This window comes from Zosterops lateralis, assembly GCF_965231275.1.
Source record: "Zosterops lateralis genome assembly, chromosome: 7".
In the NCBI taxonomy this organism is placed as follows: Eukaryota; Metazoa; Chordata; class Aves; order Passeriformes; family Zosteropidae; genus Zosterops; species Zosterops lateralis.
The window spans coordinates 35556451-35628539 of NC_139767.1; the positions used below are offsets into that span (position 1 = coordinate 35556451).

The following is a 72089-nucleotide window of genomic DNA, read 5'->3' on the forward strand; positions in this document are numbered from 1 at the left end:
TCAATTTACTCAGTTTCTCTAAATTTCACACAGTTTCTAGTCCAAGAATAAGTTTGTCATGATGAATTAATCTGTTATAGAGACAAATAAATATGAGAAAATGCACATGTATATACACTGCTATATGTACATACAAATGTATATACAGAAATAAAGTACATATAAAATATATGTTTACATATATCTATTTTTGAGAATGGAAGGCTTATAGAAAGAGAGATATATAACAAAAATATGATTGAATTTTTGTTGTCATAATATTTCTGGATCAGATTTAGGACAAAATACTATAGAATGGATGGAGAATTTGTGGATTGGACTTTTCATGGTGGCTAAATGGAAACAAGGTGCAACACAGAAGATGGGATTAATGATTCTTGGAATCTGATCCTACCAATGGAAGTGAAGACACTGTTTTGAGTCACACTTGTTTAGTTAAGACTTGCTGCAGTCCTGCAATAATGAGTTTCACAAAGCCACTTTTTGCATAGTTAAGCAAATACACTGTTAATTTGAGAAAATGACAGTCAAAGCTCAATAAACATTGATAAGTACAGCATGTTATTTAGTCCCATCAACTCTTTTTAACAAACTACTTTGAATCAACAGATAAAAATAATTCAAAATCAACTTGCTAGACTCAGCCCCTAAGTGCACGCACAGTTTCCATGGAAGTCAGCATGTTGTAGGGCAGAATTTAGTCTGTGTATTTAATTCATCTTAATCACTATTATTAATTCATAACTACTGTTTCCAGAAATGTATTCAGTTAGTTTTACATTAGTCAAAATCAATTGTATGTGATTTATTTTGATCAGTCAAGATTACAATTTTGATGTATTTGCTCTCATCCTGTATGTCAAGCCAGGCAAAGTGGGAATGCTTTGCTAAGGAAGAGTCACCTTCTATCATCAATTTAGGCTTTATTTCCTTTATTGGGAATTCATATATTCTTTGGAACAATCCTGGTTCTGGTAGGTTTTCACAGTGGGATGATGCAGTGGATGATGAAATATCATTGAGGTTCCAGCTAGACCCATGGTGGTTGTTCCAGGCTGGTGGCCCCAGGTGACAGAGGTTCTCTGTAACTAGACTCAGATAAAGGAGAGGTGGCCAAAATCTGGCTCATAGTTCAAATCATGGTTCAGAATTGGCTGGATCTTACTTTATCCAGACCAGTAGCTTTCCGGAGACTGATTTCAAATAAAGGGTTTAGCTTCTTCTGGACTCCCACCAACTTCTGTGCTCCAAGAAACATGATATCCTTGTGCAGACTTCGGGTTTTGGGCAGGCCTGTGATGCTTCAGACATGGAAATTCACTTGGGACAAGTGTTTGGTGCCTCCTGTGATTTTAGAGTGAGCAGAGAGTGTCAAGTGCTTCTCCAAGAAGGGCTAATTTTGGACACATGAGGGTACAGAACAGTTAGAGTTGGAAGAGACCTTAAAAATAATCTAGTTCATATACAGGGAACCTTTCACTTTATCCAGTGACTATAACATATCTTACTTTCACAGGTGGCTTTGCTGGGGATTCCTGTGGGAACAATTTAAAGAATCAGGCCCTTGGTTTACAAACGTAAGTGGCGCCTTCAGGTTGAAGGAGGGTTTTGTTTGGCTGTTTTTCTTTATCATTACACTGAGCCCCACTCAGGCTGTGTCTCCAGTTTGCACTCCCTTGTGCTTGTTGCCAGCTGGAAACACCACTAAGGAATAACCCTGGATGTTAAAGTCCATTCAACTCCAACCCATGATTATACATCTTCTGAAGACGCTCATTACCTTCACCGCATATCTTTGTCTTTTCTCCCAGCCTTCCCAGTCAAGGCTTACCATTTTGCAAGAAAAAAACACTCCTATTTTTGTCTCTTTAATGGTATCTCCAGCCAGAGACAATTCTTTCTGGTGGAGGGAAGAATCCTGGTGCTTAAACCTGGGATCCACACGAGAGGAACCTCCCTGGCTTTGCAGGGCTCGGGGCTGTTGTGCAGTGAGCTCGGTGAAGCCGAATTCGTGAAGCTTTAGTGGAATTAAAACAGCATGCTCCGTACCAGGATGCCTTCACTTCCTGTGCCTTAATGTTAAATCCTATAGTATTGTGGATCTTAAAGATGATTGAGTTATTTTTAAACCACTGGATGTCTTCCAGCCACTCTATTTCACACTGGATTAATTATGTAAGAATACTGACTTGTTCGTCACTAATGTTACAACTTTTAAAAACAACATGCTGTTTAAATTCAAGCTTGGCAACTCTTGCCTGAATCCCCTAAATTTATGGCACCACACCCATAGCATAATAAAATCTTTAGTGGTCCTTTGTCTTTTAGCTTGCCTTCTATTTTTTCTCAAGGGTGTTTTATGCTGGAAGATGCATACAAAAGTTGTCCAGATGTTATTTGTATCAGAGCAGGGATTTCAGTCCAGCTATCTGTGGTTGCAAATGTTTATTTTAATGGGTTATTGTGCAATCCTTTCTGCGCGGACCTCAGTGGCCTTATATGTATGTTCTCAGCCATGCCAGCACATTGCTTTTGGAGATTTTTATTATTATTATGTTTTTTTTTTTTTTTTTTTTTTAGTCTAATCACAATAGAAATGGTCACTGGGGGGAGCAAAAAATGTAACACCTGTAGGAGCCCGGGAGGTGTTTTGGCCAAGCTGGGTGCGAAGCTGGTGGGCGTTGGGTGGGATCAGGGCTGGGACAGAGAAGCTCAGCCCGGCCACCACGGGATGTGCCGGGAGTTTATTTTACCCTGGCTCTTGCAACAAACAGAAGGGTGGGTTTATCTTATTCTTTTTTTTTTTTTTTTTTTTTTTTTTTTTTTTTTTTTTTTTTTTTTTTTTTTGGGGAGCCTCGTAAAATCCTGACCAATGTTTCCTTGATACCGGAGTAAATTGTTTATCTCGTAGCTAAAGCCACGCCATGTGTGCGCCAATTAGGGCGGCGGATTTTCGGCTCATTAAGATAAGTTTGAGATGCAGGTTTCGTTATGTGCTGTAAAGGGACTGTGAAGTGTTGCAGGAGGGAAATATCTGCAGGGCTGGGAGCCTGTGAGCTGAGCTGGGCAGGACACAATGCTGAAGGCTGTGCTTTACCTGTGTGGCTCCTATTGGGACCCAGGTCTCTCCAGGCAAAGAGTTTAAATCTAAATTTCCATGCTAAAGGTGTCCAGCCTTGCATTTCCAAGAAATGTGAGCAAGCAAGATGACGGCAATTAATGACAATGACACTCATTTGCACATGCAAAGAATCAAGACCGTTTAACCTTTAAGAGAAAACAGCTATTATATTTTAATGTTGTTTCACGTATTAACAGTCACATATTATTTTGATGAGCTTAATTAATATAAATAAGCTTAAGCCATTATACTGTCATTTAAACCCACATAATTTCCTTTTTGTAGGAATTTGTGTGTAATTTACACTGTTGCATTCAGCTCCCAACGTTTCAAGATCATGCTTCAAATAATTAGATTTCAAAAATACAATTGGAATTGTTCTTTGTCTTTTGATTTTTCAGCAGTAAACACATTTTGAACTTCTCAATAATAAGGACCAGGGGCTTGTTTTTAAGAGCCAAAGTCGATGTTTTGGAGCATCCTATTATTTATTCCTGGAGCTTGGGCTTTGGTTGGACGGCCTGGTGAAATGGGTACCATCAGCAACAGGCCTTGTTTGTAGTTCTGCCCAACCTCACTTGTTTTCAACACTGTTCAATTACACAGGGCTTTACCACTAGGAAATTAGCCCAAATAACTATCTTACCCTCAAATTGAAGGTATCATGTCAGTAGTGAGTGGCATCAAGAGATGACTTACTTTGGAGCCACTGGAAGGAGATAACAGATGGCCCTTTATGAATATGGGGTTGGGATAGGTGTTAAATATTTGTGTTCATGAGATTGCAGAATTGGGACAATATGGGATGTGGCCTTTCTGGTGAGACCCCACATTCCCTGTGCAGGATGCATCTCCTGCAGTGCCTCCCCCCTTGTGCCAGACCCCAGAACAAAAGGGCCAAATATTTAATCTTGGAGCTTCTCCATGCCAGGGAAATCCTGGGTGTAATAAACAGCAAATCCTGGGGGGATTCACATCCATGAGATCCAGCTCTCCTTTGGCAGCAGGGTGGGAGCTGCAGGTCCCAGTGCTCCAGTGGTCACTCCACCTGTGTGTGGGTCTCGTGGTGATTGAAACCCTGCAGCAACGCCTGGGAAAAAACAAATCCCCGTCTCAGGTCTTGGCAGGCGGCTCAGAAATCAATTGCTTTTCATTTATGTTTCTGTAGAAAGTAAATGCATTTGTAAATTTGAAAGCAGCTGCTGACGCTCAGCAGTAAACCAAACTGATTTTGTTTTACAAAACCTTTGCTGTTTGGTCTTAACTGGTGGAGTTGTGCATGGATCCAAGCGCTGCTCTTCGCATTGCAGGGAAGATTTTGTCTAGCTGCCTCTGTGACATATGGTAATGCTTAGTGTGTGCTGTATGGCCTGGAGCCATACCACTGCAGCCTGTATGCTGCTCAGATCTCCCAGGCTCAGGGAATCGGGACAGAGACAAGGTTTGAATGCAAGGGACCTCCTGGAAAAAGTCAGAGTGCAGCATTGTGTGCCGGTACGAGGACAGGATGTTCCTCCCTCAGGGCTGAGGCAATTCCCCACAGGGGGCTAAGGTGACTGCACTCTCCCAGCCGTGCCTGTTTGGACTCGGATTGTGAGAGACCACGAGTGCACCGTAAAAGATCTCACAGCTCCCAGCCATGGGAAAACAGCAAACAATCCCACTTCCCAAGGTAACCCAGAGGAAGTGGTGGCGTGGAGGAAAAGCACTGCGAGACCTTTTCTCATCTTGTTCCTGGGGGGAGGATGTTCCCATCACCACCTTCCCTTTCAGGGTGCAGCTAACCCTGCTGAGCAATCGCTGCTTGCTTCTCACACAGATTGCTCCCAGGCTGCCTGGGAAGCAGAGGGAAATCCAAAAGCACCGTCAGCACAGCCCAGTGGGCACAGAAACCCACCCATGTCAGGGTGGGAAAGGAGGGAAGCAGCACGGCTTGCAGGGAGGCTTTGCAGCCTCTTCTTGGCGATGTTATTAATTCGTTCTGGGACGTTGGGAGACTCGTTTAACCTCTCTTTGTCTCAGATTCAAACCTCTACAAGCAGTTATTATAACATTTGGCTGCATTATGGCATTGTTGAAAGGCTTAATTAAATTAAGTGTTCCGAGATCTTTGAATGAAAGGTGCTATCCAAGTGAAAGCCTGTTGATGATGATGACTCTAAATTATGAGGCCAAGTCCTTCACAAGTTTTACTCAGTCCTTGGTTAGACAAAGTTGTTTTTAAACACTGTATTTGATGTAGCATTAAAATTGTTTGGGGAGTGCCATGTGTATAGACATGACATCTGACCCACAGTGGGAGGGATTTGTCACTGGAGGGTTTTAATGGCAGGAACCAACCACACATCATCCACATGCAGGCAACTGTGCTGGTCACAAGCAATTTTTAATTGTTTGTTTGGTTTGGTTTGGTTTTAATAAATTTATTTGAAGACCTCTGCTGGGAAGAATGGCCAGGACTTTTAGTCATTTCAGGAGAAATGCAGTCTCAGGTGGGGAATTAAAAGGAGTTGCTCGATCAAAGTTCATAGGCATCTCAGCCAAAAGATGCATAAGCAGATGTCTTCTTTCTTCCAACCTGTCAGTACGTCCCTAGAAGGACAACAGAGTTTGCTGGGGCTTTCACTAGGTGGTATCTTACCAACAGCAGGAAAGAAAAATTGCAAATATAATATTTAAATTTTTTTTTTTGCAACTTATGCAAAAATTCCTATGCTTTGACAGGTTCTGTAGTCCTAAAACTCCTGTCTTTTCTTTCTTCCAAATTCTCCTCACCTGTTTCTTCAGTTCACCTTTGCCTCTACCAGAATCCCTAGCACACTCATCCTCAGCACTTTTTCTTCTTTAGCATTTTTTCCTCTTCATTTGAAAAACATCATTTCCCTGATTGCTTTTCTTGGGAAGCTTTTTCCCCCAATATTACCCTGTCACCACAAAAGGCTGCTGCCCCTCTCCCTCCTGCCATCCTGAGCAAGTTATCAACTCTTCCTAGCCTTTCCAAGCAGTTTGTCTTCTTTTCCAGTTTCCCTCTATTGTAGAAAACCCACCTTAGCAAATTCACCATAAACACAAGAGTGTTTCACAGATTTGTTAAGTTTGAAATGCATCTCTAAGATCATGGAGTTGAAGAGTTTATGAGGATATTTTAAATGGGATGATTGTTTTGCTGGGTACCACAGGCACAGGACCACATCTAAAGTCTGGTCTCCTTAAAGGTCTGCTTTACAGCCTATTACATAATATGTGATTCTTTCAATAGACAGGAAGGATGGTATTTTGGTTAAAGCCTCCAGGAGATCAGGATTCAGCTTCTAGCTCTGCACACTTCCTGTGTGGTTTTGGGAAAGACACTTTGTGCCATAATTCCCCATCTGCAAACTAAAGATGATATTACATCCTGTTTCTCACCTTCTCCCTGCAAGCTCTGTAAAGCTGCAGAGCCTGTAAGCACTGCAGAGCAAATAATGTCCCTTTTTAATGCAACACTCTCCACAACAGTATTTCAGTTTGAGCTGAAGACTAATGACTATTGTGGTGTTAATAATAAATAATAATTGTAATCACACATAAGACTTTTAGCCTTACTTGCACTTAAAGTTGATTCTTCCAGACTTTCTGCAAGTTTACCTTGGGACCAGTCTGAGCAAAGAATAATCATATCAAGCTGTGCAAAATAAGGTGGATTTCTTTATTCATATACTTTCTCTGTATTTGCTGAAGGACAATGAACATTAGACTTAAGACCATCAAACTCATTTCACCTTTGTAATATTTAAACTAATTAGTCTCAGAGATGAAAAATGCATTGCTCAGATTCCAGATAATCTTAAACAAAACACTTCATGCTGATTTTATTCCGCTTCTATCTGTGCAAAGATTAAACAAAACCCACAGTTGGTTTCATCTGCCAGGCTCTAAAAAAAAAAATCATGTCACAGAAAGAGAAAGGGGGGAAAATAAATCCAAGGCAAGGTTTGCAGTGCTCTGAGTTTGCTCATCCTTAGTTTATCTTCTGCAAATGAGCATGTATAAAACAGTCCACCTACTGTTCTAGTTGCCACGATATAATGCAGTTCCACTGAATGATCCTGTTAACCTAACCTTCAATTTGCTGGGATTTGAACTCTGAATTACAGCTTACTAACATAGTTTAACAGCTGGTACAAGGGCTTCTTTTGAATTTTTAATCACATGAATTAAAGATTGCTGGAGATGCTTTTCAGACCTCCACTAGCAGTGATCCAATGTACAGAAAGACAAGTATAGGTAGCCCCATGAGGATTAAGAGCACAAAGGTACTATGGCTTGTGAAGCTATGCTGCACTCTTTGCTTGCCAAATTAGGAATACTGGTGCAAATTATTCATGTGAAGATAAATTCACATTATGGCTCCAAATGGATTTAAAACCCCCTTTTTAGCTGGCATTTTTATACACAGTGTGCATCGCCGGAGCACAGGTTTTGAAGATAAAGCTCAGTTAAGAAAAATGTTTCTTCTGTTCCGTGTATAAAGGGAACACAGGCACTCACACAGAAAGCAAGAGAGAGACAGAAATATATATATAGAGTGATTGCAACTGATATCTGGAATGCAATGAAAACAAACATGACCGTCTGTGGATGTTTCGGGGTGGGTGTAATCGTTTGTTGCCGTCGTGCAGCGCGCGGAATGCGCGTGTTTAGATTCTGCACTCTTTGTGTCTCCCGTTATTTATCCCGAGAAGATCTTTCTTATTGAGGATATTTCTCAGGGAAAGAGGGGGGGAAAAATGAAAAAAAAAAAAAAAAAAAAAAAAAAAAAGAAAAAGGAATAAAAAAAAAAAAGAAAAGGCAAAAATGTAGTTCAATTGGAAGCTTCTCTACCCTGACACGCCAGCTGATGAGTGCTGTGAGAACTTGGGAAAGCAGACCCTGCCTCCCGAGTTCACTACCCCTGCAAGCCTGAAGATCAGCAGAATAAAGTGGATGGAGTTGTTTAAACAACGTAAGTAAGGGGAGGAAAAAAAAAAAAAACCCTAAAAAAAAAAAAAAAAAAAAAAAAATAGGGCAGCAGGAACAAGAAAGCATGTTGCTTCTTAATTATGCTGTGTTCTCTCTCTAATGGATTGGCCTCCCCACACGCTCTAAGTAAAGCAACTGGCATGTGGCATCCTCTGCAGAGAGAGGAGTGGTGGCAAGTGTACAGCTGTTCGTGCTGACACACAGGTGTTGGGTTTTTGGATCTGTTAGCTAGACAGATTTTTAAGGGTGTACAGGGGAATCATCCACAGTTGTTGCACAGAAAGTGAGTTGTCCAAGAATTCCGGAGTTAATTATTATGTAAATCCCACTCCGCAGCCAAGGCTTGGGGCTGGGGCTGGAGCTGTGTTCCCCCCGCTCCCTACCAGCTCTGGGTCACTGTCTGATTCCCTTGCTGTGCCCTGTTCATGCAGTGCTGTGGTGAGCTGGCAGCGATGGGCAGCTGTGACAGCAGAGGCAGGAAGGTCTCGGGTGGGGATGAGCAGCCGGGGTGATCCCTGCCCCTCCCAGCTGACACGAGAAGACAAAGGTGGCCGTGCCAAATCACTGAAGAGGTGATGCTGGGATGCTTTTCCCAGTCCTCAGGGAAAGCCTTAAGAGCAGCAGGTGGGGAGAAAGTTCAGGCAGACCTTTAGTGTTTTATTGTCCTTTTATCAGCAGGATTTGCTCTGGCACTGAGAGCTCACGCTGCACTAACAGTCCTGAGTACCACAGTGGCTTTGGGCAGTGTGTACCTGAGGTAGAAGTCATCTGAGTGGAAAAAAGGATTTAAAATATATCTCCTAACAAATTCCCCCTATAGATAGGCAGTGATTTCTCCTTTCTCTTTTGCAAACCTCTTCACCCAAGGGTGCCTTGGTTTCCTCAAATAATGTGTTATTTGATTTCATGTAATAATAGATGTTATTTCAGTACAGGGCAGGGTGCCATGTTTTCTATAAACTACTTATACGTTTCAACCTTGGTATTTTAATGACCTTTGTGATATTTTGTGATATAATGATATTTTTAATGCGTTGTCAGATGAAGCAGAGGTGTCAAGGGTGACTGGAGGGATGTGACCAAACAAGGCCAAGTTGGAAAGGGCTTTGAGCAACCTGGTCTAGTGGAAGGTATCCCTGCTCATGGGGATGGGGCTTGGAAAAGGATGGTCTTTAAGTTCTCTTCCAATCCAAACCATTCTATGATCTCAAGATAAAAGGTTTTGATCAGCTGCAGTTTATGGGACAATTTCTCCTTCCTGTTGCATCAGGGCCCGTGGAGCAAATCAGAGGGCTGCTCATGGGTTTGCTCTCCACTTGCACCCAACAGCTCAAAGAGATAAATGCTATAACTTCTTATTTGGCCAATTTTCGTCCTGATAGAAATTAAATTTTGTTTTCTATTCTCTGGGACCTCTAGATTTTGGACTTCTGCCAGTGGCCCTGCTGGATGTCTGTGATTCTGTGCCTCCTGCTGTCGTGGTGGGCTCTGACCTGCCTGGGCTGCATCACTCTGGTGGCGTCTGAGCATCGCTCCGAGGGGCAGCACCAGAGGAGCAGCAGGAGCAGCACGGGCAGCCTTAACGCTCTCCTGTAATTCAGATTTGAGCGATGAAACCCAAGAATGCAGAGCAGCTGGGAGCAGGTCTCAGAGTGCTGATAGTGGGCAAGCTGGGGAGTATCACATTTCTCCCCGAGGAATAGGCTTTTTTTTTTTTTTTTGCTTTTTTTTTTTTTTTCCCCCTTAGGTTTAAGCCTTTTGTTTTGTTTGTGAATTCTGCTCTTAAGTTTTGCTCCATTCCCCCGAAGTTCGCGGTGGGAAATAAATCAAATTCATCTCATTTTCTCGCAGTTTCCCAGGGAGGAGGAGAGGAGGAACACCTCATCCCATCCTCCCGCTACTCCCATCCTCTGTCCCACCACTCTCCAAGGCTTGTGCCAACCTCTCGCTCTCTCCTGGCCCGGCCTATTCCGCGCAACTCCAGAGGTCTGGGATACATCCATCCATCACAGCAGCTCTGGTTCCAGCGCTTGCTAAACGCCTGAATTTCCCGCTGGCTCGATGAACAGCTTTCAGCTTGTGGTACATTGCACAGTGTTCCTGTTTGGCTGCGAGCGCCGCGTTCACCTGAGCTCGCTGGCAGGATGAATAGTTCACCGCAGTTCTGGTGCTAACCCCCTTTGTGAACTAGCAGCGAGCCATGTACCTCATCACAAAGGCCGACAGCTCCCTGGAAACTTAAATCCACTCTTTTTTTCCCTCCCTTCCCTACCACGGGGAGCTATAAAAGAAAAGGACTTGGTTGGTAGGCATGTAATATAACAAAAAAAAAAAAGCCCCTCTGTTGTGGCAAGATCCAGACTCCCCAGTAACAATGGGGATTATGCTCTCGCGTCGAAAATGCAGTTGCTAGTTTTAACTGCAGTGCCTTATTACAGATTCCTACAGAGCACATTTGTGTCAGGGGCTTGGATGTTTAACTTAAGTCAAGCCTGGTAGCAAAGAGAGCTCGGCAACCTCTGGTTTGGGTTGTTTTTTGATATGGGAGGGGGGAAGATGCAGCTCGATGTGCTGCTTTGGTGCCACCTTCTCCCAAACCACTTCTCAGAGAGCTTTAAATAGCCTGACACTGGCACCGGGCAGGAGCTGGCAGAAGAATGGATTTTTTTTTTTCATCTGATGGCTCGCCAAGGTTGTTTTCAAGCAGGAGAAGTAGAAGAAGAAGGGGAAAGAAAAAACCCAAAAAGCCCCTTTTGCACGCCAGTCATTCATTGCCTGCCAGTTCCCATGGTTCTCCTAAGGATGGTGGCCACAGAACTATTCAAAGTACAGTAAACACTGAGGAAAGTGAAAAGAAACCCATGAAGCAGAGAAGAGGGAAGGAAAAAGAGTTGGGTATGGGATACATGGTAGTAAGAGTCACTTAGGGATTACTTTAGGGTGTACCATGAATGCTTCACTCAGTGCCAGCACATTTTGGGGAGGACCTACATGACTTCTGCAGGATGGGGAAACCAGCTGATGTCACAGCAGGTGGGGGCAGTGGGGAGGCAGTGACTCTGTTCTGGGGTACCACAGGTGGAAAAGAAGTGTGTTTACAATGTCATTAACTGCCCTTGCGAAGACTATGTTCAGTCCTTGGCATGGGCTGCAGATCCCAGGGGACTTGTGCCATCACTCTCTTTTCTGCTCTTTCATCCTCTGGAGTAGAGTTAGGTGTTTGGAGTTTTGTTAGTTTTGATTTTCTTCATAATTTTTGTTTGTTTCATAAGTCAGGGAAAGAAAAGAAAAGGGAGGAGATGGAGTGTGATAACCCATCCCTGGAATATCCCAGGCCAGGTTGGGCAGGGCTTGGAGCACCCTGGGATAGTGGGAAGTGTCCTAACCCATGGCAGGGGGTTGGAATGAGATGAGCTTTAAAGTTCCATGCCAAACCCAAATCAGTCCATGACTCTTGTAGTTTTCTTGACATGAATTCATTTTTCTTGCCTCCAGGGCAGGGGAGTTGTAGATGGAGATTTCTATGATGAGACCACTCGTGCAAGGGACATCTGCATTGCCTTCACTGTGTGTATCATATTTAACCCCCTGGGACGAGAGAGGTGATGTACCAGAGAAAATGTAATTATCTCTTTCAGAGCAAAACTTTTATAGAGGTAGAGACTTTATCACTGTGGACTTTTCTGATACAGTTAAGCACAGGAAAGATGTTGAGATGGATCAAAAGCTTCCTTCCCTGGGAGTGATACAATGTGATTTCTGTATTGGTTTGCCTTTCATACTTTCATTATCAAAAAATTTCTTTTCCTTGAGAAGCTCTTTGAAGCCCTACAGATTTATTTGTTGTTACATTAGGACTTGCACAAATCAAAGCAATCAGGATTGAATCAGAGGACAGCTTTCTACTGACTCAGATTAAAAGATAATGGGAAGTCCCACTGGCCTGGGACAGTTCTGAGATTCATCTCTCTCTTGAGCTTCTTTTATGCCTGAGGTTGGTACCTGAGACAGACACCTGGTCCTGTGACTTTTGCAATTCCATTTACTGTTCCTGGTGCCATGTGAGGATCTCCCCTGCATTCCTGTGTGGAGTGCCCAACACAAAATCCACCAAAAAAATCCAAAATCAAACCATCCTCTGAAGGAAGAGGAAGCTGCAGTTGGAGCAGAAAGCCTGAGAAGAGCAATAAGAGCTTTTAAGTGTTTTGAAATCTGACTGTTGTGAAGATAAGAGGAATTAAAAGTCATAGAAAAATTTATATTTCCCTACAGCCACAGAAAGCCTTTGTACTTGAGCAGAGCAGCTTTACAAGCAACAGGTGAAAGGCAAGTGATGAGCATCTGCCCAAATCTGAGGGCCAGCAGACTCTGAGGGTGCTGCTGTTCCCCAGGAAGGTGAGACCCTCAGTGCTGTGCAATCACAAGGGGGATACTGTCGATGCCTTAAGTTTTGCTTTCATATTTTCAGATTTTGTCCTGCCCAGGGATGTAGTTCTGAGCCTTGTATTAAGTGCTGGTGAGCTCTTCACAGAGCAGGAGGATAAATCCTTTTCCTGCTGGAAACAAATGACAACTGTTACAAACTTTCAGGCCCAAAAGCACAAACAAGGGTGGGCTGGAGGGAGGAACAAGAAGGATGAGACCTCACAACCTGGAGCTGGAATTGGACAATTAAACCCCAATATGCAAATGGACCAAAACTTATAAAAAGTAAGATCTTGTGACTGTTCAGCCACTTTGTGACCATTCTTAGTCCACTCTGGCTGGGCCCTGTCCTGCCCAAGGTGGATCCTGGACACCTTTTAATAAATACCTACTTAATAAATACCTACTTAATAAACACTACTATTCTCTAGCTCTGCCCAGTCTCTGTTTCAGGTCAGCTTTCCCAAGGCATCACTGTGATGCCCAGGGCCCACTGGGGTTTGCTCAGCACTCTCTGTGTTTGTGTAAAGAGCAGAGGGTCCCAGGGAGATCCCGACTGCCTCACCAGCTCCCTCTCCAGCTCCCTGGCCCCTCTCTGACACAGCTGCAGCCCTGATTCATCCCTGTTCCCAGGCTCTCCTCGCCAGTGAGAGTGCAGCAGGCACCTGGTGTGCTAAATAATCCTCAGCAGTAGGCTGGGAGATCATTAACTCTTCCGTCGCCACATCAGGGGGCTCTGCAGAGCACATGCCTGGCAGTGGGGATAGGATCCCACAGGAAAGTGGTGGAACACCTGGTTTTTATTGAAGTGGTGAACTCGGGGAGCACAGCACTGCAGGCCTAATGTACAGGGCAGCCTGTTTTAAGGGGGGAAAAAAGGCAGCCTGGAGTGTGTGTGGGTCTTCTCAAAACACCTGCAAGTGATATTGGAGAGGACAGATGTGAGAGGGAGATGTGAAAGGGTGAAAGTGGCTTGATCCTCATCTTGGCTGTAGGGAGGCAGGGAGCAGTGTCAGGGGAGTGTTTGAGGGAGTTCAGGTTGAGCAGCAGGAGGCTGAGAGGTCCCTTTGAGTCTCTAAAAGCAGAGGTTCCTGTCAGCCTGGCTGCTCCTCGGTGCTACACAGAAAAATGTTGGGATGGGGAGCAACCATCCCAGGAGAGGTGGAACCCCATTTTCTGTGAACATCATAGCTGGACATCAAAAAGCATTTCTGCACTGAAGAGATTTAGAATCAATCATTAGGTTGGAAAAGACCTCTGAGATCATCAAGTCCAACCCAACCCTAACCTCAACTAAACCCTGGCACCAAGTGCCACATCCAGGCTTTTCTTAAACACATCCAGGGATGGTGACTCCACCACCTCCCCAGGCAGACCATTCCAATACTTTATTACCCTTTCTGTAAAAAACTTTTTCCTGCTATCAAGCCTATATTTCCTTTGGTGCAGCTTGAGACTGTGTCCTCCAGCTCTTTCATTAGGCATTGGAAGGGGCTGCCCAGGGAGCTGGTGGAGCCCCTGGAGGGGTTCCAGAAACACCTCAGTGCTCTGGATTAGTTGTCAGGGTGGTGTTTGGCCAAAGGTTGGACTCGATGATTTTGGGAGGTCTTTCCCAACCTTAACAAATCTGTGATTCTTTGATCCCTGCAATTGTTTCCTCCACCACAAGCTTTCCACTGGTTTAAGAGGCTCCTGCTCTTTTGTGCCCTCGTTTCAAGAAGGATATGGCTTTGTGCCACTAAAGGAGGTACACAAGGGAAATGGGGGTTGACAGTGACTCTCTTTAGGACCTTTCTCTGACTCTTTATGCTCTAGGAAATGAGGGAGTAGGAGGAGCACACTGGATCAAATGTGTCTACCTGTGACCCCACACTTGTGCAGCACGTTGTGCACTGGCCCTGGGGAGCTTCCTTCATGCTCCTGATGATTTATAGGGGAATTGGCAGCAGGAAATGCAGCTGAAATAAGTCTGCTATCCTACAAAATGAAGTAAGTGTTGCATATATCTAATGGGATGGCCCTGGAATCTGCAACAGCACATTAAAAAATACCCAACAAAAAAGTTCACACTGAGAACACACACAGCTGGTCACCTGGGACCAAAATCTGACTTTGTTCTTGGGCTGATGAATAATTCAAAAGGCCAAACTGATATCCAAGTGGTAAAGTGTGGGTGTAGACCTCTCACTTCCCAATGCACCTACTGCAGGTAAACCACTGCTCTGGATGACCAGTGCAATTCCAGGGACACAAAATGCTGGGGGAAAGAGAGGAAATCTGTTTAAATACACCCCAGATATGATGAGTTACAGTGAGGTTATTTAAAGCTTCAGAGAATTTGGCAGAGTGTCTGTTGCTGTTATCCCCTTCTTTCCTTGGTCCCAGCTCTCTGCCACGTTAAAGGGAACAGGAGAGGTGGCCCTGTCAAGCTTTCAAAAGGCAGAATACTGAAAAGGTCAGAGTAGTAAACTATGACAGAGCATGTAAGTCATTATCATTCTAATATTGCCTCTGTAATGAGAACGAGAGCAGAGCAAATGATTGTGAAATTTAAAATTCTACATTGTAAAACTTGGGAAAATGTAGTTCTGTTGCTGCCTAAGTTCTTTAATGACAAATGGATTCTATGTGTGTCTTTATAAACATGTTCTGTAGCTTGAAAGAAGCTGAAAGAAAGATTTGTGGCAATTTCCATGGCAACTCTTCATTTTTCCCCCCAACCATAAGGAGAACTCACATTGCTGCAAGGTTGGGAGAAACTGAAGCAAACTAAAGAGTTTGAGGATTTTGTTTGATTTTTTGTTTGTTTGTTTGCTTTGTCTGTTGTTTGTTGTTATTTAGGGTCTGTCAAAACTTTGGCATTGATTCCTGACATTGGAGTAACACAAAATTGAGGGTTGAGGTATTTTTACTCTATTTAGGCCCATGCAACTCATAAAAGTCCCATGGTGTATAATTTTATTGCTGGTGACACCTGGACTAGTTCCTAGAGGTTCTTCTTTTGCAAAAAGAAGCTGATGGGAACAGGAGAGGAAATGTCCTCAAGTTGTGCCAAGGGAGGTTTAGGTGGATATTAGAGAAAATTTCTTTGCTGTTCAGGGTGGTCAAACATTGGAACAGGCTGCCCAGAGCTGTGGTGGAGTCCCCATCCCTGGAGGGATTTAAAAGCTGTGTGGAAGTGGCATTTGGGGGCATGGGGCAGTGATGGCCTTGGCAGTGCTGGAGAATGGATGGACTCGATGCTCTTAAAGATCTTTTCCAACTTAAGCAATGATTCTGTGCTTCTGTCTTATTCTGACAACCTGCAGCCTTTTATGCACTCAGAGATTTAAATCAAGTCAATTATGGGTTGATTTCTGCAAACCATGGAAAACTCCACTTGACTGGGTTTAGAAGCTGGCTCTTGTCAGTTTGGCTTTCTTTGATACCCAAGATTGCAAATGAAAACACAAAATGAAATGAAAGTTGTACCAAATGTATAACATGTAGTTTATACCAAGGAAAATGGCATTTCTGGGTGAACTGTACACGTTCAGGGCTTTAATCTTCAGGTAGGAGAAGTCACAGTCAGAAAGTGCTCTTGGCATTTCAAAACTAAGTTGTGATCACAGGAAAGCACCAGTGATATATTCTAGCTCAGGTAATTCAGGAAGACAGAGGGAAACAGTCTTTGCTCAGCTTATTCCAACCCCTGGGAACACCTTCCAGTATCCCAGGCTGCTCCAAGCCCCAGTGTCTACTCTGGCCTTGGACACTTCCAGAGATCCAGAGGCAGCCACAGCTTCTCTGGGCACTTTGTGCCAGGATCTCATCATCCTCACAGGGTAGAATTTCTTCCTAATATCTACTCTAAACCTGCGCTCTTTCAGTTTGGAGATGTTCTTCCCTGTCCTATCACTCCAGTCCCTTGTAAAGAGTCTCCATCTTTCTTGTGGGCTCCCTGCAGGTACTATAAAGCTGAAATTAGATCACCCCAAAGCCTTTTCTTGCACAGACATGTGACAGTGGCTGTCCTGAGTTGGAATAAATGTCCCTGGTGGGTTGGACTGAAGGTCCCTCCATGCCACTGCAGCCTCTGGCAGTGTCCATGAAATCAGGACAAGGGACACCTCCTCGGATTTCTCTGAAACACTTTTCTGGAAAGCAGTGATTCAAGATGGCTTTTGTTGGGAACATCTGGGATTTGGTTTCAGGCTCAGCTGTAGTGAATGTGAGGAAAAGTGTGTCTTCACGGTTAATTTTTAGCTTATGTGACAACATTTAACGGGGCTGTTGAAATGTTTAAAAGATGGCACATACATAAGTGTTTGTGGCTCCTCAGTTGGTGAACAATCTGCTCTGACCACAGCATGAACTTGATTTATGTGAGAGGGCTGAAGTACCACAGGACACCAGAAACTCCTTGATCTCAAGGTTTTCAGTTTTTGGCAGAGTTTGCACAGGAATAAAAAAAAAAACCAAATGTGTAAAAGTCTGCGAGTTCTTTGGCTTTTGCAGGGGAGGGTGGGGGTTTGATGCCTTTAGCTTTAGCTTTCATGTATTTCAGATTCTGTGCTGCCCAGGAGTGCAGCTCTGAGCTCACAGTCAGTGTCACTCAGCTCTTCACAGAGCAGGGAGACAAAACAAATCCTTTTCTTGCTGAGGACCAAGGACAACTTTCAGGCCCAAAAGCACAAACAAGGGAGGAACAAGGATGAGACCTCACAGCCTGAAGATGTAATTGGACAATTAGACCCCAATATGCAAATGGACCAAAACTTATCAAAGTGTGAAACCTTGTGACCATTCAGCCATTTTGTGACCATTTTATGACCATTTTGTGACCATTTTGAGTCCACCTTGGTTATAGCTCTGGTCAGATCCTGTCCTTCCCAAGGTGGATTTTGGAAACCTTTCAATAAATCCCTACTTTATTCTCCAGCTCTGACCAGTCTCTGTTTCAGGTCAGCCTTCCCAAGACATCAGTTTGAGAAACCAACTCTCACCCCACACCTCGTGTGGACAGGTAACTGAATTCCTCCAAAAACTCTTTATTCAAAGGATATAAATCCAGGACTTGTCTCATAACCAGGTCGTGGCCTTCAGAGGGAAATATTGAACTGCAGAATCTGCCATAGCAGGCAACTGCTTCCCCTCATATGAATTTGACGAAATAAGTTCTGACTACTTCAATATATCAGGCTAGAGGTGTATTAAATATCCAGTGGGAAGTGTGTGGTGCTGCAAGGGTTAACTGGAGCATCAGTAGTTTTCTGAGAAAGCAGTGGGGGGAATAAATCTGGACCCAGATTCCAGATCCTGGTTCCAGCTCAGCCTCACAGGGTGAGCCTGACTCCTCTCTTTAAAGGCAAAAACAATACGGTGCCCCAATTATTCTTTTATTTTGCAAAATGTCAAACTGCATGTGATCCATTTAATTTCTACAAGTGTTCCAAACGGGAGAGCTGTCTAGATGTTCCTTTAATTGAGCAATACCCTGCATAGCAACTATAGTTTCAAACATTCCTAAAAAAGCTACATTAGTCCTAATACATATACAGAGCTTCAGTTAGACTCTAAACTCATTTTTGGAGTTAAAACTCTATTTAACCTGTAGTTGTAACTCCTCATTGAACTCTCCTCATCTATTTTTTCCTTCAATCTGGCTTGCAAAAATGATACCTTTTTTTTTTTTTTTTTTTTCTTAAAGTTGTCTATAAGATCTTCCTCTGATGATGGATCTGTGCTGTACACTCACCTCCCAGAGCTGAGAAAAGGTCACTGGCAGTTCACTCCTTAAAATTTGAAAGAGTGAGTCGCTCTGTAGTACTACAGTTACATGTAGAAGCTGTGAGACATAAAAACAATATTGTGCCAGCTTGTCAGAAATTCACCGAGCAGCTGCCCCTCAGGTTTCTCATATGTGCATATATCTGGCATTTTCCAAACCCTAAAAGGTCTGAAAGGTAACTAAAACAATCAAGGCAATTTATCCACTGAGTAGAGGACGTGGCTAAAGGAGTAAAAATCCTGAAGGGCTTTTTTTTTTTCTCCCCCCACACACCTTTTTTTTTTTTTTTTTTTCCTATTTTTTCCCCTTGCTGGCAAGAATGTGGACTTCGTTTGTCATCTCGTGGGCCTACCTATAGCAGTGCAAAGGTGAAATGCCTGAATATTAAGCCATAATCCATCATTGTACACACGCTAATTACTTTCTGTCCTCCCCTCCTCTTGTCACCGTGGTCCAAAGCAGGTTTTCGGAGGCTGAGTACATTCATCTGAGATGTTTAGCTGCCACGCTCCACTGCATCCCTGTATGATCTGCCTGGGCTCAGGCCCCCAGAGGAAATTTGTGCATGCATACTGTATGTGAACTTTAGATAAATAAATAAACAGGAGAAACAGCTTCCAGATAATTGAAAGCGAGTGAAGGAGGGAGCAAAAAAGAAAACAATTTCTCAGGGGAGAAGCAGGCTGAGGTGGCAGGTATGATTAAAATCCATATGATTTATGAGTAGGTGCATTGCTAACATGACAAACCCTTAGTGTTTGTTTGTTTTGTTTGCATTTGACAATAAAGTTTCTTTTTTTCACCCACTTTTTTTTCCTTCTTTTTTCCCCACTTCTCCTTCCTTCTCTTCTTTTTTTTCCTTTTTTTATTTTTTTTAATTTTTTTTTTTATTTATTTATTTTATTTTTTTATTTTTTTTTTTTCCTACTTGTCTCCTTGCTGCAGGTTTTGCTCAGGAGTTAGCCACTCAGGAATTCCTAGTGCCTGACTGAGCAGTAATTTAGCAAGCTCTCTTGTGCTCTTTTCCTGTCAGCATTAACATGTCAATTCATTTTAATAGTCTGGGCATGCGCAGAGGGGATGCATTTTCTCAGTAGGTATCCCCTGAGCCCACCCCGTGGTGCAGAAATGTGTTATAGCTTGTCTCAGGCCACAGAGACTTCAGCAGGTTTATTTTCATTATGGCCAAGCGTATTTGTTAAGACAAAGCATGAACAAGAGAAAAAAGAATGCACAAAAAAAAAAAAAAAAAAAAAAGAGACTTTAAAATATTAAAGGGGGAATTCTATGTGTCTGATTGGTAATTTATGACCTGTGCACAGAAGTGGTTGGAAAGGACTTTTTGGTATGATATCATTACGTGGGTTCAAGAAAATGCTTGCTGTCACTTCCTCTGTTTTTTTGAAATGAAATTACATCCTGCCACATTAGGAATTATCTCCAATCGTGATTAACAGTTGAATTAGCTTTTATATTAAACCAGAATTTATTTGCCATCTTTCTTATTGAAGAGCCTTCAGACAGATTTTTATCTTATGTTTTGGCTCCAGTATATAAAACCAAGGGCTGTTCAGACCAAGAGCCAACCCTTGGATTGCAATATTATCATTCTATCTAAAAAATGTCGAATTTTTACACTGTTTAAACTTGGGGGTAGAAATTGTAGATTCATGAGAAGAGAGAAGCAAAAAATTAGAAAGCTACCTCTTGGCATCTCAAATGACAAGTTTCCAGATGCAACCTAAATTAAGCCAAGGTATTTTGGTTGTACAGTACCTTAGTGGAATTAAATATTTAAGTATGCAGAGCTGTGGTGTCAACGTCCGTATGGTGCAAATCCTTCTTCAGACCAGCTGGACTCAGCTACATTGTCTAAGTGACCTGAAAAAGGTAAAATCATGGTTTATCTCTAAAGGATTCTCTTCTCTTAAGGAAAATACACTTTTGTGGGAAGTCTTGCCTTTCTCACTCACTGTAGGCACATGGAACTGCAACTTCCTCAAACTCTGTTGGGAAGTTGCTTGTTCTGTTGTTGAGTAGGTGGAGAATTATGTCAGGAATCTGAAGTCTGGCCTAGAGATTCCCTCTCAATCCACTGTGGAAGGAACAAACTAATTTGCTCAAAAAAAAGGAATGCACAGGGTACCTTTTTTAGAGAACAGGCTCTGCTCAATGCTGGTCAACAGGGCTTTTCTCAAAAAGTAGTTGACAGGAGACCTGAGGTGATAAAACATTATGGCACAGAGCTGTAGAAAAACCAAATAAATCCAAGCTCAGCTTTGGGCTGGGCTGTGTCTGTCCACTGCTCTTTCTGGCCTGAATAAGAGAGCACAGTGACAGAGGAAATGATGAGTCTGAGGAAGAGCTGCAGCCCCTGATGGACAGAACATGGTCTGTGTTCCATGTCTGAAGGATAGCACAGGAGTGCTAAAACTGATTTCTGGTGAGCCATTCCTACAGCAGAAAAAACACAGTTCAGGTAAAGAGAACTCTCAGACTGTGCCCAACACCATGAGAAGTAATTGTCAGGAAATTTTCAGGACATACCTGCTGGGTGAGAGCCTATGATTTATCAGTGGGAAGGTAAAAATGTCCTGGATAATGTGTAATGTGTCACCAAACCACCTGTGGCCACAGCCCACAGACCTGTCCCCTCTGGGAGGGTTATTTTACCATCAGAGTGCATGTGACTGGTGGGTCTCAAGGAGAACCTTCTCCTGGTGCTTTGAGGAATTTGGGCAACTTGTTCTAACATCTTTCCATCAAGAATTTCCTCCTAACATCTAATCTAGATCTCCCCTCTTTAATTCAAAAACATTCCCCTTGTCCTGTAACTATCTGCCTCTTTAGAAAGTCAGTCTCTATATTTTTATAAGCTCCTTCTAAGTGTTTTATTTCCAGGATAAAATATAGATAAGTCTGGAGACAATCAGCCTAAGGTTGGCTGGTATAAGTGACACTAAAATATCATCAGGTGTGTTTTTAGGAGGAGATGTGCATGTCCAGCAATTGAACTCACTGGCCAAATTTTGCTTAAATTTGTTTGCTGGCCAGGAGACACAACCTGTTTCTGTAAATAATAGATATGGTAGAGAAGACTTTTGAATCAACAACCTCACAAGCACTATGATCTCATCAGACACCTGGAAGCAGGAGGAAACAGAGAGAGGTGTTAGGAAGAGCCCAGCAGCAATAAAATCTTTAATTCAGCTGCCTCTGGGACTTCTCCTAAGTCTAATAAGTCACGGAGCCAAACTTTGCTCCGTGTGGGAGTTTTTCACTAATCAGAGTCCAGGAAAAGATGCACTGCCAGCTCTAGATAAGTGTGATAAGCAGAGGATGAGGTTTGGGAGCTGATTCCCATGTTCTGCCTTTTCCCATGGAGGCTAAGGGTTCATGCAAGGAGGTGCCTCCATCTGTGCCAGACTTTACAAACACGCGCTCTCACCCTGCGGGTTTCGCTGCCAAGTTGCTCTACCTTAAATTCACTCCCAAGGAGGGTTTGAACTGCAGCTCATGTTGGGTTCTGGCAAAACCAGGGATAAAGATGTAAGAAGTGTAATGATTTGGTTCCTGAAAGAAAAAAAAGCAGGGGAAAGGAGGTGTGGGGGGAGAAAGATGTGGGGGCACTTTACAGCCACATGGCAGTTTCACCATGTGGAAAAAAAAAAAAAAAAAAGTCTTCTTAACTCTAAATAGCAAAATTGCAAAATCCTTGAGCATTTCAGGGAGATCAGTCATTGCAAAGAGCAACACAGGAGGCGGGAAAAGAAAATCTGAGGCTTTAGGAGCAAGACAGGCAAAGATGCTTGAGGGAAGAGTGTGTGGCATGAACTCCCCAAATTCACAGGTGTGAACCTCCTGAATTTTCTGATCATCAAGAAGAGACTTGGAGTTGCCAGGGAATCTCCCAGCCCAATGGGGCAGGAGGACCCTTGCATCATTTCCCATCCACCACACAGCCAAGTGAGGAGAAAAGTAATTGCTTTGGGTAGGAGGCACAATAAGACATGAAATACAAGCGTGTCTTTCGTAGAATTTGTAGGCCATAAAAAGTATTTTAATGACATCTGGTGCAGGGGCGTGTTGGAGCTTAATTAATTAATCCTTGCAAAGAACTCGGAAATTCTGGGATCAAAGGTGTTGCAGAAGTGCAAAATGCCATTATTATACCTATAAACGTGTGCTTGTTAAGTTAAATGCTGTTTATTTATTGCCACTATATACTTGTTCAGCAGTGTATATCAAGTATTTTACGAACATTTTAAAAGTACAGGTTTTTTATCACGTAAAGCTGTCCTTGTCTCAGCCCCCTGCACAGGCTGTCAGGTGCTGCTGGTACTGAATTTCAAAACATGTAATTGAGTCTGATAATGCCTCTGCTTCTAGGTTAGTTTTATATATTTTTTCTTTTTTTTTTTTTCCCTTTTTTGGTGTGTCTCTGGTGTTTTCCAGTCTGCAATATTAACATGGATGCTGCTGCACAAGAAGCAGAGATTATGCACAGTGGTCCATAGCCATGACTAAAACTTCCAAAATTAACTTCAGGGTTGGTTTCAGCTTGCTACGTGGTTGCAGTTTGCTGTTTCCTCTCTCTTCCTTTCTGTTCCTAGAATCATTAAGGTTGGGAAAAAACCTCCAAGATCGAGTTTTCAGCCTTTGACAAAGCACTCCCATGCTCACCAAACCTTGTCACAATGTGCCACATCTACCTACCCATGCTTTGGACAATTCCAGGGCTGGTGACTCCACCGCTGCCCTGGGCAGACTTTTCCATTGCTTAACCCCCCTTTCAGTGCAGAATTTTTTCCTGCTATCCAACCTAAACTTCCTCTGGAGAAACTTGAGGCCATTTCTCCTTTTCTTATCCTGTATTCCAACATCTGTCCTACACAATTAAAAATATTACATTTAAGTTTGTCAATTCCATGCATAATTTGACTAAGTTCATTGAATTGAGCTCTCCCACCCACCTAGAATTTTTTGTTTCTCTGGGTTTTTTCTTGATTTCTTTTTTATCTTCTGTGTAGCAATTTATAAATAATAGAAACCATAATCAATGCTGTGTTTCCCACTAATTCAAAATTTAGTGTTGGAAATTGTTTACAAATCAGAGGAGCAATGCATGTGCATCCTCAGCAGCCAGATAGAATACAAGTTCTTTTTTTTCTCCTCTGTTTGAGTATGTGGTAAAATTATTCCTTTCCTTAGATTTATTTCAGCTTTTGTTAGATGATTGGCTTTATGACTTCCCATAGTTACATGGAATCTTCTGGCCGACATCAGAAAAAAAAAGTTTAGAAATGCACTCCCTGTGATTCATAGCAGCATTATTTAGACTAAATTTGTAAATTCTGTGCAGATGACAATAGCATCTTTGTAAGTCTTTTAAAATATAAATGAAATATGAGTTTTCTTTCAAGGTACAAAATGTCATTAAGGGCTCAGGTGGTTAAAATCAACATGAAAAATACATGCTGCATTTCCCCCTCCTTAAATGCAATAATGTAATCAGATTTCAAGTCATCTTACCTACCTCACTTACAGCTTTATGGAGATTAATTAGTTTTTAGCCCCCAGTCACATGATCTTTTCTGACTGCCATTTAGCTACATTTGCTATCTGACTTGAACCTGTAAGCTGTCTCCAGCCCCAGAGGACAGATTAAATTTTAGTATTGGTTGCCTCCTTCCTTTGATTTAAAGGTAGATAGTTAGAGCCATAGTTCAATTATTCTTTGTTGTTAATTAGCCATGTGTTGTCATCGTTTCTTTGGGCAAGGCATGTGCTTGATGAAAGAGGTGAAAAATGGCTTAAGAGTAGGAGACAACTTTCATGGGTTTGAGCTGAAAAAGGCTTTTCCTGATCAGGTGCAGAGCCATAAAAACACTTTTAATTCTCATCTATATCACCCACCTCTCCCTGCTTTGTGTATGCCTGGCTTTTATGCACTGCTGATCGATAAGGTTACCTTCTCATTTCTGTAAAACGAGCTGGCCAGAGAGGAGGAGAGGAAATATTTCAGTTCTCTTCCCCAGGCAGGAGCGAGGCGAGTTTGTGTGTGCGCGTGGCTACGACTTGGCTTTTGTTTTCTGAATTTTCCCCTTAAATTAACTTGAACACTTTTTCTATAATGTGATTTTATGTAAAGGGAATGTTTTATTCCTTGTTGAGAATGATTTCCAGGGCCTTTTAATATCCAGATAAATTCCCTTCTTCTCTCCTAAGTGTATTAGAGACGAAAAATGTAGATTGGATAAAACAGTGTGTAGACAAAATCCTGCCCTTAATTCTGAATATCCTGTTTACTTCAGTGAAATCCTCCTTTCTCAAGTCAGAAAAGTACATTTTGGCCCATACTCTGAAAAGACAAGAAATGGATCAGCTTCAGGGAGAAAATAGAAGGATTTTAATTTTTATTTTTTTCTGTTTGTGATTAAAAATAAAGAAGTAAATAATAAAGGGATTTGACTAGTGTTGGTGCTTAGGATGGTGTATAAGTGGGCTCCTCAGCATATATAACAAAAGATCAAAGGCATCTTTGCCTCACATAAGTAAAGGAGTTCTTGGAGTGAAGGCTGTGTGGTTTTTCCTTAGGTGAGGGGCTGGAAGAGAGTTAAGATAATGAAGGTGTTATCTATTACATGTTGAGAAAACATCAGAGCCAAACCCATGGAAGCCTTTATACGGACATTATACACATGGCTGCCTATTTGCCACTCGTTTCCTAAATTTCCTCTAATTTGCTCTTTAGCCAGCATTCACCTTGGTTAAATAGGGCTCTGCTCAGCAATATTCCACAGAACCGCGGCGTTTCCTGGCTCCGGCCACCACGGCTCTGCAGGATTTTCACTGCTCAGGTGTTGCAAAGCCTAATCCTTATTCAGGAACCAAAATGATCCACTTTCCTTGCCTGCGGTGCTTGGATCCCTGCCTTTGGCAGTAGCCCCAGACTCCTGCAGAAGATGAAGACATCCCTCCATGCCTATAGATGGAAAGGCGCCAACATGGATGCCATCAGAAGGACGCAGCTGAGCATATGCTGAGAAAATTGTGGCATCCATACTGTACATGGGGAAGGGCTGACTGAACACACCAGTTTGTTGAAGCTTATGGCCCTGAAAAGGAAACATAGGTTTCCTGTAAATGTCATTCAGGGATATGCTAACTGTTATTTCCTGGCGCTGGATCATGATGCTTTCAACACATTCTGTTCATCTACCTCTGCTGCCTGCCTGCCTGGCTGTGCACAGCGATAGCTCTCCTGTCTTCTCACCTTTCCCTCCTCCCTGTGCAAGGCTAAGGTAAGAGAGACTCAGGCAAAAGGGAGAAAAAATGGCTTGGGGATGGAGCACCAAGGGGAAAAATAATTAAAAGGGATGGTTTGGTGTTGTGTGCCTTCCCCTGGTTGCCTCCTTGTTGGTGTGCTAAGTCTCCATCCCTTTGACTCCATTAGGAGGGAACTGGTCCCCTGGTGTCATTGTGCCATGGAATTCCATTTGTGCAGGTTGTTTTCAGCCTTAGTGCCCATGCCAGGGCTGCTCTGCTGTAGAATCTTCAGGGGTTTCCCCTCTGTACCTCCTGCAATGAGAGTTGTCTCTTCTTCTGCCTCCATCCCTCACATCCCTCCTTCCCTCCAGGTGCTGTGCTTTGGGGTGGAGGTGTCAGCCAGTGGGATGGAGCAGCAAGGAGATGTGCAGTCGGGTGTCAGAATCACACTGTCCACCTGGGCCTGCCTGCTTCTCCTTCCAGCGCAGAGAAATTACAAGATAAAAGGTAAATTCTTACAACTTATCTGCTGAGGGCAGCCCTCCAAGCCAGAGGCATAGACCCTGAGTGCTCTGGCGATAAAGGGGTTGTGTTATCTCCACTCCAGCTCCAATGCGCTGAGGAAAAGCAATTTCTATGTCTGATGAGTAAGGAGCATTGTTTTGGGGATAAGGAGGCTCCACTCCCTTTTGGCTCCCTCTGAAAGGCCTTGGCACTGGTGAAGGGGCCAGTAGACCATATTTGTAGGCCATAAAAAGGCCATGGGTCCACCAAGCATGTGCTGAACGTGGGGGTGACAGGGCTGATTGTCACAGCTGCCATTAAATGCCACAGGAGTGGGTTTGTGCTCCATGCCCCACTCAATCAACCCTCCATGAACAAGCATTTGGCCACAGGGCTGCCACCTCCAGCCTCCCTTTGCCACCAGGACCTGGTGTTTGCTTCACTAGATTTCCACTCCCTCCTCCTCAGACGAGTCAAGAAAGGAATTAAATGAATTAATATGAATTAAAAATTTTCTAAATTTCTCTATCTATTCCCATGCTTCATTTCTGTATTGTCATATTCCTAAACGTTCTGTGTTCATGCACAGAGCAAAAAAAAAGTAGAATTAAGCTGGATACTGTTGTGCCGATTTATGTTGTCCCATAAATAACGCTTTAATTAACACGATAAGGAAATCATGAGAGCATGAAACTGAACAGGTGCCCAAATTATATCAGGACAGTCTGGAAAATTGTGGTCAAAGCTCTAGGTGAAATTTGATGAAGTTGTGGAGTCTTTGAAATGTTGGCATTTCTTTTTAACTGCTGAAATATGAATATGAATATGAGCACTTTTTAAAAAAATACTTTTATTTGGGACTATCTCTGTTTGTCGACCTCTGACATAAGTGTCACATGTCACATTCAGTGAGAGTAAAGAACCAAAAAAAGGCATTATTATTATTATTATTATTATTATTATTATTATTTTCAATGTGTGTTTTCCTAAGCAAAAAAAAAATCCTAGGTTTTATAAGAGAAAACCATTCCCATTTGAAATAGGATGCACTGTTTGCCAAAATGCTGCAGCAAGACCCCCACGGTGCCAGGCAGGCAGCAGAAGAAAGGAAAACCCCTCTACTTAGGATTTTAGTGCTCTGGATCAGACAGAGAAAGTACAGGAAATGCAGGGAAAAGTTAGAGTTAAAGCAAAGAACAGCAGTACTGATTTCTATGGAGGACAGAAGATATTCCAGGGTTTGCTGGGGTCTGGTGGTCCACTGGGGACACACCACACCTTGTGTGTCTCCTGCCTACTGTGGAGTTTGAGGTGCCCACTTTTGTTTTATCTTGCTCATCCTCCTGCTCCACCTTGGAGGGTTTGAGGGCAGGCGCTGAGCATTTTTGGAAAATTGTGCCTCTCTGGAGCACGCCATTTCTCCAGCTGTCAGGAATGCAAACAAATAAGGGAAAAGCCAAGGGAAAGCAAGATTTTCACCACACAGATCCACTTTACACCTGGCTCTGAGCATGACCAGGTTTATTTGGAGTGGAACCATCTCTGAGGCAAATGCTTAACACAAAGAGCCAAGGGAAACATTGCTGTAAAGGTTCCTCTTCCAGCTATTCCCAGAGGCAGAAAGAAGCAGAATTCCCTGTGTTTCCCTCCAGGAAACAATGATTGCTCCTCTAGGCTGCATTATTAGATACCTGTTATTTACTAAGGCAGTTGAACTAAAGACCTGGGCACTACTGGACCCAGTTCATGGATATTTATTGCACCAAATCCAATCTATAATATAGTGTCAGCCTTGTACCAAAGCAGGAGACAGTTGTATTTATGATTATTAGTACAATATTGAATCATCCTGAACCAATTACTGGTCCAATTACTGTGTCATTATTATCTTCTGAATAGGGCTTGATTTGTCTGTGATAAATATGATGCAATTAAACTACCTTTTTACATAATAAAACACTGCAGGTGTTTATTCTTAAGGGTTTACGGATACCAACAACCAATAGATTTAATTAAAAAAATCCTTGAAATAAATGTGAATTTCATTAAATTGTTCTAGCACTGGTGAATATTTTTAAGACTATCTACCAAAAGATTCTCTCCCTATAATCTGTCTTAAAAGCTATGCTAAGTGCACAAAAACAATGACCTCAGCTTTTTCATGTTTCAATAATTAATAACATTTCTTTAAAGAACGTGTAATTGGTCTGTAATAGTATAACTTAAGAAACAAAAAAGTTATGTGGGTCAAATTGCTATTACCATTGTGTCAGTGTGAGGGATAAATGTATGGTGGCTTAATGAAAAATCTTCTTAAATTCAAATTTTCTGCTCCATAATTTTGAATTTAATCTTACATTTTTTAGCACTACAGCCATAAACATTATATTGATTTCACTCCTGTTTGGTACAAGCACTGGTACCTATGAACCATGTTGTGCTGGCTTTAGATTCTGAAAAGAACAGATCATTAATGTGAAATCCTACCTGGAATTATTTTGTGTCTCAGCACTGGGGATAAATATAGCTTTAGCTATAAACCAGCCAAAGTCAATACAGTGTAAATGGTTATAAAACCATTTTATATCCATTTAAACCCAGCTGGGCTGGGTTATGCAGGTTGTCACAAAGGAGAATCCCCTTTCCCAGCTTTGCTGTTGGGCTTCCCTGTGCTGCAGAGTCTGAAGGAATGGTCATGTTGGTATTGCCTTTTTTTTCCTCCTCTCACACCTGAATTCAGCACCTGATCATCAAATTTGGGGTTATCTTGTGTGTGTTGGGTTTGTCTTTTCTCTCTGTGGGTTGTGGCAGCACAGGATGTCAGGAGAAAGAGCAGGGCCCCTGGAGACAGGTTGGATGTTTGATATGGGATTTTTTTGTGTGTGTGTTGGAGCAGAAAAAGCTCATTTTTTTTTTTTTCTACCAACACATGTAGCTGAGTCCAGGGCAGGAAGGAGCTTGTGGTGCAGTTTCACAGACACAGCAAGGAGGAATGAAGCAGAGCTAGGTGGCAGCTCCAGAGGAAAGGTGATGCTGACCCACACCAAACTGGGCTCATGGACTCCTGGCTCTGCAGCAGGGAAGCTCCCCGGGCTCCAGGCTCCAGAATAACCTTTGCATCTCCAGACTTGTTTTTATATTTAAATTGCATTTGATCATTATCAGCTAGATCCTTTCATGCACACTTGCAGACATCTGTATTCTTTCCACTCAATGCATTCTAAGGAGTAGCTGTGAGATGCTTCAGCAGAGGATCTTTCCTGACTCTCCAACCCTTCACAGGAGTGCTCATGGCTCTGTGGAGTAGAATTTCAGGGCAGGACACACCCCAGCTTCCCACCCTGCACCCTTGGGATGTGCCTCTGCACCTCCACAGCTTCACCCATTCCCTCCCATCCATCTTCCCTGCAGCACGGGCCAGGCTGGATGATAAAATAAAGCTTTTTCAAAAGGTTTATTAAGCAAGACGTAAGGTCAGGCTTTTAGCTGGCAGGCTGGAAACGAAAGGTTACAAGCAAAACAAATACAAACACAGTCCCAGCCTAAGCTTAAACAACTGGATTCCTTTTCAATTGCTTGGTCTGGTTTCTCAGATCCTGAAGACACGCTGCAGCTGTTGGGATTTGAAGAATCCTGACTTGTGCCCTAAGTCCTGGTGCTGTGGTCAGGCAAAGGCAGCTTGTCTTCCCTCCTCTTCCTCCTCTTCCTCCTCTTCCTCCTCTTCCTCCTCTTCCTCCTCTTCCTCCTCCTGCTGCAGCTCCTGGGGGACTCTGACACTCTTCTGGTTTGAGACAAGACTTAATTTTTGGTGGAATGACCCTGCTGTAGACACAGCATGTAGGCAAAGTGTGTTTTCTCCTCCTACTCCTCACCTCTCTGGGCAGCACCAAAGGGCAGATCTGGGTGTTCCCATCCTGGAGACCAGATCTGGGTGTTCCCACCTTGGTTTTGAGATGCTCATAAAGGGGTTGGGGGATGCTGATGCCTCCAGGCCCATTTCTTTTCCTCATTCCCACCTCTGGGGCTGCCAGCTGACCATTCTCACCCATGCTTGCTTCCAACATGAAGGTTTGGAGTAATTCCTGCAGCATCCCTCTTGCTTGCTGTGTAGGACCCACCCCAAGGTCTGCACTGCTCTGCCACCCCCCTGAGGGGTTTTGGCACCAAAACTGGAAGAAAGGCTGAAGTCAATTAAATTTTCAGCTTGTTTGTGAAGTAAAGAGTGATTAGGGCAGAAAGTTGTAATGAGGGACAATGAAACAACCCAGGTCAGCTTTGTGCCTGGTTGGGGATGTTCCACTCTCTTGGATGAGGATGCCCTGATTTAAATTAGTCACAGCCCTACTCCAAAGCATGGATCAGTAAACACTGAAACAGAAACACACGGAGAAGGAGAGTTAAATTATGTGAGAAAAAAAATAATAAATGACCCCCCAATCAAACGACAATCTAATGGAAGCATCCTGCATAGCTAATTCTGATAATTATCTCAAAGCAGCCAACACATTTGGGATTCTCCTGCAGCCCCTCTGCCATCAAGAGTTCAGATCCCTATTGGCATCCAGCATCAGTTTGGAGGTCTCTACCCCTGGGATGTGTCTGCCAGGGAGCACAGCAGGTCTCAAAGACAAAAAGGTATTAATGGCTGGATAATTGCCCACCTTGTAATAATTTACTGGGAACCTGATACTTTTATAATTTGTCACAAACAACTCCATGGTGTAATAATATAGGAAGTATCATTGGTGCTATAAAAAAAAAGTGGTGGTGCAAAATTACACTTCTCTTTCTGCTGAATGGTGCTAAATAGCAGGGAGTTCCCATTCTTCTATTGCCGGGATTTCGATAATTGTAGATGTGCATTTGCAGGGATCAATTGATAATTTGGATCACATGCCATCAATATTTCATTTTCTCTATATTTTTAAATGAAAGGAAGAAGCCCAATTTCACAGTGGTAAGATTAAAAAAAGAATCTCATTTTGTTTTCCTGTCTGCTGTTAAGGAAGAAAGCTCATTTCTTGCAGCATAAAGGGATATTAATGAATGCAAAGAGCATTTTCCATATTGCAGAATAAAATTTACTGTTCTAACCAAAGATATTTTATATAAATTAAGAGTTTGTTTAAAAAAAATCGAAAATGGGAACTCAATTCTAGACAACACTTAATTTAAACTAAGTGTTAAAATAAAAGCAATAACACTGAGAATAAATTAATGAACTACAATTAACTATATTTACAATAAGTGGTTTGGTTGGAAACACCTATTCCCTGCACTGATAAAATAAAACCTGCATCCTGCAAAAGCTGAAATAAGTTAAATGAAGATGCTTTTAACAAGGTTATTACTTAAGCAGTGACAGGTTTACAGATTTTAGCACCATTGGGTTTTCACAGGAGCTGCAGCAAGTGCTAAAATAACACACACCTTCAGGTTCATTAAATTCACCACTGTGATGAAATAACTGATATTTTTCTATATTACCATAGTGCCTCAAAGAACTGACTATAAATAAGATACACTAATAACAACTGTTTGCAGTGCTAAAACAATAAAATAATTCTTCCAGGCTTATATGCAAAGGAAGAAATAAGTGTAAGGCAGACTGTTAGCAGAGTTATATCTGGTGGCTTTAATTCTACTGGTGCCATGCCTTCAGCCATTTACTTATCATAGAAATGCCCTATAAAATGTTTTATCACTCATTGTGGCAGGAAGAAATTTGTTTAAAGGCTACATAAAGAGGGGGCTCCCATCCTGAAATGCTCTCTAATCTGGTGTTTATTGGAGCATTTCTGAAGCCCCAGCTTAAGCGAAGAACTGATTTTTAAAAAGGAGCATTTCAGATGGCAGTAAATCCCACATTATGCCCTGTTTGGGAAAGAACCAATGCTGGTGGGAAAAGAAGCAGATTTCTAATAAATCAATGGAGTGTGGCCTTTGGAGACCTGGGAGGCATATGGACAGTAATGGAGTATCCCAGGTTGTTCCGTGAACGATTCCATCTGGATGAGGGCTCGGTGTTATCCGCAGCTCTCCCCTAGAACACCTCCAATCTCCCCCCCAGCCCCTCTCTCAAATGTCAGACCACCTGGGATCTGCAGCTGTCGGGCTGAAAGCGGAGCTGCCGCGGCCCCGCTGCCACCGTGGGGAACATGGGGTTTGCTCAGGGTGTGGTGATGAGCACTGTGCTCCCTTCTTTGTGAAAAATATGGGTTTGAGGTGTTTTATATAGAGTGTCCTGTTGCCAGCAGGACAAAGGGGAATAGCTTTAGGGTGCAGGTCAGGTTTAGGTTAGGGATTAGGGAGAAGTTTGTTGTTCAGAGGGTGGCAAGGTCCTGGCACAGGTTGCCCAGAGAAGCTGGGGCTGCCCCATCCCTGGAAGTGTTCCAGGACAGCTTGGGCAGGGCTTGGAGTAACTTGGTCTGGTGGAAGGTGTCCCTGTCCATGGCAGGAGGTTGGAATTAGATGGGTTTGAATGTCCCTTCTACTCCAACCTCTTCTGTGATTCCATGATTCTATATGTATGTGTACATATGTGTGTATATCTATATATATATATAAACATACATGTTTAAACACATCTTTGCATACCTAAGCAGTTGAAATAACTGTTTCCAGTGCCTGGGTTTGGTGTTTATGTGGGTACTGTTCCCTCCATACTGTGGAGAGGTAAAGCAGGACTCTGTTGCAATCAGAGAGTCTAAAACAGAAGTAAATGGGGTTAATCGACCCCACGATGCTTCAGTTTTGCAATTCTCTATCTTTCCTCTGAGCAATTTGCAGTATTGTTATCTGGTAGAATCACAGAATCACAGATTGCTTTGGGTTGGAAGGGACCTTAAACTCCCCTCTTCCACTCCCTTCCATGGGCAGGAACATCTTCCACTGGACCAGGTTGCTCCAAGCCCCATCCAGCTTGGCCTTGAGCAAAAACTGTCGCCCTGGGGGACCTGCTTTGGGGTGGGTTTGGCAGTGTTACATTAACAGTTGGACTTGATGATTTTAGAGGGCTTTTCCAGCCCTCTGTGATCTGTAAGCTGCTGTTTTGCTCAGCCTTAGGGAAGAGTGTGCACCCCACCATGCTCCAGGGGCACTGCTGAGTGAAGGAACTGCAGGATGCTCATCTCAGGTAAACAAGATGTGAAGAGCACATTGAACCTGGGTAAAAACCTTTTAATTTTTCCACTTTATTTATAACCTCTTTGTAGCATCTCTCTGAGAAGAGCAATAGAACCATTTTATTGGTGAATATGCAGAGCCGCAGCAATATCAAATGATTCTGAGGCCTTTGACACAAAAGAGCTCTTACTGGCCTAAATATGAAAAAAGATGTTTTTCATTACAAGTCCTTTATCTCAGGAGTTTCTCTCCTACCTGGAATTTACACAGCCCATACTCACCAATCTTTTGGAGTTATTAATCCATTTAGATTTTTTTGTAAACTGCATGAAACTTTGGGAGCAAGTTGGGTTTGAGTGCCTGATGTCATTAATAATTTATGCTTCATGCGAAAAGAAAATTGATCCGAAGCATCCTGGAGAGGCCAATCCATGCCGCCTCTGTGATCAGCTGAGACACAAATTAAATGTGAGGAATGAATGGAAATGAATTGTGGAGAAAAGCTGGATTCCAAGCCAGGAGGTGTAGAGCTGGTGAGGGTTGTCAAAGGGAAGAGCACAGTGTCCTTTGAAGCCCGGTCATGGAGACAAGGATGTAGGAAAAAGATCCTGCAGCAAAAAGTGGTCAAAAGTTCTTAAGAGGAGGAGGAGAGCAGTTCTGTTTCCTGAAGGCAGCACTCCAGATCAAGCAGCTCTTTGTGGAAATGTTCAAAAACAACCCAAACCACCTCATCCTGGGTTAAAGATGAGCTCCAGTACCTGGGGCTGGATGGGAGGTCAAAGGAGGAGCACTGGGGGACATAAGTAGATGCTGAGGCTGTGCTGGAGCTGTGAGATAGACCTGTTGTGTCAAAGGTAAGAGTTTATATTTTCTCCTAAGAAAGGAAAATGTTCAGAAAATAATCCCTAATGGAATTTGTGAAGCGTTTGCTGAGCTTTAATTTCATCCTGGATACACTGCTACACCCTTTGTTTCTCTTTGCTGTTCTTTTGTTTAAAGTAACTTCCAGAAGTCACACATTTCTGACCCAGAAATACAAGAATTTCACAGTCTCTCAGGAAACCTCTGAAGGGAGATTTTCTGGGAATGAAGCCTCTTGCCCATTTGTTTACCACAGAGGGAGCCCAGGAGAAGGACAAAGTGCTGGAGTGAAGGAGGTGGGACAGAGGTCACTGCAGGAACTTGCTGTTTCTGGAAGTTTCTGTTTTGAGGTATGTGCTGACTTTAGACAGGTAAGTCACCATGGATTAGTAGAACTTTTTATCAGATATTTTTCCTATCTTAATTGCTACAGGTGAATGAGCATGTAAATGAATGCTGGAGGTACTTCTTGTCTTTGTAAGTGTGGACTGTACAGATAAATGAATCTACATATTTATATGTGTCCTTATCAGTCTTGATACTTTGCTTGTTAATGTGGTAGTGTCATCTAAGTTCTGTCATACTTTGTTCAGGACAGATTCATTAACTGTTCTTTCTGCCCTGGCAAAAGAGAACCTGTTTCAGTGGGGTAAATCCAGAATAAATCCCTTGATCAAGGGAATCCGGTTCTTTTGCCATTCCTGCTTAAAAATACTGGGAAATGCTTATACTCACAGAAAAATGAGGTCTCTGACACTGAAAAATGCAGTGAATTTATATGGTACAGTAGGAGCACATTGAGTTGTATGTTTGCACAAATTATTTTCAGTGTTCTAAAATCCTGGAATTGTAGAATGGTTTGGGTTCAAGTCATCTCAAAGATTTTGTTCTATCCCCTGCCATGAGCAGGGAAAACTCCCACTCATCCCAGGTTGCTCCAAGCCCCATCCAACCTGGCCTTGGACATTTTCAGGGATCCAGGAGCGGTTTCTCTGGGCACCCTGTGCCAGGACCTCACCACCCTCACAGGTAAGAATTTCTTCCTAATTTCTAATCTAACCGTGCCCTCCATCAGTGATGTATTTCTTCTTCACAGTGTACTAAGTCTGCTGGAGGTTTTAGACACATTTAAATTGTGCATAATTGAATCCTCAAAAAACATGCAGAGATTTTCTCCATTTCCTGTTTTATTGTTTTCATGAAGGTTTATCATATCTCCATACATCCAACATTCAAATATCCCTCAGGAAGGGAATGCTGAACCCTGGTTGAGAGTCTGGAGGTCTCTGCAGTGGTTTTACACAAGTTGTCCAGAAAAAGGACAAAGTCTCCTGCTTGAGAATTTGTGGCATGAAGGTCTGAGTAAGAGGAACTGTACTTTCCATTGCATCACTGATGTTTCAGTCCAGAGCTTTCCCACATCTCATAAGCTGCTTCGAGCTTGTGCAGTTCACAGAGTGGAAAAAAAAAGGAATTGAAGAAGCAAAAATAAATATTAAAGCACGCAAGAATTAAACATCACCTATTCAAATAGCAATTATGCCGTTGAAAACAAGATCACCACACCTGTACAAGAAAAGACAACCAAGCCTAAAACATCTGTTTGGATCCACCTGCCAAGCACCTGTTCCCCTGTTTCAATGCCATTTGATTGCTGGAGATGTAGAGGCTCTTGTGAGGTAATGAGTGATTTTACATTATGCATGATTGAAAACAGGTGTTCTAATGCTGTACAATTCTATGCATGAATAATTCAGTTTGTTTAGAGCAAGATCTTTAAAAGAAATATGGTCTTTATTTTTTTTTTTTTTTTTTTTTTTTTTTTTTATAAATATTAAGGTTATTCTCTGTAATGTATGGTGGCTGGTCTTTTCAGCAGGCTCACTGATGACCATTTTTGTATAATTTTATGGGTAGGAAATAACACCGTGAAAGGTAAAAAAAAAAAATAATTATACCTAAAGCACATAAGCAATGAAAATTGAAAGCTTTCTTTAGCAAGGAGGGGGGAAAAAAAAAACCTGTCAGTGTTCTAAGGGAGAAAGCCAGATGACTTTTGGCAAAGCCTGCTTCTCACCACTAACAAAACAGCCCAAGAGCTTAATTATAGAGAGGGGTGAATGTGCCTCAGGGATAAGTAAGTAGCTAGTCCATCTCTTGGTCCGAATTCCAGCTGAGTCTGAATACGTTTAAGAATTTGGGTTATTTTTCTCTCTCTCTCTCTCTTCTTTTCCTCATGATTATAGAAAAGTTTCTTGCACACAGTTGTATGCTTTGTGCTGATGGAAGATGCTGCAGACTCAGGTCTTTATCCACAGACCAGTTTCCATGCTGGGACTGCAGGATAAATCAGCCCAGGCTCCTCATCATGGAGAATTCAGCAGCTGCTTGGGATCATCTCCCAAAAATGAAGGAGACGTGGAAGTCAAACTGAGAGGTGCAGCAAAGCCTGCAGCATCCCCTCTGCCTCTTCCCAAGGTAAGAATGTTTTGAGCTGGGAGGAGATGAACTGGAGCAGCCAAAGGTTTTCCTGCCACAAGGTGTGTCTGCTCTTTCCTTGTTCCCTGAGCCAGGGATGTAATTTAGTTCAGCAGTTGTAGTTTAGCATCAAGGTTAGTGTCTGTTGTGGTGTTAGTTTTTGTTATGGGAGTCTCCTGTGGTGGGCAATGAGGAATCTTGGTGAGAGTGAAGGGAGTGGAAAAACTGAGAGTGGACAGAAGATTTCAGACTTCCCAGATCCTCCTGTTCACTTGCCGTTGATGTGGCAATGAAGTGGGAAAAGAGTAAAAGAGAAGAATGAAAGTGAAGTTATTGATTTGAAAGGAGGAATGAACAAACGTCTCCCTCAGGTGCTGGATGCCCCATCCCTGGAAACATCCCAGGGCAGTTTGGGCAGAGCTCTGAGCAACATGGTCAAGGTGAAGGTGCCCCTGTTCCATACAGGGGGATTGGACTGGGTGGCCTTTGAAGGTCCCTTCTAACCCAAACCATTCCATGATCCTAGCAAAGAAAAGAGGCTGAAAGTCATTATTAAAGCTGCTGTAGTTCCCTGTCTTAACTTAAAATGCACCATGGTGCAAAAACACCAATTTTTTTGGTTGCTCATCTATTACCTGAACACTGATTTGCATCAGTGGTTGTAGAGAATGCTGTAATAAACCTCAACACATTCTGGGGGTTCAGGAAATAGAAGAAGGAAAATTCAAGAATCTAAAACATCCAGGTGTGACCCAGGACCACACTGGGTAAACAGGAGCAGCTCAAACTGTGGCTCACACTGCTCAGGGGACATCAGACCAGGGGTCCCTCAGGCCCTAAAAGCAAAGATTCTGCGGTCAAAGCTGCCTAAGCTGCAGACATTCAGGGGTTTAGCTGAAGTGGGTCTGTAATCTTTCAGTATTTTATATACAATAAGTTACAGGAGACTGTAAATTAGAGTTTATAATACCCTATCCATTCAGCTACTGACAAAGTATCTAAGGTAATCTGACCTGCTTCACAGACCACGAGAAAAATCCTCATGTAAAGTGAAAAAGATGAATTACAGAGAGGTAGAGAAATTTGTCTCAACTCAGATATTGGGTTAATTCCCACGTCAGGCAAAAGCATGTTTCACCAGGCTTTACTTGAATAAAGTTGGGGAGGTTTAATAGATGCAGCCCTAGAGGGCATAGAATAAACTCTGCTCCCTTGAAGCCAATGACCAAAATGCCACCAAAAACATGGGTAGGAATCAAAGTGAAGGGAATGAGGGAAGAGATCTCTGAGAGAAGAAAAACAGCAAGAACAAAATACTGTAGGGAAAAAAAAGTTGTTTTGGTTTTTTTTTTTTTTTCTGAAATGATAAAAAAGAGGATCACATCCTAGTACTCTGAGTTCCTGTAATAAGGACAGCTTTTTCTTTTCACTGGGAGTTATTCTCCCCTTTAATAATAAGAAAATAACTTAAATTTCATCTTTATAATGTGTTGGATGAGGGGGGAAATGAAAAGGGGTGATGTTGTGTCCGTTGGGGTTGAAGGTGCCTGGACTCCTGAGGGTTTATCTGTACTGGTGCAGATGATGGAAACTCACAGGTCCCACTGGGCAGCTGTGAGAAAGGCAGGACATTCCTGCTCCTTCCTGACTCCTTCCCACTAGAGTTTGCAATCATGAGAGATACTGAAGGCTTCCTTCAGACTGGTGGAGGAATTTCCTGTGGATCTACAGCTCTTTCCCTGCCCCCCTTCCCCTTTCCCAGTAACAGCTGGTTTATAGAACACCTTATCTAATTGTTTTAAAATTAATGTTAGGGGGTATTTTCTGTTTTCTGCTTTAAATCCAGCTCCCAGAAACACATCCTTCTCTTACCCCTGCCACATATCCTTTGTAGCAGTAAGAGAACCTCCAGTAGTTCCTCTACCACTTTCTTAACTATTTCCATTCCCTTTCTGGGTGCTGAAGTGACCCACTTGTCCTTGCAGTTGAATCCTGCAAGAGCAAAGTGTGTCTTGGTCATGTTCTGTGGGCCAGGAAAGAAAGTTTGGCTTTCTGCCTTCATTCCTTTACTGCATGGTGCCAGAAGGAAACAGTTTTCCAGAAACACGTCCCAGAGAAAACCATCAGAGTTTCTCTTTGGAAGGATACCTGTGTGATCGAGGGCTGTTAGGAGGCTTCCAATGAAAGATGAATGTGGAGCTCCCTGATATCTGTGTTGGATGTGGAAACATTTAGTTTCTGAAACCTTTTGGGGGACTCAGATGGAAGCTGTTCCATAAATCAAAAGTGTGTATTTACCTTTTCTATATACACCTCCTGTGATTTATTAGGTAGCTGTTTCTTGTCATTGTTATGCTCCAAATTATTTGACTTTGGTTTCCTTTCAAGAATTAAGCAGGCTATGATGAATCATGGAATCACAGAATGGTTTGAGTTAGAGAGGACCTTACAGCTCATTTGTTCCACACCCCTGCCGTGGGCAGGGACACCTTCCTCTAGCCCAGGCTGCTCCAAGCCCCATCCAACCTGGCCTTGGACACTTCCAGGGATCCAGGGACAGCCACAGCTTCTCTAGACAAAGTTCCAGGGTCTCAGCATCCTCACAAGGAAGAATTTCTTCCTAGTCTCTAATCTAGATCTTCCTTTCTTCAATATAAAACCAGTTCCCCTGATCTTGTCACTACAGGCCCTTGCAAGAAGTCACTCTGCAACCTTCTGTATGTCCCTTTTATGTATTGGAATGCTGCTGTGAATACACAGGAACTTTTCCTTTGATACTAGGAGATCTGTACCCCTAATATCTCTGTTGCTACAGCAGAGGTGACAGAACAAGGTCCTTTTTCTAGGTACCAGTAGCCTCATTTCCCAAACCAGTAGTTCACCCCTTCTTACCCACAGTTAAAACCCTGTTGAAACTGCCAAGGGTTGTTTCCACCTCTTTAATTTAGTTCGTCAAACGAAACCCTTCACTTCTTTGTATGCAGAGGCTGCTGCGGCCTGGATCTCATCTTGTCTTCTAGTAACATCTTCCAGATTTGTTTTAAACTGATTAGGCACTGCTGAGGAATCAGCTTCTCTCCCCCGGACAGTACAAAGCCAAGTGTTGACAGAGCTGGCTCGTGGCCATCGGCTCCGCGGTGACGCAGCATCGCATCTTTTGACAGCCTCCATTTCGTTTGGGGCACCCTGCAACATTCACACACCCTGAAGAATTAAAATAAAATAAATTGCAGAGTGACAGGAGACTGAAATAGAAAAAAAAGAGAAGCGTCGGCTTGACCAGGGAGTTGCTTTAATTAAAGGATTTATTCTATAGGCTGGAGCAGGGAATCGGAAAGTTATTTCTGCTGTTTGAATTTTGGTTTTGAGAAACAGGAGATTATCCTTTTTATTGGGCTGTGGAGAGAAATTATGGGGAATGAGCTGAGTGATTTTAAAATTTTCTCAGTAGGGGTAGGAAAGGAGGGAAATACTTGTCCTTCCTTAACAAAATAGCTTCCATTGCAATTTAGAAACAAGGACACGAATTTCTGGGTCCCATCTCAACACAGGGATGTATTTAAGTCATATCCTATAAATATATATATATATAATATATATATATTTTTCCACCATCTAGATTCGTTTCTGGATGGAAATCACCCTGCCTTTGAGAATGAGGAGAAAATACACAAGGTCACAGTAACAAATACTCTTTCTGGGATTCATTTGTCCCTAAAGGTTAATAAAGCTCATCAAGAAGTACATTGAAAAGAAGCAAAGTTATCTCTAGCATTTGAGTCTTCTCATCACAGTGTCCTAAGAGATGTCCTGTGGTTTGACACATAATTAATATGTTTATTTATCTTAGCTTGCATTTTTAACATCCATCACCATAATAGCCAAATATAAACATTTCATCCTGTTTTGTAAAGAGCCTATGGTCCATTTTATTGCAACAGTCACTTTCCCAGCTCCCACCAGTGACACGGAGAAGATGCCTGAAAAAAAAAACCCCACCAAATCCCTGAAACTTTCTCATCACTTTTGCTGGAAGCTGTTATGTTTACAAACTTGTGGAAAATGTGCCTCTTTTGCCTCCTTTGAGTGTCATGGGAACACAAGCTGAGATCTGATCCAGTAGCACTGCTCGGGGCTGCCTGGTGCTTCTCGGGGGTCTCGTAATCCACCCACGAGGTTGTTCCAGAGTCCAGCTTAAAGTTACATTCTCTTTGCCAGCATCCAAGATCCCAAACAATTTTGCAGTTAACCTGGCTAGAGTATCAGAATCTGACAATTTTTTTAGACAAAGAAAGCTAATATTTTTATTTTTTCATGCTAAAGCATTGCAATGCCCTCACTACTCTCATTTTAACTTTTGGGATGACCAAGGAATGTTTGTTAGAATTATTGGCTTTAGTTTATGCTGTTTGTATCTCACTTTTTATAGACTTGACTGGTCAGGTAATTTCCACAGTATTGTTTTTGGCTCCTTAACTGGGTCCTCTCCAAATTTGCAAAGTGCTTCTACAGAGATAATGGGGCACATTCCAGCATCCTGTGAAATGTCAGCTGAAAATCCAGTGTTAGATGTGTGGAGATAACCTGGGTACAGTTGCCAGATGCTGTAATTTCTTGCTTGGGAGTACCAAACACCCTGAAGTTACCAAGGCACTTCTGCCAAAAGAAGGAAAGGAAATGTAAAGGAGAAAATAAGGAGATTGAGGAAAGAAAAGTGTCCAAACACTGCAGTTTGATGCTTAAAATGTGGGGTTTGCCTCTATTTCCTTATAGGAGAAGCAAATGCAGCACCATTGTTTATTCCAAAGATTGATAAGGTAGTTGATGTGAGTAACAAACTCCCATTGTGAAAAGTATTAAACAATTTTTTGAGGAAATCCATAAATCTAATCAAGAAAAGAAAAAGAATACAAATGTAACTCTTATTTGAGTCCAATCAGCTGAGAAAAGCACGATGATACAAACAGACTCATCAATTGAAATTGCAAATGGCAAATAATGGTTTTTGAAAAACAGTTTTATTATATAATGCATTTTTAATGTGCAAGGATACTTTTTGAAAAGGGACCCACTGGCATAAGCAGGTCTCAGAGGTGTTTGATTTGGGTTATGTAACCTTCTGGGAAGGTTGGACGAAAGATCTTCATAGGTCCCTTCCAACCCTAATTATTCTCCTTTGAGGATATTTGAGAAAGTTATTCCTGAATGTCCAGAGATCTCCCTGCTTTTCATTATCTTTTTTTTTTTTTCTTAACGAGGGCCAGAACCGTGTGCATGATTTTGTGTGATGGATTCACACGGGAGGTATTCTGGAACTGGCCAAGGACACAGCATTTACAAGAAAGTCCTGACAAGCATCCAAAAGCCTTTGAGAAGCTTCCATCTTAGATGACCCCATGGAATGTGAGAGAGCTTTCTTTTAGGGGAATGGCATCTCCTGGCCAGAGTCACATCCAGAAATCCTGCTGTGCTTAACCCGTTCTTGAAATGCCCAGTGCATCGAATTTAAGGGCGGAGGTAGAAATAACACACTCGTGTTTTCTCAAGGAAGGTGCCAGGAGAGTCCTCAAGCTCTTACTCTGATATCTTTTTCTACTCACAGAACTACCTCTCTCGTAAATAGGCTCTCTGTGAAGATCAGTTGGATATTTGAGCCCCTCATCCTGGAAAAATCAGAAGAATTTGGGTTATCTTCCTCACTGACATAAAAATAGCTCCAGTTAATGGCATTTGGAAAGCCTATAGTTATGAACACAGTCTTCCACTTGTCAAGGGGGCAAAGTTTATAATTTTGGGTAGAAATCATGTGGAAGTTAGCTGGTTCATCAGGGCTTTTTCTTTTTTTTTTTGCCTTTTTTTGGATTAGTTCAAAATCAAAAGTCAAAGTGAAACTCGGGGGATGTGAACCCGCTTGAATCCAAACCAAGAGAGCAATGTGCCAGATCTCCCATGAACCAGAAAACCACTGGGTTCTCACAGTCCTCATCCAAACAAAAATGCACAAATATAAATCAAATATCCTCTTGTGCTCCTCACAGCTTTCACGGAAACAAGGCAGAATATTAAAAAAAGATCTGCTCAGTTTTGCTGCAGCAGCTACCAGAATATCCTGTGATCGTTCGATAGCTGGCAGCTAATATCCTGATCTATTCTCTCTCCTCGGTAATCCAGCCCTTTCCAGCTCCCACTCGAGGTTGGCATGCACAGCACAACCCCTCAGCATCTTCCTCGGTTGTACAATTTCACAGGGAAGACTCTGCACAATTCACAGTCCTTTACATCCCTGCTCCAGGAGCCAAGGAGGGAGACAGATTTGCAATTATATGAAAAAAAACTGCAAGCAGCCTGATCAGTACAAAGACAGGACGCTTAACCGGTCTATGGCAAGCTGGAGTGCTGAGAAAATATTTAATGACATTTTTTCCCCTTGTTTGAGAACAAACCCCGGCTCCTAAATGAGAGAAGAGGAAAAAATAAATAATAATAAAAAAAAATCAATGTTTTTCAGTGCCGTCACTCATCGTGCACCAAACAGTTTCTGAAGACATAAAAAAAGGAAAAGTGCTGGTCATGGAAGAACAGCAAAGGTTTCTTTTGTAACTAAGACACACTTGTTTGCAATAACATGTGTGCTTTTAAATGCTGCCAAGTTGCTGAGGCTATCTCTCCTAAAGGCAATCTTTAAATATGTAAGTGTTAAAAAAAACAAGGTAATGTTCAAGAAATGTTAAAGTTTTAAAAAAAAAATAAAATAAAAGTTTGATCAGATGGTTAAAATCCAGTCAAACCAAAGACAACCTGTTTATGACCTTTCTATGCTAAAAGCTAAAAATGTCATTTTTTTTTTTTCCTTGCAAGATTAATTGCCATCACTTTGGGAGTAGTGAGCTGGACATTATTATATGATGTCAATTAATGATTAAAAAAAAGGTGGTTTGCAAATGTAGCGCCACAGTCCCTGGTGCATTACATCATTCCTGAAAGATCTTAACACGTGATAAGCAAAGAACACTTTAACCTAAAAGTCTGAGTGTTACAACCTCGTTTTTGCTGTAACACCCTGTGCACAACCTTTTGGCCAGTTGCAATAAAACGAAGAAGTCAAAAGGAAAAGGAGAAATAACCTCTTAGAAGGAGGAGACACCCTCCTGTCCTGCTGCCTGAGTGTTGATGCCACGGAATGAGTCACGTTGGAAAATTTGGTGTTGATGTGAGCTTGTGCACTGTTCTGAGCAAGTTCTGTCATCCAGACCTCCTGCTCTGGTCACAGGCTTGCTGTGATCCAGGTGTCATTCCCGGGATAATGCAGTTATCTCTGCCAGAGACTTGGAAATGTCACCTGCTGAACAAAACCCACTCTTGCCCAGGCTCTGCTCTCCCCCATGGGGAAACAACAACCATTATGAGCCTTATCCAATTCACTGGATTATTTAGGATTATTAATTAGTTTTACCTTCATTTCACGTCTCCTCCCATCAGAACCTTCCTTTGCAGCGAGTCTGATTTCTTCGTCAGTGCCACACACAACCCGACCCATTTTCCTAGGAGCTCTTCTCCACTTTTATCATCCAAAGGCTGCCGAGGCTCCTTTGTAAACGAACGGCACGCATTTAAAATACCTTTGTAATAATAAATACCACATGAACATATGTATCAAGCAAAGGATTTCAATTTTGATGACACTTGCTTCTCAAGAACAGACATTCTGAGAGAAAAAAACGTTGCCAGCCCCAAATTGATTGACATTTGTTTACTTAACTCTCTCTTCTTGAAAGTCTGCACACCTATTTCAACCTTGAACAGTTTCCAACTGTGGTATACTGGAACATTTTTTCATTTATTAAGTTCAGTGTTGCCAACCCAAACAAAGAGTAATCAGTGATGATCCAAGCAGACCAAGCTGTCTAGCACCATACAATGTATCTGCATGCTAATTTTCAAATTCCCTCACATTTCCAGAGAACTAATGGGATCATTTTCATTCTGTTACAGCAACTCAACAGTTACTGAATCACCATCTGTGTTTTCGTTAACCTGAATCAGATATAAATTCTGTTATTGCAAGGTAGAGCAGCTTGTTTAATGATTCTTAATCTTTTCTTTAATTAAATCATGCAGCCAACCTGAAAAATCTATCTTAATGCAAATTAGGAGCTTTTTTGGCATTCGCTTACAGTAATGCACTAATAAGGTTAATTTATGAAGGTTCTCTTCCAGTCTGTACAGATGATATTTGTTCGCTGCATATTTTTAGCATATTGTCCCTTTTTGTAATATTTAAAAAAATAATAATAAAAAAATGCTTATTTTCCCCGGCACAAAAGAGGGAGGCTGCGATCTGCTTATTGTTTATTAGAAAGTTAGAGCACAGAAAATGAAAATCAGCCTCTCCCTTCTGCGAGTATCAGGCTATGAGGATGCAAAGGCACAATTCGGGAGCCTATTGAATTAAAGGGCTTTGGCCGAGCACTTTCCTGCCTTTGGCTGCTGGAGATCAGGTCCCTGCTCTGATAATCATCTTGAAGATATCAGGGGAGATAGTTTGCCTAAAAACCTCCTTTTTTTTTTTTTTTTTTTTTTTTAATTTATTTTATTTTTTTTTCCTCGTAGGTGTGAATGAATAGTTTAAAGAGTAAATAATTCTTGTGAAATAAGCCCGAATACATTTCTCAGTTGCACAATTGCTTCAGCTCTGGGCTCTGATGATCTCAGTCAAGAAAATCTCTGTCTTTGTGAGCATTCCTCCCAACTACAAAATGACTTGAAATCTGTTCAAGTTGCTGAGTAAAGAGTAAGCTTTTTTTTTTTTTTAAATACTTTTTTCAAGTTTTTTTTTTCAACACCCACTAGTAAATGGGGACAGAGACTGTGAATTTCGACACACGGTCTTTGCTATTTAATTAAAATCACAGAGGCAGGCTGGACAGTTTTCAGCAAAGACATTTTTTTGCACCGGGAGGCTGCAGACTCCTAAAATCAGACATTCTTTTCATAGAAATTTTTCTGTTTGGACTAGGGATGATTTATTTTAATTTATTTTATTTTTCAGTTCTAGTAAAGGACTCCGCACCTCAGTTTGAAGATGTAGAATTCATTTCTCCTTGGCAAGAGGATTGCCCAAGCTGAGCAGGGCAGGCTGGTGGGAAGGGGAGATCCATCCCAACCCTTTCTTTTACCCTCATTCAGTCTTATCCCATCTCCTTTTCCCTTTCCTTTTTCCCTTTCCCTTTTCCCTTTCCCTCTTCCCAGCTGGACTCACTCCATGCCTGACTCTTTTAACTCTTTACACAAAACCTGAAGGTTTTGCCCAAGGATAAAGGAACTCAGGGAAGATGTGAAACTTTGTCTTTAATCAAATCAAAAAGCACCATGGAACAGATTTGGGATGGATGATTGAGGGGAACCTTCCTACAAGTTCCCTGGAAAAAATATTTCACACTATCCATGGAATGATTCCTGGCTTTTTAAGGATTCTGGTATGGCTGTTCTGCTCTGATTTTAGGAATTATTTTTTTTTTTCTTTGCCCATGCTCACGTGGGGTTTTTGCACCCATGGAATTTAAGAATGGGAGTTTTTCATCTTCCTTTCCCCCTCCCTTCATTTTGGAAAACTGTCTTCCAGACGTTGGTAGTTTTTCTCTGTAATATTAGCACAGCAAGAGTGACAAGTAATTGTTTTCCTCCCCATTTAATTGTACCTATGTGTTCTTAAGTCTATTACATGCTTCGCTTCATGCTTCACCCACTTTTAAAACATGCACATAAATGAGTATCAGCAGAAGACTATTTTAATACAAGCCCAGGGTCTTGTACAACAGCTTCTCTAAAGGCTGCCTATATAAAAATTAAAAATAGAAAAACCTCAAAAAAAAAAAAAAAAAAAAAAAAAAATCTAAAAGAAAATTACTGATTCCAAATTCTGGGCTTTTTCCTAGGGAAAAATATAGACAGATCTTTTTTCTCTCCTTTTTCAGCAACACTTAAAACTATCTGCCACATTCCTTGGTTCCTTTAACAGTGAGAGAAAATTAATATCTTTCAATTTCATCATAAAAAGTGATATTAGGTCAATCTAGTGTGTCTTTTTCTCATCTGTTTTCTCTTAATTTTATTGTTTTCTCTGCATTCGAATCATTTCCCTGCACTTCTCAGAAGGGTGACCAATCTCTAGGGGACAAATGCTTGACAGTGGCAAATCGAATTACAGCATTTTCTCAGGTATTAGAGAAACATTGCTCAAATAACTGAATTATTAAACTGCCTCCAAATGAAAGTTCTCCATAAGGAACCCCAAAAATCAGAAGCTGAGCTGTTCAATCATAAAGATTTTTGCTGTAACACCATTATGAGAAAAAATAAGGATGGAGACTGCACTGGAGATTTGTCCACCACTGAGGGGGAAAGGGAAAGAACATGATCCCGTTTGACACTAAAAATCTTGCTGGGTTAATTACCACCTCCCTAAGGAGAGAAATTAAGGCAGGGAGGGCATTCTCATGATGACAACCTCTACCCAGCAGCAAGCCTTGCATTTTCCCAAGGCTGAAGACAATTTTGCCCTGACAAATCCAATCAGTGATACTCAGGCGTACCCTCCGGAGCAGAACTCCAATTTTTTGAGGATACACAGGGCAAAAAAAAAGATGGGCTGCAGTAATTCATTATTAAAATATTTACAGTATGGCTTGGCCAGTGCTGAAATGGCACAGTTGGCCTGAAGTCACATCAAGGTCTCCTGGCATTTGAGTGTTTCCCCAATGGCTTTGTGCAGTAAAGTGTTGAGCCCTCCTGAGCATTTTATGTATTTAAGGGAGTAACTTTAAAATAAAAAGTTGCAACCTTAGAGCAAAGCTGCTATTTTGAGAATTTTAAGCCATTATTGACTCCTGTCAGATCAGTTTCTAGACTTATTGACTCTAGAAGTAAATATAGACTGAGAGAAAGCGAGGTCAAGTCAATATTTATCTTGCAGATCAATACATTTTGATACTAACCAAAAATTAAGCTCAATACATGCATATATTATATGCAACAAGGTTAGGAGAGATCCATTCAGAAAATTTGTCAATTTGAAATTTCCCCACGGAATCCAACCTTTCGTATCCAATTTCCATTGGGAAGTCTGTCCCTTTAAGGGTGGTTAAGTGACAGCCATCACAATTCCACATCACCCAATCAGGTGAGTAACAGCAAAAGGAAAAAAAGAAAAAAAAGAAAAAAAAGAAAGAAAAGAAAGAAAAAAAAAAAAAAAAAAAAAGTAATGAAAAGATGGGAGTTTGCTTAAGATGAGTTATGGAGGACTAAGGCAATATGGAATGGGATTTATGCAATATTGGACCTGCAAGGCCACCTTGGATGGATCTTGGTCCAGCCTGGGCTGGTGGAAGATGTCCCAGCCCATGGCAAGCTGTGGAATGAGGTGATCGTTGAGGGCCCTTCCAACCCAAACAGTTCCATGATTCTCTGACTCTAAACACAAGAAAAGATGGGATAATGTGGAGGTGGACTTGCAGCAAGTTTCTAAAAGGAGGGAGAGCAGGATTTTCTGAGCTGCAGCTGAAGTTAGAGAGTTTTCTGTGTGGACTGAGACGATGTTTCCTGGTGAAGGGAGAAGAATTTGTAAACTATGTAAAGATTTTAAAAGCCTAAAAAAGCAGAAACCGAGTAATTTAGTGTTTAATGCTCCCACTTCACAATAAGACAAGAAAAGGGCAACTTTGTCATCCACAGTCTGGCACAGCATGGGTAGAAATTGTATCTTCCCTTCCCGTCCCTTCCCTTCCCTTCCCTTCCCTTCCCTTCCCTTCCCTTCCCTTCCCTTCCCTTCCCTTCCCTTCCCTTCCCTTCCCTTCCCTTCCCTTCCCTTCCCTTCCCTTCCCTTCCTTTCCCTATCTTATATTTTTTCTTTTTTTTTTTTTTTTTACACTGTTTCCCCCTCTTCTTTTTTTCCTCTTCCCCCCCCCCTTTTCTTCTTTTTTCCCCTTTTTTATATTTTTTTACTCATTTCCCCCCTCATTTCTTTTTAATTTTTTTTCCTTTCTCTTTTTTCCCCCTCCTTATTTTTCTGGGTGTTGTTTTGTTTTGTTTTGTTTTTTGCGGTTTGTTTGTTTGTTATTGTTGTTATTGTTGTTGGTTTTTGTTGTTTTGTTTTGGGTGTTTTTTTTTGTTTGGTTTTTTTTTTTTTTTTTTTTTTTTTTTTGGTTGGTTGGTTTGGTTTTTTGTGGGGTTTTGGGGGATTTTTTTTGTTGTTGTTGTTGTGGTTTTTTTCACTCTTTTTTTCCCCTTCATTCTTTTTTTTTTTTCCTCCCCCCAAGCTTCTATCACAGCCCAGGATGCATTTGCACCCCAGATAACAGCAGTGACCTCCCTTTTACATAGCACCTCTCACCCCAAAGGATCTCCAGACGCTTTGCAAACTTGACACAGGCTGCTCTCCACACTTGGAAATCCCTTCACCTTCTGCTGGAGCCCAGGCAGCTCCTGCTGAGAGGAGCAGCACTCACAGCACTCCCCAACAACTCAGGGAAAGGGAGGATTCCTTCTCCAGAAAAGGAAAAAAAAAATGTAAAATCCAGCAAGAATTCAGACAGGCTGAGTGTAATTCCATAAATCAGGAATTTGGCCAGAGCACTGCAGGTACAGTGGATATTTTCCCTGGAAAAGTTGGATGTGCATGACTAGGAGGAAAGGGCATAAAAGTGAATGTTTTTAGCCTTTTCAAACCACTGTTCTTTTCATCTGGAAAAAAATGTGTTGTAAAAATAAAACCTGTGTGGCTGTGCAAAACCCTTCCTTAGAGGTAATTTCAAAGGGAGTGAAGATGATAAAATGATATATTAATTGGTAAAATATGGTTTCATTCAAAACAAAGTGGTGGAATCTCACCAAATTTAGCTCTGCAAATGCAGCAAAGTATATTCCTCATCCAGCATAAAAAAGGTGGCATTTGTTTGATTTCGGTTTGATGAATTATTAATTTTATCACAGCTAAGATGACAGCTAATATTAGCACATTGAATTATTAATTTTCAAATGTGGCAATAAAAAAGCAGAACAAACACAAATTGAGACACATTTTAGGTGCGAGGTGACTTGCTTACATAATGTGTGTGAGAAAACAGAACTGCAGAGACACAGATTTAAACCTTGCCAAGCAACTGCTTTTGCCTTCAAACCTCAGGTAGGATTTTTAGCCTCACTTCAGAAACAGAATTCCTTGACTACTCTAATGTGCACATTGGATATCCTACTCCTCCTGTATTTTCCAGTCTCTAGGTAATTTTTCTGGCTGTGGATGCAGTTTTGGGGGCCAAGGAATAATAAGGGAATGTGTAACCTGGGTAGAATGTTCATTTTTTGTTTTTCAGGTTGAAAAGTACAAGAGAATATTATTTAGTTTATTCTTTTGCTCCTCTTTCCTGCTGTTTTTTTTTCACCACTGCTTGTCATGTGGCACAGGGTAAATAAGCACTTCAGGGCTTGTTTCCTTAAAACTGTTTCTGTGAGGTTTCAGCCTTAAGAGCCAGCACAGGATTTATCTGGCTCCTCTCCTGCCCTACAGGCTAATACTGATTTTCCTGTCAAATGTCTCCTTTGCAAATATTCTTCCTTCCCAACTCTCCAAATGAAGATGGGAGCTTTGAAGTCTTTCTTATTCCATGGCAAAACAGTCAACAAAACATTTCCAAATGTCATACCTTTTTTTTTTTTCTTTTCTTTTTTTCTTTTTTTTTTTTTTTTTTTTTTTGAGAAGCAGACACTGGTGCAATGCTGCCCCTGAATGTAGGGTGAAACAAGGATCTAAAAATGAGCACAAATCGAGTCCATCAGGGATGCTGACAAGTATAGGTAGGTTTTTGAGGGCACCATTCCCTGGCCAAAGAAGAGAAACAGCTGTCTGTCCTCAAGCCTCATTGGGAATTAATCCAGCTCAAAGCTGGATTAACTTCTATTAAAAAAAAAAAAAAAAAAAAAAAAAAAAAGGCCACAAACTTGTATTCCACTGCCACATATGGCGATTATTTAGACTACAAATATTAGGCAGGGCTAGCTGGTCGAGTACTAAAGACAGGCTGATTTAAATCATTTATTTTTATCCTGCTGACAAAACGGAGTGGGGGAGAAAAAAGCATCTGTCACCCATCTGAGCTGGGAGAGAGGCCATGGCAGAGGGAGGAGGGACAGGAGTGTCCCCATGGGACACGGTGTGACAGCCCAGCTGTGCCTCTCTGGTGAGGCAGGAGCTCACCTGGCTGCTGAGAAAGGGGTGGAAAATGAGAAGAAATGGGAAAGGAAGAGATTCTGGGCACTGATGTGTCTCCTGATCTCTGTGCTGATCCCAAGTGGATTTTTGCTGTGCCCGGAGTGGGAGGTGAAGCCTCAGATTTCAGGATTTCAGCAGCGACAAAACCATTTCAAGTGTCCAGAAGTTTTTCAGGTACGACCATGATCTGCAGTGCCAGTGTGTTGGGACTTAAAGGTAACATCTGCTGCAGATGTGTGAACCCTCACAGCCCAAAATCTTGAACACAGGCTGAAGCTTTGGCTGTTAATACAGATCTGGATCAAGAGGAGAAGGAAATTGTCCCAAGGAATGGGATGCCAATGTCCCTTGTAGGGACGTGGTAGAGATAAAGCTCCTTCTTTAGATTCATTTTATCATGGACCTCTGCTTCATTCAACTTTGAAAAGAAACCTCCTTTTTCCCCTTTTTTTCCTTTTTTTTTTTTTCCTTTTTTTCCTTTTTTTCCCCCTTTTTTTCATCTTTTCCTTTTTTTTTTTTTTTTCTTTTTTTGTCATTGTTTGGGTTTTGTTTATTTGTTTTCCACTTCAGTGGGGCATTCCATGGTCGCACATCTTCCATGGCAAGAAAAGTGATTCATGGATGTGTTTCACTTATATTTGGTTTACATGTTCATGCACAGCACAGCCCTTTTTTCCTCCCCCCCATGCAAAATCAGTAGAATACATATAATTTTAAATTGCATTTAATTTTTAGTTTGTACTTTATTATAAGAGCAAAACCCCAAAATACAGTTGGTCACATCAGAGTGAGTTTCAAGATCTGTCTGACTGTGTTCACTCATCTCTGCTCTGGTTTGTACACACTGGTGGGTATTACATTACCCAAAATTCCAATATCTGCCATCAAACAATTGTTTTCTTAGTGGATCCCAAAATCTTTTTGAGGGTCTTCTCCCTCTGAGAGGATGAACCAAAAAGAATTAAAGGATAACCCAGTCTCGCCACCTTTTAAAGGTGATTCTGAGTGTGTGGGTTTGAATTTCTCTGGTTTCACACATTGCTGGTTATGTTGCCTATTATAAAGGATTCAGTAAGACACACTTTCTCCCAGTGGTATTTTATTTTGACACATCTCAAATGAAAATACAGCTCATTATTTTATACAGGATCCAAATGTGTTGTCACCTGGTTTTCATGCATTAAAATGTGATTCATTTTTTTTTTTTTGCTGTAGGTACATGAAAAAAGCAGAATGAGTCTGTAATGAGCCTGTTTAGTAATTTATTTATCTGGTTTTTTGGTCATCTAAAGTGGGGCAAATGTCAGGCTTTTTCTTCTTTTTAAATGTGTCTGTGTTGAGAACACCAGTGCTCTCTTGTCTGGCCCTGTTGCATTCCTTATCTTCATGGTCTGGCTCTCAAGAGGCATATTTAAATTGTCATAAATGTAGTAAAACTTTTCAGGAGAAAACACTCAGAGACCTTGTTTATTTAAGTTTTAAAAATATTATTTATCATGCCCTGTAAAATATCATGTATCCATCCCCCAGGGACAGGGCAGCCTCTTTGAATCAGCCATGAGCTGAAACTTTGTAGAGGATGCAAATTAGGAGCTTGATTAAATGAAAACTGGTGTTAAGTCTGGTGCCTGGTGAAGTTTCTGTAGGCACAGCAGCAATTAATGTGGGGCCAGCTAAGCAAATCTGTTGTGAACACGTTTCATTTTGTGCAATATATATACACACAGAAAGCATGAAATTTTGGCCCATGTGGATGTGCCAGTCTGTTGAGATTACCTGTTCCAGGAGGTGTTTAAAATTATGGAAACCACAAGAGATCAATACTTCTCCAAACGTCTCTGGCACATGGAATAGATTTTTTTCCAAAAAGAATGTATTTCTTTTGCAAGGCTCCAACAATACTCAATCCTTGTCTGAAAAAGGAGGCCGTTTAAGCTTGTGATTAACCAGAACCAACATTGGAGAGGTGGCCTCTGATCCCCACTCTTGAATTTCAGCCTTGGAACAGGGTGCAGGGGCTGGATTTAGTCTGAATTTTGTTTCATTTGCAGTGGAACGGCAGAGCTGGCAAGCGCAGGCACTACCAGTGCTCTGTGGAAGCCGACATATGAATTTGTTCTACAAATGTGCCAGGGACACACTGATCCAACAGTTAGATCACTTCCAGAAGACACAGAGTTGGATCTCTGAGCTGACTTCAAGCTCTTTATTATTACTATCCAGTAAAATTAAAAATTCTGCATCAAGGAACCAGGTGATGAATGCGGCACTTGGTGATATCCCCTGAAAACACTCTCTTCAAATGGATAAAATGAAATAAATTAATAAGCTAAAATATTCCAATCCTTCAAACAAAGAGGGTCACACTTCTCATGGCCTTTGGAACATGAGGTTGCAGACAGGTTTTGGAGGTTTGTGCTGGATTTTGGTGGGACAAAGTAACTGAAGTGAGTTTTGGTTGCAGGAAAGAGAAGGAATGTGCGTGGGAAGGACAGAAAGGGCAGCAAGAGGAAAGAGAAAATAGGTAAGACAGGAAATCTCTTCAGCATTGTGGTGGGGTAAACCCTGCAGATTTATTACATGGAAAAACATTTTTAGCTCTTTCTGTCTTTTTTTATATTTTTAAAAGGTCTCAATCCTTGTGTATCATGGCACAAAGTTCCTTTTCTGCGCTTCTATTAAAGGTCACTAACTTTAGGTTCTGATGTCTGAACTATTTTTATATTCCTCAATCCAACCTGCTGATAGCTGAACATGTTGCTGGCAAAGGAGATCCCCAGGGAAAACCCCCTGGAAAGGAAATATATCAATAAGGAAATATTAGTAACTGTGATGTGATATCATTTGTGCTTCATTTCTGAATGGATCAGAGGAAGCTTGCCTGTCACTGCAAAAGGGAAAATATTTTCTGTCAGAAAATATTACATTAAAAAGCTCCTCCTTCTCTTAGATTAAAATATGTCCCTACAAAAAATTTATATCTAATAATAATTATGTGTTGATTTTAAGTGGTGTGTGAGAATGAAGGAAATATGAGCTGCAGAGACAAGGAGGAATGGTGTGGTGTGTTCAGGCTGGGATGGTGCTTCACACACCAACAGTCAGAGAGGAGAGTGGAGGGTAAAAAAACGGGGAGCTGCTGTCTCCTGAGTCATTAACATTGGCCATGTGGGGAACTTTTCCACATTGTCACTCATTTATTGTCCTATAAGGAACTGAATGAATTTTTTTTCCTGGTAACTCTTCCCCAGTTCCTTTTGTACTTGAAGGTAACAGAAAAAGAACAGAAGACCCCCACTGACCTGCTGCTCAAGGGCTTTTAAATCCATTTGAAAATTAAATAAACCCATAAAATTTTAGACACTTATTGTTGACCCAAACTATACATACAGTGCAAGGTAATGCATTATTTCACTTCTCATGATTTGTCCTCACAGTGACATTGAAAACTCTGAGCATCCTTTTCTTTAAGTGGAGATACTTAAAAGAAAGAAAACCCGTTTTTTTTTAGTCTTCATATGCTCACAGAATGGTTTGGGTTGGGAGAGAACTCAAAGTTCATCCATTTCCACCCCCTGCTCAGGCAGGGACACCTTCCACTATCCCAGGCTGCTCCAAGCCCCATCCAACCTGGCCCTGGACACTTCCAGGCATCCAGGAACAGCCACAGCTGCTCTGGGAACCCTGTGCCAGGGCCTCACCACTGAGATTTTCTTCCTAAAACCCCTCTAACCCTGCCCTCTGCCAGTCTGACTCTATTCCCCCTTGTCCTGTCACTACAGGGCCTTGTCCAAAGTCCTTCAAGTGGGCATGGGGCAAGGAATGTCTGGAAGCTGCCCCATTGCTGGGAGCTCAGGGGACAAGGTAACCATCTCCTTACCAGCCTCTCTCTCCAAAGACAATAAAAAGCAACAGAAGTGTCAGGAATGGTGAGCAATTTTTCCTTTCATGTAAATTTGTTCCCCTTTTTTCATTTTCTCTTTTTTTTTTTTTTTTTTTTTTTTTTTTTTTTTTTTTTTTTTTTTTTTTTTTAATTCCCTTTTTACTTTCTTTTCCAGTCGCAAATGTTTTGAGAATCCATCATCTTCCCAGGTTGATGGTAAGGCCCTCGTGGCCCAGCTGTGAGTCACCATTCCCAGCTGGGTGGCTCTGAAGAGAGACAAGAAGCTCAGATGTGTCCCTGATTCCCCACCAGCTCAGGCCAGGAACATCTGTCTGCTCCTTCCCTTCCTTCAGACGGTCCCAAGGAGGGGGCAGACAGGCAAGCAGGAATATGAAAGGGAAAGGATCAACTGGCCGTGTTATATTAGCCAACTTAAATAATTCCTCTTGGCTGTGGAAACCGTCTTCCCATCCAAAGCTGCTTTTACTTTTTTTCCCCCCGTTTCCTTTATTTTATTTTTTTCCCAAACAGGAACAATTTATTTCCACTTTTGGGCAGGTTTCTTGGCCAAGGGCAAGCTCTCCTTGTTGCCTGTCATGTGTCACTTCCCAGTGCCCCCCAAGTGACCTTAGAAAGTGCCTCCGGGACCCAACTTTGGTGAATAGCAAAATCAAAATATGCAAATCAAGCTCGGATTATCACATATATAATCATGCAAACACTTTTTTTTTTCCTGTACTACTGCCTATGCCCAGCTTCCTGCCCTACTGCTCTGAGTGCCTCAGCACTGTCTATAGCTGTTGAGCTGAAGCACCCGGGGATGGCTCCTGAAGCAGGAAGAGAGTTCAATCTGCAGGATGGCTTTTCCAGACACTTTCTTTCTCATTCCCCACAAGATAGTGGCTGTTCCTCCGGATTTCACTGTTGCAATTTGGATGCGTCTACTTCAGAGCGAAGAGGAGATAAATGCCTCGTTCAGCCTCTTCAGTCCACTCTAGTTCTATTTTAGTTTGAGGAGCCTGTGCTACTTGGAGAGTGGGAGCAATTCCTGCCAATAACTCCATCTTTCTCTAAAGTTCAGCATCTCACACTGGGGAAAAAAAAAAAAAAAAAAAAAAAAAAAAAAGTGAAACTGCATGATGCAGTGCAGAGAGCTGAGTCCTGGTTTAGGTGACAAAAAGTGTGCATCCTGAATCCCAGAATGGGTTGGGTTGGAAGAGAACTCAAAGCTCATCCATTTCCACCCCCTGCCAGGGGCAGGAACACCTTCCACTATCCCAGGTTGCTCCAAGCTCTGTCCAACCTGGCCTTGGACACTGCCAGGGATCCAGGGGCAGACACAGCTTCTCTGGAAGCCTCCCCATCCTCATAGGGAAGAATTCCTTCAAGCTACATGTGATGAAGTTCACCTGAGAATTTTATTTTATTTAATTATCTCTGCCGTATTTTGAGTATTAACAAAAGCCTGACTCTATCTATTTGAAACAAAAAAATCCATTAAAATTTTCCATTTTAAATTTGTAAGGAAAAAACCCTAAACTTTTGTAAGTAATTAATTTTTACAAAATTCTTTATATAGTATGGCTTAATTTTTTTAATACAGTCTCAAGGAATGATCAATTTTCAAGGCAAGCCCTCTGTCTAAGCCCATAGGAAAGCATTCCCTGTGCTATCCCTGTGTGATATGGGAGCATCCCGTGGGATGAGCAGCAAGTGGAGACGAAGTGTCATCCACAATATGTGAACAATGAACAGAGCACCTTCCCACAAAATCAATTATCCCTTCCAAACAACCATCACACATGCTCAGGAGCCAGATGTTGGCATTGTGATATCGTGATATTAATCTAAAGGGAAGGTCGAATTTATTTTATTCTTAAATGTTGCCTTTTTCGGGATTAAGTCAGATATTTTCAACCTAGTTGATAGAAGAGAGTCATATCCCCAAAGCCTGTTTGTTTCAAATTCAATAATTCTTTTCCGGACAAAGCATGAAATGAAAAACCCTCTGTGAGTCTCAGAATATGTGATTTGAGGTAAAGTGCCACATCAGCTGATGTTTTTAAAAAATACACATGCATCAAAAATTGTACATCCACCAGTGTGGACTGGGCTTGGAATAACCTGGTTTAGTGCAAGATTTATCTGGTCTAGGGGTAGGAATGATGGAATAGTTTGGGTTGGAAGGGACCTTAAACCCCATCCCACCCCTGCTCCTTCCACTCTCCCAGGTTGCTCCAAACCCCATCCAACCTGGCCTTGGACACTTCCAGGTGTTTTAAACTAATGTTTTATAACTATATCAACCCCTGTGCTCATTCAGAGACCTTTCTTATTTATCCAGTTGAACATCCTAAATTATTTTTATTGTAATGCTGGAGAAATAATTGTCTTACCTCTCTTAGGATGTGCTGTGGGGTTTATTCCCCCCTTGCTATCTAAGTAGTTATGCTCATAAATCCTTCTGCATTGAGAACAGAATTGACTTTATACACCTAGAAATTTCTTATGATTCCTAAGCTATTATCCCCAAATCCTAATTAACCATTATTAAAAATAATGTGTCCTTTTTAGAAGGTGAGATACAGCAGCACGATAAGATACGACGTGAAAAAATCCCAAATATCAGTGTAGTGTAATTCTGCTGCTTTACTTCTCTTCTTTTATTAGAGATTTCCAACATACTGCTGCATTTCCATTCCAAGTGGCAAGATTCAATAGTATATATTTTGCAAACTGCCAAAACAGAGCCATTGGATTTAGTTTTCTAATAATCAAACAACCGTATAACGTGCCTGTACATGTCAGGGACTGAAGAAAGCAAATTTATACACAACACCGTGTATTTTGTGGATAGCGATAACCCACCCAAATCTAATTTAATCAAATATTTAAAGAGGTAATAATTAATTTTTAAAGAATTGAAGTGAACCGTAACTAGGAAGAAATGTTATTGTTTATTTTTAATGCCAGAACAGTATTCCTGATGCATTTTTAATATTTCATTAAGGCAGTAACTTTCATACTGTATTTTTTTTTCAAGTTTTTTGTATCTCAGTGATACTTTTTCCCTTGAACAAAGGTGAAATATTGCAGGCAGACTTCAGGCTTGAACTGATACATTCTTTGAGGATCTTTTGTCATAACTAATTAAACACAACCAGAAGTATTTTTAAACAAGCTAAGACACAACACCTGGTTGAGAGCCAGGCAAGGGCTTGTTTTTTTTAGCTTGTGACTCTGTCCTTCCCACCAGATATAACTTTCTGTCCTCTCTTTTGAGCTATTATTCATAATCCTTACTTTTTAGGAGTTATTTCCAAGCAAGGTTCTAAACCCCACCACTCCCCTTGCCCTCCAGAGCTCCAAACTGCTCTGTCTTGGTCTTTTGTGTTTTTTTGATGAAGTGTCTCTCACATTTCCAGCCTTTTATACTCAAAACTGTGGAAGGCTGTTTATTGCACTCCGGCTCCAGCCCTAGTTAAAGGTGTGAACTACCAGAGTGGGAAGGGGGCACATGCACATTAACACTGCTGTGGGAAACATCGCCTGACAGATGGATGCATGTTAAATGGATGTTGGAAGGAAGGTGTTTGCAATAAAAAATCTTGAGTATGGCATCAGAGGAAGACCACACGCAATTTTCCAGCTTTATGTCTGCAGTATAGAAGGGTCAAGCTTGTTATAGCCCTCGTGGATTTTTTTTCTTTTTTTTTTACAGTCACAGACTTTGCTCTGCTGCTCTCAAACAACTTTGACAAGCAGGTGGAGTATCAGGGTTCAAATGGCACATATAAGTAGTTCTGTTTGAATTCATACGTACACAGAAGTGTTTCTATTTGATATTTCATAGCAGTATCTCCAAAGAAGGGCTGTGGAGCTGGGGGAGGATCTGGAGCTCCAGAAGTGGCTGGAGAAAAGGAGGCTCAGGGGGGACCTTCTGTCTCTCTAAAAGTCCCTGGCAGGAGGGTGTAGACCTGGTTTAGTGCCTGAGATGTTTTGGTTTTCTGAAATTCTTTTCCCAGGGAATTTTCTGTAAACAAGAGACATGTTTTTGTAACTCTAACTTTGTTTTCATTCCTTTCCCTAGGAGGGACTTCTTGATGTCCCTCTGCTCTGACCAGTGTGAGTGAAGAGGTTTATCTTTGTTTCACCAATCAAATTGTTCTGTGTAAAATAGTATAAAAGGGAGACACATCCCAAAAATAAAGGAGTCATTTTCAGCCTCATAAAGTCGTTGTGATCTACAATAGCATCAGGAGGGTGCAGCCAGGTGAGGCTTTGTGTCTCCTCCTCAGGATCAAGCAGTAGGACAAGAGGAATGACCTCAAGTTGCATCAAGGGAAGTTTAGATTGGGTACCAGGGAAAATTTCTTCACTGAAAAGGCTGTCCAGCCCTGGCACTGCCCAGGGCAGTGGTGGAGTCCCCATCCCCAGAGGAATTTAAAATATGTGTCGATGTGACAGTGAGGGACATGGTCTAATGATGGGCCTGATGATCTTAATGATCTTTTTGACCTGAGTGATTCAATTAAACATTAATAACTTTGCTTTTATTTTAAATATACAGCTTTTTCCAGGAGCCAGAGGATCTGAGAAGCTGTGGTATAAATTGTCAGTTCATTCTGTGAAATCATAACAAAATGGTCGAAGGATAAGCTGAGTTTCTCCAGTCTGCTCCAGTCAGTTACCAGTTCTTGATCTGTGGAGGATGAAGGAGATGTCCTTAACATCACCCAAATACAGAACTGGGAATTTGACGTGCAGATCTTCCCTTGTTTGTGAAAATACATCTCTGAAGAGCCCTGAGAGCTGAAGTGTTGAAATCCTGGCTGAGAATATATATCCAGGATTAGGTACTGTGAACTTCAGTGGGAATAGTCATCTGGGATTTCTTAGACTTTCCTCTGGTTGGAAACTTAGTTATAAAAATTCTTCCCTTTTTTGTCCCCAAGATATTGTTGTCAGATGTTTTGTACCTGAAGATTTTTCTTTCCCATTATTGAACTTTTCCTAACCCAATGTGCAGGGAACTTGACTGGGAGCATGGTAGGGAAGAGGAGCTTTAGGCAAGAAGATTTCTCCTTATCTGACACGAAGTTGATGGATCCCATAGCTGTTCCCTGGACAGAAAATAAGACTTTCCAAGCAGAGAATTGTATTGTCTCTATTTTTGCTCTTTTCCCAAAATATTTTTTGGCTAAACCATCTCCTTCCTACACAAGGAAATTTTGCACCCTCTACCTTAGATGAACTCTTTTTTTCTTTACATATGGATCTCTTTTTTAAGCTGGGTTCATAACTCCTGTTTCTATTTACTTCTTTACATTTTCAAATATCTAGTCCAAGAATCCTTTCACCTGAGATTACCAAGAAAAAAAAACCCAAAAAACCCAAACACGTGAATAACAGCCATGTACAGTTTCCAACTTGTAGATTTGAATTTGTTTACATAAATTAGCAAATCTGAAAGGATCTGTGAGAAGACTGAGGGCAGGGAACACAACACAAGTCTCAGGTTATTTGTGAGTTTTGCTTGGCTTTATGGAGACCTCCTTATAAGTGGTCCTTGTGCTGTGACAATGGATGGTTCTCACAGGGTTCTAGAACATACTGGCTTGATGGAAAAGAGGGAAAAATTCTTCCTTCAAAACTTTTGAATCAGAGAGGAGCATTTAAAGCCACGTAAGTGGAATGTGAACATTCACACCCACTGTACCAATGGTTCAAAAATCCTTTCTTCTCCTTCAGGCCCAGCTCCAGCCAGCACTTACACACGTGCTTAACTTTATGCACAAGAGTAATCCCATCAGTTAAATGGGATTATTCCCATGTGTGTAGTTACACACACCTAAGTGTTTGCAGGATTTGGGTCTATTTCTCTAGGAATGATTTGAAACCCGTGGTAGAAAATGCTGTGTGCAAGGTTGGTGTTGCTCAATGGCCAAATATTAAAATTGAATTTTTCTGCTGAAATGAACAGGGCTGTGACAGCTTGTCCTGTCCTTTTCTGTGTAGTTTGAACTCTTTAAATGCAACACTTTCATGACTATCACAGCATAAAAAGGGGATTGGAAAGACAATTAAGAGCAAAAACATTGAGCAGAAATTCTCCCTGTCTAGAGGTTGCTCCATTCCAAATCTTTATTTAAAATTTGAATTTCATTTAGAAAACGTTCAGATGTGTGCAAAATTTTTCCTCTATAATGAAATAACTTGTAACTATTTCAGCTCTTAAGAAAAGGTTTACCTTTCAATGTTTAATTTTTGAAGACTATATGCATGCAAATTTATAGGAGAAAAGTATTTCCAGGGAAAAAATGTGTATAAATCTGGATGCTCACATGCAGGCAAACTTGTATGTACAGGATGAACACCACAAAAAATAAATAAAAAAAAAATTTAAAAATCCACCAACCAACTTTTAAAAAAATAACCAAACTTACCCTTTCCTCCGACTTTGGGAGTTTACTTTTAATTTGAAATTCTGCAGCCAAGACATTATTTAAAAATTTAAGGCAAGTAACCATCTGCCATAAATGATAGAAATGGAATATAAATAAAATAGTGCTTGTAGTATTCCAATGAAAATCACACACCAAACGCTTCCGCAGCCCAGACAGCAGCAACACTTTCAGATGTCAGGAACAAAGGCAGAGAAAGGAGTTGCTTTGGCCAGGACATGTTTTTCTGTGCATGGTGTATCTTCTTGGCTGTCCTGAAAGACAACATTATTAAGCAATTTGGGCTGGAGCATCATTATGCCCCATGAAGAATTTAAGGAAGATCTTGACTTGAGCGTGCTGCAAGAGGAGTCCTGCTGTGCCATTTGGTACAGAAGGATAATCAGTCTTATGCCACTGGCACACTGGAACACCTAATGGGACATGCCAGGCATCGATGTTCAAGGTTTTATATAAGGTAACAGCTGCCTTGGTCAGGCAGTTAATTAAATGTGTTAATTTTCCATACAAGCAGCAGTAGTGACAGCAGATCCGAGTGGGATTTTATGACATTTCGGGGTTCCCTTATGTGATCACAGCCATGGATTGCACCCACATCATCCTTCACATCCCTGCATTCCCCCTTTGGACATGGGGAGATTTGGAAATTCACTCCCTGACTCCATGAATATTAGAGCAATGGTAATGCTCTGGTACCACTCACTGCCTGCTGCCAGTTGTCTCAACTCCAGTCTTGAAAAGCTGTTTGGGTTTATTCCCACACTGATATTGGTTTAGTCAGAGAGGCAGCGATTCATTTACAAGGGCAAAAGTGATTTTTATTTTCTCCCTCTATCTTACATTCCTTATTAGAAATGTTTAATGAGCAGATATGTAGCCTGGAAATAAAGCAGTGTGATGCTTTTGAATAGATAGTGTGTTCTTCAGATGTAGAATTACAGAAAATTATCTCCTTGTTCTTGATAGTTTGGCTTGTACAACGTTGCAGGATGACAAATTCAACCTTTTCTGTACATTATTACTTTCATAACATGATATTAAATCAAATGCATCAAGAAAGAGAAGGTAAATGGGGACAATTCGTGAAAAGGACTAGGAGAACATATTTAGAAGTAATGGTCTGACAAATATGCAGACTGAATAATATAAATGAACTGAACAAGTTTCCTCCCCACCAACTGGATAATACAGTGTGAAGGAAAGTGGAAGAAATGCAAAATGCCAAGTTAGGCATGTGAGGACTGACCAAAAATGAGTCACACTCCCACGCTTTTGGCTCACAATTTGAAATATTTGTTTTTAGTTGATTGGGTAGCCACTAAAAGTATATGGCGAGATTTGTTTGAATTTGATCTGTCACTTTTTTTTTGATGGGTGACAATGATTTTATGACATATGTCACAGCGTGTCACATCACTCACAACACATCAAGTCAGGCTCTATCCCATCATTTCTGAAGGCAATAATGCCACTCAACATGACGCGACGTGACGGGATCTAACGCGGCTGAAAAAACAACAGGAAACTTCTGTAGGTGTGACATGGATCCCCAAAATTACGCTGGAATGAGCCTTGGGAAGGTCTCAGCAGTCAAGTTCATAAAATGGGCCAGTTGAGTGGCTTCTGTCTTTGTGAAGGTGGGATCTGTGTTACTCAGTGTGGAGAGGCAGCGAGTAGTTACTCATGGTGGGAATCTGTTGTTAGGCTTGGTAGTAAAAGTGAGTTCTTCAAGAAGAAACTTGCTGGGAAGATGAGCCTCATGCCTGAAGTGTGACAAGACTGGAACTGTCTCTGACCTGAAATGCTGCCTGTCTTTAAGTGTTTTAGAGCTTTAAAAATTTCTGAAACCTCAGGGGATGTCCTAAGCATAAACATTATTTTAAGCCAGGATTTAGCTGGATGTGGTGTTCTAATGTATTTCAAACAAAGATGGCTGCAATCTTTATGAGTTCTGCCCTAGTTTTCTAACAATTATCTCTTTTCCTGTGTTATCTGCTTTCCAGTGTTTGTGTTGTATATGCTGTCTTATCTGTTCTTATTGACTGCAGTAAACTATATCCATGTGCAGACAAAAAGGACCCTCAGCTACATCAACAGCAGGATATTTCCATTTAAACACAACACTTAAGCACAAAATGTGAAGTTCCCTCAATTTTTGATGGTTTCACTGGAAGAGCCTGAATTCCTTAGCTGACAGGATTGCACCAGAGATGTTTTTTCAGGTAGGTGAAACATTTTAGTCGTGTGCATAACCAAAGATCAGGTTCTTGCTAATCCGAAGCCACACATGGCTCATCACTCCTATTAATCATTAGGTTTCTTGCACTTTTTGGTCAGTGGAACCTCTAAACACAGTTTATCTGCATATTGTGAAATCAGGGATGGAAGCTACGTCCCTGAAAGTGTCTGAGGTCAGGTTGGATGGGGCTTGGAGCAAGCTGGGATAGTAGAAGTGTCCCAACCCATGGAAGGGGGTTGGAATTAAATAGTCTCCCTCTTAGGTTGGTGAGTACTGACATGATGTCCAGATGACAGCTTGTGGCTCTGAAATCAAACAGGAGGATGGACTTACCTTTCTGACCCTTTGCACCACCCTCTTTTTCTTGATTTTGTGTTAATGAGCTTCTTGTATATCCTTTACTGTTCTTCAGGTCTGATTTTCCCCATTAATTATCTTGGAAATCATCCTTGATATCTGGAGTTTTCATTATGCTCTAGGGCAGATGAGAGCTGAGCTGAGTAACACCCACCCCCCTTTCCTTGGTGACATTTTCCCATCATAAAGAAAAAAAAAATAAAAAAAATTCCACAACTTCTGCAGCTCTCTACATTCCTTTTCAAAATGCTGCTAAGTAATTTACAGACTGAATAACTTGAGATCCTTCCACCTTTCCTGCACACACCGACGAGGAGCTCTTGTAAATTCTCACTTTATTACCGCACCTGTTAGAAATCACTGCTGCAGCTTAGGTGTGAAGAAAATGTGGCTGTCCTATACCTAGTCAGGAATCCACCCCAGGCTGGGCGTGAGAGCATCACCACTGCTATAAAACAGACACAACTCCTTTGGTGACATTCCCTGTTACTGTACGTTGACAAGTTCCCATTTAATTTACTACATATGGTTCCACGTCTCCATAGCTACTCTCGTGAATTCATTATTCATTAAATAAGTGATGAATTTACTTAAATATTGCGGCCACATGGCCGACACAAATGCATTCTAATATTATTAACACGTTGCCAACTTGCAACTCTTCGAAGTCTGAGTAAATGTTTTGACAAGAAGAGGCAGCAAGAACAAATAAGTAGTAGCAGCCTAGATGAAGTTCAGCCATAGTTCTAACAGCTTTAAAGTCTTAACAGTGTTTTCACTGGGGCAGTACCAGATAAATTGCTCTTATGTGTGCATACAAGAGACTAAAATTCCTTTGAAAGTTTATAATTTCTCATGGGAAAACACAACATAAAAGTTACTTTTACTCATAGAAAAACAACACCATATTTTCCTGTCAACCTTTGCTGTTGGGAATTTCAAACTTTTTGCATTTTTTCCCTGTGATTCTTTGTCGACCCGAGGGACAGGCATTTACAACATAATTTACTTTCAGCGTGTCTCTGTAAATCATTGTAATGCTATCTATGGCTAGTGGAAAAAAAAAGAAAGCAGCACTCTCCAGTTGGACTGACAAACCACTTTTCCAACACTTCAACAGCAAAGCAAAACCCCCCATTTCAGCAGGGCAGCACCGACACGTGAGATGCATAAAAGAAATATATTTTATGAGGGTTTTCATATGAATTTTTGCATTTAGAGGTTGCAATATTTACTTGAAAATACCTATTGAGCTGTGTTTTTTTGCAGCAAAATATTCAGAATGTGTGGAGTATAAAACATATCTTAGGGGAAGAATTTTGGTGCAAAAAGAGAACCACTTATGTTTCTTTTTGGGAAGTGTCTGTTTATTTTTTCCTACTGTTCTTAAGGCCAGTTGTTGTCACTGCTGGCTTAACAGTGTTGTCAGAGGTGAGGGGCTTTAAGCACAGGCTGCCATAAAAAAGCTGAAAACCTGTAGAGCCTTTCAGCCTCACTTTTTGAGACTGCTGCTAATATCAAGGCTCATTCAGTTTTACATTAGAACTTGATGACTTGCACATTGGTTGAACCTTCACCTTTTACAACCTTAATGGGGATTTATTAGCTATTTCACAGTGTGTAAATTTGAATCTAGGTCAGATGAGGAAGAAAAATAGGGCAAATCTGGGCCTTAAGTATAACCTGCATATAATATATCAGGATAAAAAAAAGGTGCAAAATTAAACAGATGATTAAAAGTGTCTAGAGCAGGCAGAGTTTGAAAAAAGAGCTTGATAAATTAGGGGTGTATGCGGGATTTTTTTTTTTTTTTCGAGTTCAAACTCAGGTGACTGGTGAAAGTCTGGTTTCCACACAAATTCAGCAGATTAAGGAGTTAAAATAGCTTGTTAACCTGTTTCTGCTAACTGCTTGCAAGAGGAAATGTAACACAGGTGTGTTTGATATTCACAAGATTAAAGCTTTTGTCTACCATCAAATGTTCACCACATTAAAGTCGTTTTAATGAGGTATTGGGAGATAATGAATGTAAGCCTCTAATTCGGTGCAGCAGAGACAGGCTGCCCCTGCTCTGACCCCGCTGCAGCCAGGTACCCAAACCAACAGATTAGTCACACTTCTACACCAAAAGATGTGTGCAGAGTGGAGCAGCCACTACCTGCTGCTGTCCTGCCCTGCTAAAAATGCATCTGGTTCAGATGCCTCGAATTATCTAAAGCCTGACATCAGACATTCCCCATCTGATGGTACTCATCCCTCACCAGCTCCTTCAGGAAGATTATCTGGAGGGGAGAAAACACAGCTGGTGTGAGATGGAAGGATTTTAACAGTGCGTGTGCATGAGGTAGGCAAAAATGGGCACAAATTAATACTATTTATATTATCAATGTTAGCATTCGTTCTGGTGCTTAGTGATGATCAGGAAGTCAATAGCTGGAGTGAATAAAGGTGGGAAAGGTCTCTGTGGTTCATCCAGCTCTGCACTGAGTGCTCCATGGATCCACCTCCCCCTGCTAAGCTAAGGTACAGTGCCTGTTTGCCTATTCTTAATAGAATAAGCTCCAAATAAAAATAAAATTAAGATCCTGAAAGGTTCTCCAAACCAGATTTATTTTGGCATGCATATGCAGGAAACTATGTACTGTAGCAAGTTTTAAATACTGTATTTGGACACTAATTCTCAACTGCCGTCATCAGTTTGCTGACAGCCATCTGCTTGGACCCTGCTCCTTCCTCCCGTTCAGCACCGTTAAAGTAAAATATTGACAGAAACAACTTCTGCAGCAAGAGTGGAAAAGTTAATAACACAACTGAAGTCACACAGGATTTTTTTTATTTTTTTATTTTTTTCTCTCTCTCTAATGTTCTGGAGCTCTCCTACAATTTCGTTTTACTCATGCCTTAATTTAGAAGTGTCCCACCCCGGCTTAAAAATAGGCCGTTGTGTAGCCAGCTATCTATAGATGGCACAGGTTCCTGAGGAGAGATCTGGAGCTGCAAGTGCCTCCTGTAGAGTTGGTGTGACTTCATGCAATGAGTAATGCACATGCTCCTGGAGGAGCTGACACACCGGGCGGGATGTTGTCAGTCAGGGCTGGGAACAGGAGTCATCATTTGTCACCGCAGCTGCCAAAATATGCCACAGCACGAGCAGCAGGTTGATGGGATTCAGGTTTACCTGCAGAAATGTTTTGAGCAGTGATGTAGGGAGCCTGTGAAATCCTTTGCATCGTTGCACGCTGCTGGATTGGAGCTCTTGGGTGGTACCTGGATGCTTCCAGAATGATCCTCAGCCTCTTTGGGCTGAGATTATTTTTTTGTTCTGTACATGCCCTGTGATGATCCTCACGTTAATGAGTCTGAGACGCTCCAGTTCAGCACAGAGCAGGCTCTACCTTCAGCTCTTTGTATGAAAAGTCATTAAAGCTCTTGCACAGGTCATAGGGCAATGCACAATAAAAGACTTTGCCACTAATTATTTCAAAAAGGAAAGTGAACGTGAGCTCATGTATACACACACGCACACACAGATATACATTCACATAAATAATTTATTTGTCATACCTATTTATAATACATGAATCTTTTATGTTTTATGGTGATACCATTGCAGTTTGCAGATTTACATCTCTTATTAAATTCCCCACACAACAAAACACAGCATTATGGAAATATATAGCCCTACAAACTGATTCAAGATTTCTAATCCAAGTGGTCTCACTGTCTGCAATATTCCTTTCTAAATTATGCCATTACATCCCACAAATCGACTTGCAATGAAAGGTAATTTCTTTTTATTCTCTTACAGCTTTGTGGGAGAAAGGAAGGAAGAATCTATCCCGTAAGAACAGCACAAAAGTTCCCAGGCTGAGCTCTCTAACTTACACATCCTCCTCTGTGCTTCTGCAGACACAGACCCACCAGCCCTGTGAGAAGATGAGTGTGTTTACCACGTCAAAGAGATCAGCAGTAGATTTAGTGGAGAGACTAAAGCCTTTGGGCAGATGAGAAAAATTCTAAAAAAATCCAGTTTCCAAGTGGGAAATTTGATGAGTGATGCAGAGATCGTGGCAGGAGCTGAAAACTGAGTGCAAAGACAATGCCTCGGCATCAAATTTAACACATGGAAACACGAACAATACGTATTTTTCAGAAATGTTTTATATGTTTGACCTGGGTTTTGTTTGGATTTTTTTGTCCCATGTAGAGAAAATATAAATCAATCTGTTCACCACCCTGAGAGAGTGCACTGACTCCCACTTCTTGCCTGGTGCTCAGCCCTCAGGTCAGTGTGTGGATGAGGGAGGTGAGCCCCAAGCTCTCTCTGTGTTGGGCAGATTGGTGAGAGGCTTCTTCTCCTCTCCTGTTCACTTCTATCATCCCCGTTCAGTTTCCTCCCTCACTTTGGGATAACCTCCTCAAAATTTGTTTCAAAGTCCTTCACTACAGTCCTCCAAGTGTTCAACAACTCCATGGTCTAAAAAATCTCTTTATAGACCATGCAGCTCTGTCTGTCCCCACACCTCACATGAAACACACAGCCAGAAGTCCCCACCCTGAGCTGCTTGAAGCCTCAGAAAAGTTGTTTTCTTCTTTAAGCAGCTCTCTAGGCTAAAAGGTGAGGGTTCACTGTGAAAACAGGTATTATTTCAAACAGCCTGTCAGACATGTGGTGAGGATGGCTCACGAACCTCACCAGGCTACCTTGAAGCTTCTCTTTTATGGTCTGGAACTGCAGGTGCTGATGCATCCTTGGAAAGCCACAGGCAGAAACCACACAAAGAGATTAAAGATGTGATAGGGAGAGGCAGGAGGAAATGCCCCTGCTCATTTTCTTGTGTGTGCTCTTCTGAAGGTAAAGCCAGCAGGAGCTCTGCACAGGTCCATGAGTTTCCAGAACGACCTTTGGAAGTTTCTGTCTGTTTTCCAAAGGAAAAAAAAAAACAAACACCAGCAAACCCAAAGCATGGAAAAAATACTCAGCAGAATTAAGCATGACAGGAAAACTTTACAAAGACATTGCTGTTGCTTTACTCAACCATTTTCTCCTGTTCTCCATCTACAAAGGAGAAGTAAAAGAAACTCAACACAGCTTTGCTACCTCTGTGCACATTGGTGGAAGGCTGTGATATTTTCTCGATTAAAATCCCTGGAAAATGTGGGAACATTTAGCTCCACATATTAAAGAAGGCACTTTGTAGCTCTGTTCTCACTAGCTCTGTCTGCTTCCGTCACAAGCAGCTCCTTGTGACTTTTTTTTCCAAGTTCAGCCATTTAGAACACTTAGATATTTCAGAACCATTTAGAACACTGAGATATTTTAGAAGTCACAGCAATTTCTGAGACACTTTGGGCCAAAGATGGCATTTGTTGGTTTGAGTGGAACTATTTATTTTAATTTGCAAAGAAATGTAGAACCAGAGCTCTAGTGATCAAAATCCATCCATGATGAGTGACATGTGGCAAATAATTTTGCTTTTGTAGCATCTTTAATGCAAATGTAAAGTTCCTGAATATTTGACCTGAAGATGTATTTATTAAAGTGTTAATAGCACAAATAAGCATTGTTATAGCAGGCAGACACACTATTAAAGAGTTTATAGCAAGCAAGCAAGCTTTCAGAATTGGATTAGAAACCTGGTTTAGCTGCAGGTAAATAAAAGAATGAAGAGATAAAATATCAAGTGAATATCAAATACAAGTGCTCAAGGCCAGGTTGGATGGGGCTGGGAGCAACCTGATCTGGCAGAAGGTGTTGGAGCAAAGATGGTCTTTAAGGTCTATCCCATAGCAAACAATTCTCGGGTTTTATGATTTTACAATGCATTTGGGAAAATAAAAGGAAAAAATATATATCTTGGGCATCTTATAAAGAAGTAAGAATATGAAAAATCTTGTTCCCTGCCATGGTGTGGAGACATCAGAAAGATTTAGACTCCCAAATGGATTTGGACTCTGATGGTGTCCATCAGAGCTGCTCCAGGTGGGCAAAAGGCATCAGTCAATGTCTGGGGTTGCTGAGGGGATTCCTCGCTGTAAAACACTGGCCACGAGTCCAACCCAAAAGCTGGAAAAGAAGAGGAAAATCTCTGAAGGTCTTTTCTATATATACACGCCAGGCAAGAGGAGCACGGTGACACAAACTGCTGCCTGGCTGGGTGTCTCTGCTGTTGCCAGCATTTGTGTCAGCTGAGCCTTCCAAGCTGGCAGCTGATGTCACCAGAGAACCTACGAGATTTCCACCAGGAGAGTGTCACAGAAGAGAACATCTATTTTTCCAGCAAACCCAGTCCCTCTCCCTGGCTGGCATATGTGAGGAATGCTTTGTGTAGCCTCCTTTAATTATGAGGTCACACCTTCCTGTAATGACTTTCCTACAAGTTTACAGCAAGTTTCTTCAGTGACACAGGTAGGGTTTTTCATTGATGTCCAGCCAGGGTTGTCATTATCAGAGGACAGAGTTCCAGTTTCTGATTAATGAAAATTATAATTATGTCCAGCTAATGTGGAGGGAGAGGGAGAGAGAGATGTTTCCATGTTACTTTAAACAAAGAAGAATTAAGGCCTTATCTTAACTATGCATTGGCACTGCAATGCGAAATGGTCATGCAAAATTAATTTTTAATGTGTTCAATTTATATTAAAAATTTCTGCAAGTGTGTGAATTTTTTTTTTCTAAGGCTGGAGTGCTACTTCATTTACAATATTCCCTGAAGGTGTTTTTTTTTTTTTAAAGAGACTCTTAAACTGAAGCCATTTTAAGGGTTTTATGAGACATTATGTGAGCTTTCATATGCAAGTTAGTCGTTAAGTACCAGATATTATATTCTGTAATATGCTTAAGTGATATTAGAGGCTGTATATAGCCTGCAGTAATGGCTATTGCTGCTTTTTTAATTTATCAAGAAAATGTTGCTTAAATAAGGAGCAAATCAGTGCTTGGGTGTTAGAAAATATAAATGTAAAGGAAGTAACAATATTGTTGTGACATATTTGGTGCTCTCAGCTTCACTGGGGAGCAAAAGCAGGGGCTGGTTCCTCCTCTTCCTGCTGACACACATGGCAAGTCCCATATATAACATGCTGGACATGTGAAAAAAAAAAAAGAGAAATTTCACTGAAAAGTCATTGCTCCTCGTGACTTCATGAGAATTTATATCATGCCTCTGTTAACTGGATTTTTTTTTTTAATCATATGATTCCTGGCATTCAAACAAAGTAGCAACTCACATTTAGACTTAAAGGAGTGAAGTCTTTGAATGTTCAGCCTACAAAGGGAAATGTTTTTGTTAAGCTGGATTCACTGGTCCAGCTAGAAAAGACAGGATAAAAAAAAAAAAAAATAAAAATCACAACAAACCAACCCTCACATGCTGAACAAACTTGCTATTTTTTTCTCCACCCTCCCTCCCTTAAGAGCCAGAGGAAGGAAAAAGAGAAAGCTTTAAGCTGACAAGTTTGCAGAAATGTAAAAGTCACTTGACTTTCCTTTCAAATATGCCTCTTGCTCCTTGTCCTGACACTGAAATAAAGCCCGTCTGTAGCTGTGCTGCAGAGAGGGGGAATACAGGAGTGTTGGAGCCTGACAGCCCTTGGCAGTGACACCTCGTGTTGGCCACAGAGTCCCCCACCTGCTCCGACCCCTGCGTGGAGCCCAGCTGACTGCAGAGTGAGCTCTGCCCAAAATATTCCTCCTCTGACCAGGGACCCCTCTGCAGTGCCCAGCTGCCAACTCCCCCTTCTCGCCATTGAAGAAACATATCTCAAATGAAAAATATTTTCCATTTTCTTCCCTTCTCCCAGCTGCTGATTCCCACCCTGATTCCTGTTCTGGAGCTGCGATTAATTTTTTTTTTTTTTTTTTTTTTTAAATCACATCATCCTTCTCCCTCTGCCTCTCCTCCCCCTCCTCTTCCCAGTCCTCCTCACAGCTGTGGATCCTCACTCCTCCTTCCAGTTGCCTCTGCTGTCGTGTCCCTGCTTTCCTCCCTCCCCTGGCTCCCTTAAATATTTCAGAGGAAAGTAATCCAGCTTCATCCAGGCTTTATGGCACTGCCTCTCCTCTTGTCTGCACTTTTCCTCTCTCTTGCTGCCTTTGGGAGGAATGAGGTCCTGGGCACCCAACAATCCCTGGGCACCCTCCAATCCCTGGAATCAACCTCCTTAAAAAACCCAACTGCAAATGAGCCTCAAACTGGGCACCAAACAGGCAATATGGACCCAGCCAGTCCTATCCAGGGGATCTGAGGGCTCTCCATCGAGGAGCAATTTTTCAGGGCTCTCTAAAGTGATGCAGAAAAATCCAGGGATAAATATCTCCAGGCTCCCA

The 72089-nt window shown here is 41.6% G+C and overlaps 1 long non-coding RNA gene across 3 annotated transcripts; it reads left to right on the forward strand.

The window, feature by feature from the left end:
* Positions 1-34345: 34345 nt before the first annotated feature.
* Positions 34346-46457, forward strand: LOC310911591. Of its 3 annotated transcripts, none has more exons than XR_014590564.1 (4): positions 34346-34426; positions 35281-35755; positions 36395-36554; positions 41813-46457. It is a non-coding gene; the product is annotated as an uncharacterized lncRNA (long non-coding RNA). The 3 variants fall into 3 exon arrangements; XR_014590565.1 differs by having other exon boundaries at positions 42421-46457; XR_014590566.1 differs by having other exon boundaries at positions 42726-46457.
* Positions 46458-72089: the final 25632 nt, after the last annotated feature.